The 72,089-nt window shown below is 38.8% G+C and overlaps 4 protein-coding genes and 1 long non-coding RNA gene across 5 annotated transcripts in view; all 5 read left to right on the top strand.

The window, feature by feature from the left end:
• Nucleotides 1-27,250: 27,250 nt before the first annotated feature.
• Nucleotides 27,251-27,718, top strand: LOC138879852 (secreted RxLR effector protein 161-like). The gene has a single exon (XM_070159491.1). It carries the CDS (start codon nt 27,251-27,253, stop codon nt 27,716-27,718), a length of 468 nt encoding a protein of 155 aa, XP_070015592.1.
• Nucleotides 27,719-30,539: 2,821 nt separating this feature from the next.
• LOC138880443 (uncharacterized) lies at nt 30,540-33,561 on the top strand. The gene is made up of 2 exons (XR_011403090.1): nt 30,540-31,309; nt 33,154-33,561. It is a non-coding gene; the product is annotated as an uncharacterized lncRNA (long non-coding RNA).
• A 4,699-nt stretch (nt 33,562-38,260) lies between these two features.
• Nucleotides 38,261-44,897, top strand: LOC104246492 (protein mak16-like). The gene is made up of 6 exons (XM_070160451.1): nt 38,261-38,357; nt 38,596-38,673; nt 38,751-38,858; nt 40,517-40,635; nt 40,735-40,832; nt 44,594-44,897. The coding sequence occupies exons 2-6, from the start codon at nt 38,622-38,624 to the stop codon at nt 44,625-44,627; spliced, it is 411 nt and encodes a 136-aa protein (XP_070016552.1). The 5' UTR covers nt 38,261-38,357; nt 38,596-38,621; the 3' UTR covers nt 44,628-44,897.
• A 6,451-nt stretch (nt 44,898-51,348) lies between these two features.
• Nucleotides 51,349-53,056, top strand: LOC138879851 (uncharacterized). Its single transcript, XM_070159490.1, has 3 exons — nt 51,349-51,768; nt 51,856-52,046; nt 52,195-53,056. Exons 1-3 carry the CDS (start codon nt 51,349-51,351, stop codon nt 53,054-53,056), a joined length of 1,473 nt encoding a protein of 490 aa, XP_070015591.1.
• A 10,920-nt stretch (nt 53,057-63,976) lies between these two features.
• Nucleotides 63,977-72,089, top strand: part of LOC104242724 (uncharacterized) — a 9,617-nt gene continuing 1,504 nt past the window's right edge. The window contains exons 1-4 of the mRNA XM_009797808.2: nt 63,977-64,230; nt 64,344-64,478; nt 64,736-64,844; nt 65,276-65,427. Of these exons, the coding sequence (XP_009796110.1) occupies nt 64,153-64,230; nt 64,344-64,478; nt 64,736-64,844; nt 65,276-65,427 (474 nt within the window). The 5' untranslated portion in view covers nt 63,977-64,152. The remainder of the gene's footprint in view (nt 64,231-64,343; nt 64,479-64,735; nt 64,845-65,275; nt 65,428-72,089) is intronic.

Raw genomic sequence — 72,089 nt, 5'->3', positions numbered from 1 at the left:
CGACGAATGTCGCTTTTTGAAAGACAAAATCCAGGCTTTGATTAACAACAAGATTATTTTGGCAAAGGAACATGCTCCGAATATCCGCAATAACTCGCTGCCAGACAACAAGGGTGGAGGCGTTCACATGATTGAAATAGAGGATGATTGGGATCCCGAGGGATCGATCGGTTTGATCACAGAAGGTGATGACCCAAAGAAACCAATAGTTACTCCTAACCCAATCGTGGTCCAGATTCAGCCCTTTAGGGACGCTGAGGTAAATATGCCAGTACCACTGGAATTTGAAACAACATCATCTGCAAAGACACTAGAGCCAATTGAGGTTGAATTCGTGTCTCCAGCAAATGCACCTGTACCATTCGAAGTTGTAGTTTTACCACCCAAGGAACATGCTCCATTTGGAGTGAAGATAGTCATGCCGATCCCAGTGGTGATGTCAACCATGACACCATTCCACACAAAGGCTATACCATGGGACTATACAGTTGAGGCAAGGAGGAAAGGCAAGGTTAGGTTTGAGAAAACTGTTGCCGCACAGGGTATGATGAGAACTGGTAGGATCTATACCCCAGAACACCTAGCTGAGTCAAGCAAGCATGCCTCCAATCAGTCGCCCATCATTGAGACAGTTCCAAATGATCTTTGGAGAAAGATACAGGACAAGGAATACTCGGTCATCGACTAGTTGAACAAAACACCAGCGCAGATCTCCATACTTGATTTGCTACAAAATTCTGAGGCACACAAGAATGCTCTGTTGAAGGTGCTCAGTGAAGCATACGTGCCAAACATCATTACTGGCAGAGAAATGGCTAACATGGTCGGACAGGTATTGGAGAGTCACAAAATTACTTTTCATGAGGATGAGCTACCGTCTAAAGGGTTGGAGCACAACAAAGCACTACACATCACTGTGCAATGCGAGGATTACTTTATCACCAGGATCCTGATTGATGGGGGTTCTAGCCTCAACATTTGTCCACTGGTAACACTCAAGAAATTGGGCAAAGGATTGCACGAGATATATGATAGAGTTATCAACATGAAAGCCTTCGACGGCTCCCAAAGATCCACCATTGGGGAGATTAGTCTGTGTTTGCAAATAGGGGCCAACTTGGTTCGATGTTGACTTCCAAGTGATAGACGTACTGGCATCTTACAATCTGCTACTAGGACGACCATGGATTCATGTTGCTGGGGCTGTGGCATCGACACTGCATCAGGCAATGAAATTCGAACGGAACCATTAAGAGGTAATCATTCACGGCGACGGAAGCAATCTTATATACAGTCGCCAGACCATTCCGTCAATTAAAGGAAGAAGGAAGCTAGGAGGAGAAACTTACCATCACATTGAAAGGGTGAATGTTGTTGACAAAGACAAATGGTGGGATAACAAGATCGAGAGTATACTGAATTGGTGTGGTTATGAACCTGGCAAAGGGCTCGGTAAAAACCTCCAAGGAATCGCTAAGCCTATAAAACTCAAGAAATATGGCACCACCTTCGGTCTGGGATATGAGTACACCTGGTAGGAATTCAACCACTGGTCACCACCATGGCACGGTCCTTACTATCCGCTGGAGCAGCCAGTACCATACTTGGAGAGGACTTTCTAACCGGCTGGTGTTATCTATGGGTCAGAAGAAGAAGAAGCACTTGCAGCGGTGAGGAATTTGTTCCTAGAAGACAATAACATGGACTGTTATGTTGTTCTTGAGGAGGAGGGGGCGGAAGGCCCTTCCATACAGGCCATAAGCAGAGGGGCCCGCCTCAATAACTGGACCATCAGGACAACCAGAGCCCGACGAGCCTCGGGGTATCAAGGCTAAAACAAGCACTGTTTTAATTTACTGAAAGATTTTATTTTCCCATGTTTTCAATTCCTGCAATAAGATCTCGAATGTTTAAAACAATTATGCAATTTATCAAAGCATTTTGATTTTTCTTATGAATCAACACTTATTACTGTTGTTTTCTCTCATTACTTTACTTATACAACATTACTATTACTTATCTTAATGAACCGATGACTTGACATGCAACGAGACAATGCAACAAATGGACATAGATTTAGAGGAAGATGATATACTAGAAGAGATTGTTAAAGAAATTGAAAGTTTTAAGAAAAATCCTAAGTCCAACTTGGACTGAGGTAGTTAACTTGGGAGATGTAGAGAATGTCAAAAAAACATGAATCAACATCCATTTGTCACTGTCAGAAAAGGAAGAGTACACAGAATTTCTAAGGGAATATGAGGACATATTCGCCTGGTCATATGACGACATGACTGGTCTGAGTATATCTATTGTGGCTCACAAACTGCCAATCAATCCAACATGCCCACCAGTAAAGCAAAAGCTCAGAAAGTTCAAGCCTGATATGAGTCTGAAAATCAAAGAAGAAGTCACTAAGCAGGTCAAAGATAAAGTTCTCAAGGTAGTAGAATATCCAACATGGTTAGCCAACATTGTGCCAGTACCAAAGAAGGATGGGAAGGTCAGAGTTTGTGTCGACTACCGGGATCTCAACCGGGCCAGTCTGAAAGACGACTTCCCTTTGCCGAATATACACATCCTGATCGACAATTGCGCCAAGCATGAGCTGCAGTCATTTGTAGATTGTTTTGTTGGGTATCATCAGATCTGGAAGGATGAAGAAGATGCTGAGAAAACGGCTTTTATTACACTATGGGGGATGTACTATTACAAGATGATGCCGTTTGGATTAAAGAATGTTGGTGCCACCTACATGACGGCCATGAATACCATTTTCCATGATATGATACACAAGGAGATAGAGGTATACGTAGACGATGTTATCATCAAGTCCAAAAAGGCCAATGATCACATGGAAGATTTGAGGAAGTTCTTCAATAGATTGAGAAAGTACAACCTGAAACTGAATCCCACAAAGTGTGCATTCAGGGTTCCTGCTGGGAAACTACTTGGGTTCATTGTGAGTCACCGAGGAATAGAATTGGATCCATCAAAGGTCAAAGCTATTTAAGAATTACCACCTCCAAAGAACAAGAAGGACGTGATGAGTTTCTTGGGGAGACTTAACTACATCAACCGGTTCATAGCACAATCTACGGTTATCTGTGAGCCAATCTTTAAGATGTTGAAGAAGGACGCCACTACCAAATGGACTGATGACTGTCAAAAATCTTTCAACAGAATCAAGGAGTACCTGTCAACACCACCTGTCTTGATCCCGCCAGAGCCAGGTAGATCTCTATTACTCTACTTTTCAGTATTGGATGGAGCTTTCGGTTGCGTTCTGGGGCAGCATGACGAAACAGGGAGGAAGGAGCAGGCCATCTATTACCTCAGTTAGAAGTTCACCCTGTATGAGGCCCGATATTCTCTGTTAGAGCGCACTTGCTGTGCTTTGACTTGGGTAGCTCAGAAGCTGAGGCACTACTTCTATGCCTATACTACATATCTCATATCAAGGATGGATCCTTTAAAGTACATCTTCCAGAAGCCCATGCCCACTGGCAAGCTAGCCAAGTGGCAAATCCTGTTGAGCGAATTTGACATTTTTTACGTCACTCAGAAGGCAATCAAGGGACAGGCACTAGCAGATCACCTTGCTGAAAACCTCGTGGATGGAGAATACGAACCCCTAAAAATGTATTTTCCTGATGAAGAGGTATCGTTCATAGGAGAAGACATTGTGGAATCCTATGACGGTTGGAGAATGTTTTTCGATGGAGCAGCAAATTTCAAAGGAGTTGGCATAGGAGCAGTCCTAGTATCAGAAACCGGTCAGCATTATTCGATGTCCGCCAAGCTCAGGTTTCCCTACACCAACAACATGGCCGAGTATGAAGCCTGCATCCTAGGGCTCAAAATGGCCATTGACATGAACATTCAAGAGTTGCTAGTGATCGGAGATTCAGACCTACTTATACATCAGGTCCGAAAAGAATGGGCAACCAAGAACTCCAAGATACTCCCGTATCTGCACTATGTATAGGAATTGAGAAAGAGGTTCACAAAGATGGAATTCCAACATGTTCCCAGAGTCCAGAATAAGTTCGCCGATTCATTGGCGACCCTGTCCTCTATGATACAACATCCAGATAAAAACTTCATTGATCCTATTCCAGTAAAGGCCCATGATCAGCCAGCCTATTGTGCTTAGGTTGAAGAAGAAGTAGACGGAAAGCCTTGGTTTCATGATATCAAGGAATAATTGGCGAAAAGAGAATACCCGGAACATGCAAATCCTACCCAGAAGCGCACACTTCGAAGGTTATCTAATAATTTCTTTCACAACGGAGGAATCCTGTATAGGAGGACTCCAGATTTGGGATTACTAAGGTGTGTCAACGCGAAAGAAGCATCCTAGCTATTAAAGGAGATTCATGCAGGGACCTGCAGTCCACATATGAACGGTTTTATCTTAGCAAAGAAGATACTCTGTACTGGTTACTTTTGGATGACTATGGAAACGGGCTGCATCCAGTATGTCCGAAAATGTCACCGCTATCAAATACATGCAGACATGATAAAGGTACCTCCAAATGAGCTTAATACAACAAGCTCACCATGGTCGTTCGCCGCCTGGGGAATGGATGTTATTGGACCAATTGAACCTGCCGCATCAAACAGGCACAGGTTTATCTTGGTAGCAATTGACTATTTTACAAAATGGGTTGAAGCAACATCTTATAGAGCAGTAACCAAGAAGGTCGTGGCAGACTTTGTCCGCGATCGCATTGTTTGTCAATTCGGGATTCTAGAGTCAATCATTACCGACAACGGCTCCAACCTCAACAGTGACATGATGAAAGCCATGTGTGACACTTTCAGAATCAAACACAAGAATTCTACAGCCTACAGACCCTAGATGAATGGAGCAGTAGAAGCCGCCAATAAGAATATCAAGAAGATATTGAAGAAAATGATAGACAGTGGCACGAGAAGTTATCATTTGCTCTTCTAGGGTACCGCACCACAGTCCGCACATCAACTGGGGCAACCCCTATATGCTGGTTTATGGTACAGAAGCAGTCATTCCCACCGAGGTAGAAATTCCCTCCCTAAAGATCATATAGAAAGCAGAGCTCGACGACGCAGAGTGGGTGAAAAATCATTATGAGCAGCTAGCCCTCATAGATAGAAAAAGGATAAATGCAGTTTGCCATGGTCAACTTTATCAGAACAAAATGTCCAGAGCCTTCAACAAAAAAGCCAAGCCAAGACAGTTCACACCGGGGCAGCTGGTGTTAAAGAAAATCTTTCTATATCAAGATGAAGCCAAAGGGAAATTCTCTCCCAACTGGTAGGGTCCATACATGGTTCACTGGATTCTGATAGGAGGAGCCCTTATACTTGCAGAAATGGACGAAGAAGTCTGGCCAAAGCCAATTAATTCAGATATAGTCAAGCGTTACTATGTGTAATCTTTATGCTTTCCTATATGATGTAATTTGAACTACACCTGGCCTGATTCTAATTTAAGAGGGGATACGTAGGTAGCCCTATGGGTTCGGTCACAATACAATAAAAATTTCATTTCCCCCGCAATTGGAAACTGGGGCAGAATTTTGAGGAGTAATTTCAGCCAATCATCGCAAACAACAGTCAAAAGCATCAACCCAGTAAACTGGGGCAGAATTTTAAGGAGGACCCTTAAAATTTCGTAACAAGAAGGGTTGCAATGTCTTGAACCACGTCGCAGTCATTGGTTCATCAAAAGAAAACTATTCTTAATTATGTTTTTATATATGCCTTTACTAAATCATGCATATTTATTACCAAAATTTCCTTGTTTGGAAATGCTACCCCAATGATACATGCAGTATCACCAGATCAAAGCCGAGCAGGTCAAGCAGAGCCAGCGGGAATACGAACTAACCTCCCCTCTTTACAAAACTCACAATTTTTCTTTAGATGCAGACACTTGAGTTGCAAAATCATCGAATATACTATACACTCACGAGACTCACATTGCTCAGAAATACAACTCTCAGAACCGTGCACTTACTCACAGATGTTATCCGCACGTAGTGTCCCCAGTAGACACAGTAACCCCAGCAGTCGCAATATCACAATCCGCTATCAGCTAAGAAAATTCTATTATCACTTTGCCCTTTTACTTCTTGGATAAGGCTACCATTCTGCCTTCCGAGGTTAAGCTCTACCTCTGTCTGCACTCATGCATTGCATAAGGCTACCATTCTGCCTTCCGAGGTTAAGCTCTACCTCCATCTGCATAGCTAAAAGATCGCCACCTTATTTGCATGGCTGAAAGATTGCCACCTTTACATTTGCATGGCTGAAAGATCGCCGCTTTATTTACATTTGCATGGCTGAAAGATCGCCGCCTTATTTACATTTGCATGGCTGAAAGATCGCCACCTTTATATTTGCATGGCTGAAAGATCGCCACCTTTACATTTGCATGGCTGAAAGATCGCCACCTTTATATTTGCATGGATGAAAGATCGCCACCTTATTTGCATGGCTGAAAGATCACCACCTTTACATTTGCATGGCTGAAAGATTGCCGCCTTATTTACATTTGCATGGCTGAAAGATCGCCACCTTTACACTTACATGGCTGAAAGATCGCCACCCATTGCATCCCATCGGCTGAAAGATCGCCACTTACTGTATTTAATGGGCTGAAAGATCGCCAAATCATCCGAAGGCGTCATTGTTCGGAGGCAGCATTTTCATAGCCCGATAACACCATATCATGGCCTGAGGACCCCTTTTAATCTTTTGCATATCATTATTCAAAGGCATCATAGTTCGGAGGCATCATTCGCATAGCCCGAAAGCATCATTTCATGACCTGTGAATCCTTTATTATACGCTTCATGGCCCAGGACATCATGGTCTGAGGACGTCATCCTAACCGTCCAATGACAACATTCATGGTCCGACGGGAACTTGTATCATGTTTAAATTTACGCACAATATACGCTCGAATTGCTCATTTGCAGGTAAACCGGCGAGCAACGGTCGTCTCAGCAGGAGCGATCCCGCTCTAGTTCCCGCAGCCTTGTTAGACTTTGACCATTCACCCTGTCCTCAATATCGCATCCGTTTTTTAAAAGTCTCCATCAGCATACTCCAGCGGCGGATCCTAAACTACATATGGCCTGATTCATGTAAGAACAGGGATATGTATGCAACTTAGAAGCCAGAGTACAGCCTAAGTCTCCTCGAACCATTTCGTTCGGTCAAAATTGGACATCATATCTTTACCCGACAACTCTTTCATCCTTTCCGGGTAAAGAGGGGCAGTTGTTGATACCCAATTTTTCCCTGTATATTTTTATATGCAAATTACCTTTCAAATAGCATATGTATGCATATATAAGTATGTCCAAGGGTTTTCTTATTTTTCATTAATTTTTAAAGATTTTTAGATCAATTTATTACCCTATTTTATCAAGAAAAATCCAATAATTATTCCCAAAATTGTCATTTTGGCAATTCACTTTAGGTTCTCATAATTATACTAAAATCTAGCTAACATAATTTTGCATAATTTTATAAATTTATTTAGTATTTTTAAAAGCTAAATTGCGTATAATTGCAATATTAGCCTATTTTAAGATTTAATTGTGTTTATAATTATAAAATTGACTCCAGTATTTTTATTTTTACAATTATATATTATTAATCATTTTAGTACCTTTAAATTATTTCCAAAAATTATTTTACTATTTTTTATAAAATAAATAAGGAAAAATGGCTATTTAAATGTTGACCCATTTGTATTTCCATTTTGGCCAGATTGAGCACCCCTAATTGAACCCAATTTCAGATCCCATTACCCGGCACAAATCTTAAATTTACCCGACCCATAACCCTCGTAATAACCTGCCCAGATCCCCCTTTCAATCCCAGTCATTGATCATTTAGATCAACGACTCATACTCACCTTTTCCTTTTTAATTTCCCAATACCCCCCCCCCAAACCCTAATCATTTCTCACCGGTAGCCTCCCCTGGATTCACCCTCTCCCAAATTCTCTCTCAGAAACCCTAGCTGCCTCCCTCCACTTCAACCCTAAATCCACCAGAATTCATGGCTTCCAAGGCCATAGAAGTCCTATACCGGCCTCCTATAACTCCTACACGTTTGGTTACTGAAGTTTCAAGGCCTGACCACGAAGAAGCTTGGCCCAGAGTTTGTTTGATTCGAGTTCTATGGCCACCTCCGGCCTTGCTCCGGCAAAGCATGGTTATTCGAGCCTGATCTCGACTTCTCCTGCTCAGATCAACGACTCACCAAACCTTTCTCACCATCTGGTTTCTTCTGAAACCCTAACTTTTGAGGTTCTTCTAATTTCTTTAGATCTGTTCTAGGTCTGTGTTTTCCCTAAACTATTAAACGGTTTCTCGAGATTTCTTTCAACAAACTATGCTTTCAAAACCTTTATCTTTCTGATTTAGGGTTTTTGTTAAGTTATTCAGATGCTTCTCTGATTTTCTTTTTCTCTTGTGTGTTTCTTCTACTATGTTTCTTATTAGTTTCTTCTACTGTGATTTTTATGTGTCTCTCCTAGTGTGTTGTTACAAGATCTTCTACTGTGTCTTCCTATGTGTTTCTTCTACTATGTTCTTATGAGTTCTTCTACTGTGTTTCGCATATTGTTCTTTTACTATGTTTCTCATGAGTTTCTTCTACTGAAAGATGCATATTAAAGGTCTCAATTCCTTTCTGAAATCTCTGAACTTGTTTGATTTCAAAAGAAAAAAAAGCCCTAACTTCTTTGAACCTATTTCAAGTTTCTGAAGTTATCTCATCTACTACTCGATTAGGCTTCCAAAGCTTTGTTTCGACCTTTGTTTCTTTATATGGTTCTGATTCCCTGTTAAAATCTTCTAAGATCTTTCTACTGGACCCTTTGTATGCTATTTGATACTCTCTCTCTCTCTCTTCTACATTCCTGAGTTACTGAGACTAACCTATGTGACTACCATATTCCTATAGTCTACTACTTGCTGATTTTGCAATTGCATGACGTTTTTCTTTGTCCTAAATTCAGCCTCGCATACTTGTGTGCTCTTTATATGTGCTAAACTTTCCTCTAAAATGACTTTCAATTTTTGATTAATTTCAGACTTCCTTTGTGTAAACCTGATTGATTTCTTTCCTTGTTTGCTGATTTCCCTATTACTTGGTCGAAAACTTTCCTTAGCCTTTCTGACTTGGTTTATTCATGGACCAGTACTTACAAATCTCTGACTCTTTGATTTACTATGTACTAATTGATTTTTACCTTATTTATTTAATCGTGTATTTCAAAATTCTTCCCTTAAGTAAACTCCTATGTATCTACCCCTAATTGCCTACTTTGCACAAGATGCTTACTTGATCCCTTTCCTTAAATAATTTTGTTCATTACCGTTTAAGTTTAAACTCCTTAATTAAAGGAAGTCTCGTACTAATTGATTTTAAGTGATACCTAGTTCCTTAATTATTTTCTTAGTCTCGTACTAATTGATTTTAATTGATACCCAGTTCCTTAATTATTTTCTTACCTTCTTTCTGCATATTTTCACACTATAAATAACTGCTCTTCATTGATACCAACACTCATAGTCTTTCTGAACTTATACCCATACTCAAAAGTATTTTCTCTTGTTACTTGTACTGTGTCCTATTTGCAAGTCCTACTTCCTGCTTTTGTCTATTTGCTTCTTTAAAAACTGGTATGTCCTGATTTAAGGTTTTCAGCACCATAACAATGTGTTTATTTACTACCTTTGTATGCATGTCTGCCTACTGCTTCTGTACAATTCAACACTTACTCTAGCATGCTGAAATTTCTTTCTGCCCCCTACCCCTATGTGTTCATGCTATGGTTTGAGGCACGGCAATACTGTAAATTATTGTCCATGAATCAAGCTTGATCCCCTGGGATCCTAGCCTCTAATAATGTGTGTTCTAGCAGGCATATAGGTATGCTAGCATTCTCCATTGCTGGGCATGCCTAAAGCCTGCCCTTGCCTAAGCAATAGGCTCTTCACAATTTCCTTATTCCCCTGGACCCCTTATGGGTACTTATTTGTAGCTATTTCCCTCTCATTTCCCCCCTTTAGCATTTTGTTCTTCACTTGCACACTTTCTTAGTCTTTAAGTTATGTCCCCCTCTTGTGAGCCTTGCCTTGGGACCCTTTGAGCTCCCTCTGAACTTGGACACTTGAGGGTTGGCCCTTCCACACTGCACTTATCCCTGTTCTAATAATACATTTGGGTGTGAGCATTGCCTGGAGTCCCATTGAGGCTCTTAGAGAACTTCGACACACTCAAATGGGAGAAAGGCTTTAGATCATGATCTCTTGGAGTTGGTTTACCTCATAACTCAGTGAGGAAGTCAGAATCAGGCTTCCTCTAGTTGTACTTTTATTTATATTTTTTTTGATGTATTCTTATTTTATTCCGGGCTGTAATAATTTGTAATAAACTCTTGGGGATGGTTAGTGAGAAGGGTGGGTAACTATGTATGCAAAGGGTAGATACCATAGGTATTTTGAATTCTGCATATTCAAATGCATATAGAAATCATGCCTATAGGTCATTTTGAATTCTGCATATCCCAATTCTCACATTGATACCAAGTCTATAGGTATTTTGAATTCTGCATACTCAAATGCATATAGACATCATGCCTATAGGCCGTTCTGAATATCCAATTCTCATATAGAAATCATGCCTATAGGTATTTTGAATTCTGCATATTCAAATACATGTAGAAGTCATGCTTATAGGATTGTTCAATTCTGCATATTCAATTACACCAAGATACCATGTGCATAGGCCTTAAGCATAATTCGCAAACTAGATACCATATTTGTAGGATTAAAACCAGTCTTATGCATTTAGATACTATGCCAATAAGATTTTCTGCATTTTTACACCATGTCTACAAGGTTCAAAATCAACAACGCATAGAAAACATGCCTATAGGATCTTTGTCCAACGCTTAGGCAAGCCTTAGGGTAAATTTATAAGCTGAATTTGTTTTTGTTAATTATTACAACCAACATGCAGGCCTGATTCGGACTTCTTATCTGAGTTATGTAATAATCTAAAATTGCCTTAGTAACCGTCCTTCTTCATCTATAATAATCAGACCTAAATAGTATGTGTAAGTCATGTTGATTACGTGTTTCTTTGTTCAAGGAGGTATATCTGAGCCTCTGCTTGTTATGTGCTTTCCCTCAACTTGCAATACGTATTTTGTATGTCGCCTTAGAGTTTTTATCTTTGAAGCTACAAATAAGCCCAATATCCCTCCCTTTAGGATTAGTAGTCCTAAATGCCTTCGGGACTGATAGGATTGGGATGGGTAATAGCATGCAATAAGTAAACGAGACCAACCCGCGCTTTAAATACCTTAATGGGGTGGGAAGGATAGATATGGATATGATGACCACGCGATAATGTCACGTGTAGCCCCTCATTGAGGAGTGATTATTGGACATTGTGTGGGGTGATCCATATTTTTAGTAAACCTAGGACCCCCCCCCCCCTTCATTTACTTTTATTTCTTTAACATTTTCATTCTAGAATCCGCTTCCTCAAATTGCTCTTTTAAACTTTGTCTATTTTCAAACCTTTATATGTGAAATCCCCTCTTATTTGAGCTTTATTTGTCTACATGTTAATTGTACCCTAAACTCACAATAATTGTCTGATCGGAAACCACACTAGTGGATTCTGAGGGGTGTCTAACACCTTCCCCTTGGAATAATTTCAAGCCCTTACCCAAACTCTGGTTACTCAAATCAAACCCTCTTGGTGTCCTAATGAACCCTAATCATTAGGTGGCGACTCTTCAAATCAAACCTAATTCCCAAAAGGAATGAGTTGTCCCTCCAAATGTCATAAACTCGATCCCGCAAGGAAAAACGGGGCGCGACAAACCTAATTCACAATGAGGAGGGAGTCGCATTTGGCTTCGATCACCTCTACTTCCAAGCCTTTGGCTAGTTCTAGACCTGCAATCATGGCCTCATATTTGGCCTCGTTGTTAGTTAATTTTACAGTTCTAATGGATTGTCTAACGACGTTACCAGTGGGTAGTTTCATCATGATGCCGAGTTTGGACCCCTTTATGTTCGAAGCACCGTCTGTAAAGAGGGTCCATATCCCTAAAGATGTACCGAGTTGACTAATAATTCTCTTTCAACCTCGAGCACTAGGGTCGGCGTGAATTCAGACACAAAGTCTGCCAAGATTTGAGACTTGATGGATGTTCGGGGTCGATACTCAATATCGTACTCGCTGAGTTCTACGGCCCATTTGTCCAATTGCTCCGAAATCTCAAGTTTATGCAAAATATTTCGAAGAGGATAAGTTGTTACAACACATATGGGATGACATTGAATGTATGGTTTTAATTTCCTAGATGCGCTTATCAAAGCGAGTGCTAACTTTTCTAGATGAGGATATCTAGTTTTGGCTTCACCTAGGGTCTGATTAACATAATAGATAGGGAATTGTGTACCTTGTTCTTCTCGGACTAGGACTTCACTTACTGCTATCTCCGATACTGCCAGATATAAGTAAAGTTGTTCGTCTGCCCTCGGCCTCTGAAGTAGCGACGGGCTCGACAAGTATCGTTTAAGCTCCTCAAAGGCCTGTTGGCATTTCGGAGTCCATGTAAAGTTATTATTCTTCTTCACAAATGAAAAGAACCGATGGCTCTTATCGGAGGATCTCGAGATGAATCACCCCAGGGCGTCTATGTGCCATGTTAACCTCTGCATGACCTTTACATTGTCCAGTACCGTGATATATTCAATAGCCATGATTTTGTCGGGATTGATATCGATTCCTCGATTTGATACCATGAAGCCGAGAAATTTTCCAGAGCCGGCCCCGAATGCGCACTTTTCTCAGTTGAGCTTCATGTTGTATTTCTTCAGTATACTGAAAGTTTCCAACAAATGCTTCAAATGGTCCTCTGCTTGCAGGGACTTAACTAGTATGCCATCAATATAAACTTCCATAGATTTCCCTATTTGTTCTTCGAACATTCGATTTACTTGGAGTTGATAGGTGGCACCAACATTTTTTAGTCCGATTGGCATTACATTATAGCAGTAGGTATCGTACTTAGTGATGAACGAGGTCTTTTCCTGGTCTTTCAGGTTCATCCGTATTTGGTTATACCTGGAATAGGCATCGAAAAAATTGAGAATCTCGTGGCCGACCATGGCATCAATCATGTGATCGATATTAGGAAAAGGAAAAGAATCCTTGGGGCATGCTTTATTTAGGTCTTTGTAATCTACACACATTCTAAGTTTGTTTCCTTTCTTAGGGACTACTACTACATTCACTAACCATTCGGGAAATTTTACTTCCCAGATGGACCCTATTTTGAGAAGTTTGGTTATCTCGTCTTTGATGAAAGCGTGTTTGACCTCAGACTTGGGCCTTCTTTTTTGATTCACTAGACAGAATTTCAGGTCCAAGCTCAGTTTATGGGTGGTAATTTCTGGTGGGATCCCTGTCATATGGAGATGGGAACAAGCAAAGGAATCCATGTTAGTTTTAAGGAATTGAATAATTTTTTTCCTAAGCTCAGGGGCTAGCACCGTGCCTAGGTATACCTTTCGCTCGGGCTAATGTTCGACCGGTATGATTTGTTCCAACTCTTCGACCGTTGACTTGCTGGCGTCGGAATCATTGGGGACTATGAAGGATCGAGGGACCTCGTAGTCATCATCCTCGTTAGTCCCTTGCTTCTCTTATTGGGTTGAGGCTGATGTCTGTGGTTGCTATTTGAACACCTGCTTTCCCTTTGAACTTAACCCTTTTGTTGATGAGAGCACTGATATCGGTATCACTTCGTCGATGGAAAACATTTCCTTGGTGGCGGGTTGCTCCCCATATACTATTTTAACTCCCTCTAGCATTGGGATCTTTAGAACCTGGTGAAGGGTCGAGGGAACTGCCCTCATGTTATGGATCCATGGTCTATTGAATAGGGCATTATACCTCATATCGCCCTCAATCACATGGAACTTCGTTTCTTGGATGGTCCCAGCCATGTTTACCGGCAAAGTTATCTCGCCTTTGGTGGTTTCACATGCCATATTGAAGCTGTTTAGAACTCGTGTCGTGGGTACAACCTGATCCTGTAAACCGAGCTGTTCTACGACCCTCGATCGAATAATGTTGGCTGAGCTACCTGGATCAATCAAAACACTTTTAACTTGAGTCTTATTCATAAGTACAGATATTACCAGTGCGTCTTTGTGGGGCTGTTCAATCCCTTCTGCAACCTCATCATTGAAAGACAAGGTTCCATCCGGTATGTAATCCCGAGTTTGCTTCTCCCTTGTGATCTACATCTTGGTGCATTTTAAACTGGTCCTTGAGGAGTATTGACCCCTCCAACGATCATGTAAATCATGTGCAGTGGTTCTTTTTGCTCGTTCTATCTACTGGAATCTCTGTTTTTAAAGTGATTCTTGGCCCGATCGCTTAAGAATTCCCGAAGGTGCCCCTCGTTGAACAATCAGGCTACTTCTTCCCTTAGCTGCCTGTAATCTTCTATTTTATGGTCATGGGTGCCATGATACTTGCATATTTGGTTGGGATTTCTCTGGGCCAGATCGATCTGCAGAGGTTGAGGCCATATAGTATCCTTGATCGTCTGATTGCTGATACGATGGCGAATAGATCTACGTTGAAGTTATATTCCGACAATCGTGGCGCTTCTTTGGGCCCGACATCCCTATTGAAACCACATTTTCTCATGAGTCCCCGTAAACTTTGACCTCGATCATTTCTCCTCTCATTCCATGCAAAGTTTTGCCCAGACCCGCTGCTTTTACGGTCTCCGTTATATGATTTATATCGATCTCTATTCGGCCTTGGTTCTCGGTCTATATCTCTCTTGATTCTATCCACGAGCATGTTAGGATAAACGGACCCTGAAGGAGTCCCCAGTTGATCATCCTCGACCTTGATCTTCGACTGATACTGATTAAGTACATTGGCCCAAGTGACAGCTGGATACTCGATCAAATTATGCTTCAACTACTGTGGAGCTATGGAACTCCGAACGTTGAGACCTTGAGTGAAAGCTTGAACAACCCAATCGTCGGTGACCGGTTGCAAATCCATTCGTTCCGTTTGGAATCAAGATACTAATTCCCTGAGCATCTCGTTGTCCTTCTACCTTACTTTGACAAGGTCCAACTTTCTTGTTGCGACCTTAATTGCTCCAGCGTGTGCCTTTACAAAAGAATCTGCAAGCATAGAAAACGAGTCAATAAAATTAGATGGCAAATTATAATACCATATCATAACACCCTTCGATAGAGTCTCCTCGAATTTCTTCAGCAAGACGGATTCAGTCTCGTCATCTTCCAAGTCATTTCCTTTGATGGCACACGTGTATGAGGTGACGTGTTCGTTTGGATCAGTCGTCCTGTTATACTTAGGAATCTCGAGCATACGAAACTTCTTGGGGATTGTCTTCGGAGCCGCACTTGGGGGAAAGATTTTTGTACAAACTTTTTGGAATCTAGTCCTTTTAATATTGGTTGTGCCCCCGGGATTTATTTTCTCAAAGCCGATTAGACCCTGTATACAACTTCTTGGGATGGCTCGAGTTCGACCCTGCTTGGCGTGCGGTTCTAATTTTGGAGCTGAGTTATTGCTGCCTGTTGGGCCTTCAACATTTTGCAGATCACCTGCAGGCTGATCCTACCATCTTCATCGCCATGTGCATTCTAAGTAGCTGATCGGGTACCCCACGAATGCTACTTTCGGCATCGATGGCCAAATTTCCATTGATGGCTACATGCGAACTAACGTCGATTGGGTCTATAGCCGGAACTCCAGCGAGACTAGCAGGGGGTACAATGTTTCCTGGTGCAATGTTCTCATTCTCACCGTGGTGGCTGAGATCATTGTCAATGTGTTGAGGTGCTGACTGAGAGTTTGACATTTTTTAATCATGTAATCAAAGCCACTTCAAAGAATAAGTGTGAAATAGGGCGTGTTATGAAAATTGTACCAGGCAATCACTATTATCCTTAGCCCCACGGTGGGCGCCAAACTGTTTACCCTAAAAATGGATAACAATTGAATTTATATTGTGGTTTTAAGGATACGCAAGTTTACTTGGCACAAACTGAGCAAAAACGTAAATTGATAGTGAGATGGACAATAAATAAGAATTAAAGCAAACCAAATAAAATGTATAGCTTTGATCTTTTCCTTATCATGCTCCAGCCTCGATCAGTCGCATAAAAAGGACAAGTCCGATTTTGACCGTATATAATATTAATCCTTAGTATCTTTGAATATTTTATTACGAGTCATTCGATAATTCAACTACCTAGCTTCTATAATGGAGTATATTAATTACAATACGCACCGTCATTTTGAACTTGAGATTTGGACAAAAAGGAATCGTCCAAAATTCATCAAAGTGTAGCGGAATCTCTATTCAAAAATGAAATGATGAATCCAACATAGCCAGGGTATGGCGCTGCTAACAGTTTCCACGTACCCACATTCCAAGGTGGACAGATCCAATAAAATATTCCTAACAGAATTAATGAAACTAATTCTCTGGCACAAGCCAATAACATATTCATAGAATATTTGTTCAGATAATGCTAACTCGTCCTCTCCAACTTTCTATTGTACATGCGGTTGGAATATTTTTATCGAGTAGCATTCACTTTAAGGGTGGCTAATTACTCCCGCCGTTTCACGGTAAGTGACCATTTTATCTTTTTATTTTGATCCACAATAATTATTCATTTACATAATCAAGAAGGAATTAATTTTATTTTTCTATTATTTGCCCTTATTTACATATTTCAATGTGCAAGGTAACAATTAATTAAGGTTAATTTAGTGAATGCATATTTCTTTTTTAGGAGTTCGTATTTCCTTAATGAGTGTGTCAAAGATAAAATGATCACTTATTGTGAATCGAAGTGAGTAGCTTATTAGCTAATTCTCCATCTAACATCATAAATGATATATTTATAAATACACTGGGTAAAGAAAAGAAATTCTTAAGTTCATTGGGTAAGAAAGGCCAGAGTAAGATATACTCTCTGCGTTTTTACGAAGAGGGTATATCGGCTGTGGAGATCAAAGAAACTCATCCACTTAACTGAGGGTTATTTATACCGATCGGTAAAGGTAATCCAAGTCATAGTAAAAGAGATCAGCTTTGCGATGAGATATCCACAAGTCTTCTATGACTAGATATCCAACATATATATGTTAAAATTTTATTGTCTCTTCTTGAAACTTCTAGTATAGCCCATATATAAGGTAATAAATTATTTACTTTGTCTTTCAAAAAAAAAAATATATCAGATAATATTCTATAGTTATGCATATATGGTAGTTTTTTTTATGGAAAGAAATTACCATATATTAGGAGTCCCTGGGGTAATTATAATTTATGGAGAAGTCTCTAGGGCTAAAGTATTTGCGTAAGAGTCCTAGCTTACCTAAAAATACGTCTGTGACTCCATCAGTCTGGCATGCTATGATAGGCACAGGCTAAAAAGCTCTCTAGGTTTTCTACTAAAAGTTTCAAAGGCGATTCCCTGCTTGAACAACATATTGGGATAAAAAATAATAATCTCACCCGGAAATAATATCCACGGCAAATAATAATAACACAAGAGAGTAACAAAGACACCAACTCTTTTAATGGGGTAAAATAAAATACCCGAGCGGAGCAATATAACCACTATAATATTACAACTTGGTAGTGTCAAGAGACTATTAGAATTTTGAAAGAAATAACACTCTTTATTTAAAGACACCTCACTACAATATTACTATCACTCACTATTTATCTCACATACAACAATCTGTGGATTACTCTCACTGCTTTGTTTTCTGCTTAGCTTCTCTCGTTTTTTATATGTCTTCAATGAGGAACGAATAGCTCCTTTTATAGGCACAATTTTCACCTACCCAACCAATTTGATTGATTCAAAATTTACAAAGTCCAGCCGCCCAAACTTTTGCAAATTTTTCAGCCTCCTATTTTGTCTTCTCCAACTTTACCACATTTTTCTTTATTTAGTAGGTGAGGTATGGACCCCACAAATATCTCCCTTAATTTTGATTTTTTTTCTTCAGTCCAAGTCTTGTTCTCAATCTCTGAAAATCTTCTAACTTGAGGCTTTGTAAAATTGTCTGCAACTTGATCATGAGACTTCACATATTTGAGCTCGACTTCCTTCTTGGCAATGCAATCTCTGATGAAGTGATATCTTGTATCGATATGCTTGCTTCGATCGTGATACACTGGATTCTTGGCAAGTGCCTGTGCGGATTTGTTATCAATACAACTCTCTATAGCTTCAATTTGTGGCAAATTGAGCTCCTTCAATAATCTTCTTAGCCAAATAGCATGGCAGGTACATGATGTTGCTGCTACATATTCGGCTTCACAAGTCGAGAGAGTAACTATGGACTGTTTCTTTGAACTCCAAGAAATAACAAAATCGCCCAAAAAAATACAAAACCAGTTGTACTTTTTCTATCATCAATATCTTTCGCATAATCACTATCACAAAATCCCACAAGGTTGAAATCATTAGAAGAAGAATAAAATAACCCAAAGTTAATCATACCTTTTAGGTAGCGAAGAATTCTTCTAGTGACTTTCAAGTGAGTGGAGGTAGGATCTTCCATAAAACGACTGACTACTCCAACTTAAAAAGTATATCTGGCCTGGTACAAGTCAAGTACCTCAAACTTCCCACAAGACTTTTGAAAAATGTGGGATCCACTTTTTCTCCTTCATCAAACTTAGACAATTTTGTCCCAGTTTTCATCGGTGTGTTCACGGGGTTGCAATCGAGCATGTTGAACTTCTTCAATATCTCTTTTGTATAGCTTTCCTGAGAGATAAAAATTTCATCCTCCATCTGCTTTACTTCTAGGCCTAGGTAATATGACATGAGCCCTACGTCTGTTATCTCAAACTCACGGTACATTTCTTTCTTGAAAGCTTCAAACAAACTTAAGTTATTACCTGTGAAAATAAGATCATCAACATAAAGACAAACAAGTAAAATATCTCCATTAGTATGAACTTTAAGGTAAAGAGCATATTCATGGAGACAACGAGTAAATCCGTTGTCTTGAAAATATTTGTTGATGCAACTATTCCATGCCTGTGGGGCTTGCTTTAATCCATATAAAACTTTCTTCAACCGCAACAATTTATCTTCATGGTTTTTGACCATGAAACCCAATGGTTGTTCAACGTAGACTTCTTCTTCAAGATAGCCATTCAAGAAGGCTGACTTGACATCTAGTTGATGAATTTTCCACTTCATTTGCGCCACCAAAGATATCAGCAAACGAATCGTCTCCATGCGAGCAACAGGTGCATAAGTTTCTTCATAGTCAATGCCTTATCTTTGCTTGTAGCCTTTAGCCACAAGTCGTGCCTTTTATCTCTCCACATCTCCATCAGCATTCTTCTTTGTCTTGTATACCCATTTCACTCCAATTGCTCGATGACCCTTGGGAAGAGTTGTTAACTCCCAAGTGTTGTTCTTCTCTATTGACTCAATCTCCTCCTCCATAGCTTCTCCACCTTTTATTTGTAACAGCTTCATCAAAGTTCATTGGTTCACTGTCAACAAAGAGACAACATAAAAGATCAAAATTAGTAACTTCTTATGTGTCCTCATAGAGCTCTTGAATACTCATCGTCCTTTGCGGTTGTTTATTTGAACTTTCTTGAGAATAGGGAGATGCAACATTGGTTGGAGAAGGAGGTGGAGTTGTATCCTTCACAGGTTCCACGGTTTCTGGTTCTTCTTCATCACCAAAGTATGGAAGAAAATCATATGAAGTTTCTTCCTGAGCTTCCCAGTTCCATGCCAATTCTTTATCAAATTCAACATCGCGACTTACCACCACCTTGCCACTGGTTGGGTTGTATAACTTGTAGCCTTTTGAACTCGTATCATAGCCAACAAGCACATGTTTGACACTTCGATCGCCAAGCTTCGCTCTCCCTTGATGTGGCACATGAGCATAGGCTATGCTTTCAAAGATTCTCAAGTGCTTAACACTTGGCTTTCTTCCACTCCATGCTTCTTGAGGGATTTGATCTCTAACATTCCTTGTTGGAGACTTGTTGTTCAAAGAAACTGCACAAGAAACAGCTTCGGCCCAAAATTCCTTGGGCATACTTTTAACTTTCAACATACATCTAGCCATATTAAGAATCGTTCGATTCTTTCTCTCAGCAACTCCATTTTGTTGGGGTGAATAAGGTACCGTTAGAGGGAGACGAATTCTATGAGACTGACAGAAGTCATTAAAATCTTTTGAAGTGAATTCGCCTCCTCTATCGGACCTTAAAGCTTTAATTTCCTAGCCACTTTCTTTCTCCACAAGTACTTTGAAATTTTTAAAAGCAGCAAAAGCTTCAGATTTTTGACTCAAGAAATAAACCCAAGTCTTTCTACTAAAGTCATCAATGAAAAGTAGAAAGTATTTACTTTTACCAAAGGAGGATAGATTGATTGGTCCACACACATCAGTATGAACAAGCTGGAGCGGCTTGGTTGATCTTGACATGGCCTCCTTTGGAAAACTCCTCCTTGCATGTTTTCCAAGAAGACAAGCTTCACACAATTGATTAGGATGGTTGATTGATGGTATCCCATGCACCATGTTCTTTTCTCCTATTGATTTGAGTGCTTCAAAATTCAAGTGCACAAATCACATGTGCCAACACCATGATTCATCTTGCACATTAGCCTTCAAACACTTTGCATCAATTATTTTAAGATTCAAAGAAAACAATCTATTATTTGCCATATGCACTTTAGCAATTAGAATTCCAGTTGAATCTCTAAGCCAAAGATGCATATTTTTCATGTGGATGTCATATTCCTTTTCAAGAAGTTGTCCCAAACTCAAAATATTACTTTTTAATTTTGGCACATAATAAACATCTTGAATTAACTTGTGACTACCATCTTTACAGGAGATCAGAATCATACATATCCCTTCGATTTGAATCTTTGAGGTATCTCTAAAATCACATTACCTCTCATCGTTTTATTAATCTCCACAAACTTCTCTTTGCATCCACATATATGATTGCTTTCTCCATTGTCCAAATATCACGAGTTGCAATCATCTCTGTCTTCTTCCTTGAGTGCCACCAACAACGTTGACTCAGCTTCTTCTTTCTTGTCGTCAACAAGGTTAGCTTTTTCTTCAACATTGCTACGACATTCCCAAGAGTAATGGCCAAATTTATGACAATTATAACACACAATTTTTGATTTGTCATACCTTTGTCCATTATTTTCTTGGTAGTAGCCACGTCCTCTTCCTCCTTTATGTCCACGACCACGACCTCTGAATGTTTGGTGGATTTTAACTCCATTGTTGAAGTTGTTTCCATTACTTCTTCCTCTTCCATGACCGCCACGACCTCTTCCTCGTCCGTTTTCCCGATAGCTTGTTTCACCTCCATTATCCTTGAAGGATGCCTGAGTTTAAGAAGTCGCTCCAATGGCACTTCTTGTCTCCTTTTGATCTTTTCTTCGTGGGCCTGTAAAGAACCCTCCAATTGCTCTACCGTCATAGAATCTAAATCTTTTGACTCTTCAATAGAACACACCACAAAATTAAATTTAGGTGTTAAAGTGCGAAGGATCTTTTCTACCACACGGACATCTTCTATGTCCTCCCTGTATCTTCTTAGTTGATTTACAATAGCCTTCACTTTTGAAAAATAATCCGAGATGCATTCGGATTCTTTCATTTTTTAAACTTCAAAATCAGCCCTTAGAGTTTGAAGTTTTACCTTTTTCACTTTGTCAACTCCTTGAAGAGAATTTTGTAAAATCCCCCAAGCTTCCTTTGAGGTGGTAGCATCTGCCACCTTCTCAAGTATAGCATCATCCAAACATTGGTGAATGAGCGTAAGAGCTTGTTGATCCTTCTTCCTTGTCTTTGCCAAGACCTCTTTTTCATTTTGAGGCAGCGCTTCCTCATTCTCGGGTTTTGCATACCCTCTATCTACGATTTCCCACACATCCTGAGTGCCAAGAATGGATCTTATACGTAGACATCATTTCTCATAATTATCTTTTGTAAGATGGGGGTACTGAAAAGACAACGGACCATTATTCTCCATGGCTCTGATACCACATTGTTGGGATAAAAAATAAAAATCTCGCCCAGGAATAATATTCACGGCAAATAATAATAACACAAGAGAGTAATAAAGACACCAACTCTTTTAATGGGGTAAAATACAATACCCGAGCGGAGCAATATAACCACTATAATATTACAACTTGGTAGTGTCAAGAGACTACTACAATTTTGAAAGAAATAACACTCTTTATTTAAAGACACTTCGCTACAATATTACTACCACTCACTATTTATCTCACAGACAACAATCTGTGAATTACTCTCACTGCTTTGCTTTCTGCTTAGCTTCTCTCATTTTTTTGGGTATGTCTTCAATGAGGAACGAATAGCTCCTTTTATCGGAATAATTTTCACCTACCCAACCAATCTGATTGGTTCAAAATTTACAAAGTCCAGCTGCCCAAACTTTTGCAAATTTTTCAGCCTCCTATTTTGTCTTCTCCAACTTTACCACATTTTTCTTTATTTAGTAGGTGAGGTATGGACCCCACACAACAATGGTTTAAGGTACGTTCCTGTTAATATTTCGCTACATCGACTCCGTGTATGTGTTTAAATATCAACATATGGTATCAGAGCCTCTCTTTAGCCGGTTGTTCAGTGTTTTGAAACGGATCATATTTGATTTGGAGTTGTGATCCAAAACCGTATAATGAAAAGGAATTGATAAACTCATTAACAAAAAGCTTCGACAGTGCCCTTATGTTCGGTTAAGACTTCTGTATTAATTTCTTATTTGACCTATGTATTGATCCTGCCATGTCATGGGCAATTTCAATGTGTTTGTTTGAATTCTATGAAGCACTTGGCAATGAATTATATGATCCTACCGTGTCAGTTTTGGATCTCGGATTGTTCAACGTATTTGATGTGATTCTAGAATAACTTTAGACAATCTATCTTTGGTAATAGATTTTGTTAGTTTATGATTCTAAAATATTCTCCATGTTATTTAGCAGTTAATTGGCAATAAATAGATCTTCTAGCAAAAAATGTCAACGGAGATGTTTGAGTTGATTAACATAGTTCAAGACTTCGTAAAATATTTGTATGCAATAATAGTACTGTTGATGTTTTTTTCTCTCACTTAAAGCATTTACCAATTATCTTCATCTTGTATCACCTCCGTTCATAAGACCATCTTTTTTATGCAATTGTGATCTACAATTGAATTATGATTAAAAGCTAATGTTTTGCAAGAAATTGCAACTATTTGTTTTACTTCCATTAAAATTATCCTTATAATATCTAGATTAATTATAAGCGTTAATTTTGTTTATGGGCTATAGAAGATTGGTGCTCATTTAATTTGTGTGCCTATTTTGAAATCAATCAATATCCTATATAATTTGATTGTTTGAACAAATCATTATAAAATGTCATTAGGAATTTTCTTTTATATCGCGTATTTAGGTAGTAGCCACAACATCCTGAATACTTGATATAAAAGAAATTAAGTTATTTAATCACATAAAGTTTTAGTGATTAAAAATTATAATGACATCTATTTAGTCCAGTTGTCTCATTATAATAGTAACCCGACCCTACAAGGAGGTAACTATTTTGGTGAGATTAATTGGAATGAGATAGTAAACCTTTCAGTTTAAAATTATTTTATGCCCACAGGTACAGATTAATTTTATGTGTTTCGGTTTACTAGTCTAATAAAGTAAAGTAAATTCTATGCATGGGTTGCAACCTCTGCCCACAGAAGGGTCTAGAATTTACTTAGAATCGGCATTTTACGCGATTCACTTTTGATGGATTGTACTTCATATCTTATGTATGTTTATATTTGTTTTGCAGTCTTCACCGCTTTTCCTATTGCTATTTTTAATGAGAATGCTCGAATTTCAATGCTTTTGGGTGGCAACTATGCCGAATAGAAGGAGAAAGTCCTTCTCACCTTAGGGTGCTAGGATCTGGACCTGGCACTCCGTGTGGAAGAATCACCTATTCTCACGGAATCAAGTACGCCAGAGGCTAAGGCTAATTATGAGCGGTGGAAGCAATCTAATCGCTTAAGTTTAATGCTCATAAAATCCCACATAAGCCAAAGCATTAGAGATTCTATCCCTAATAGCAATAAGGTCAAAGCTTACATGAAGGCAATTGATGAACAATTCGTAAGTTCTGACAAGGCATTGGCCAGCACCCTTATGAAGAGGCTCTCAAGTATGGCTTTTGACAGAAGTCGTACAGTGCGTGAGCACATTATGGAGATGAGAGACATTGCTGCTAAACTCAAGTCCCTTGAGGTTGATATGTCTAAACCATTTCTTGTGCTTTTCATTCTCAACTCACTTCCTGCTGAATATGGTCCGTTCAAGATTTCTTACAACACACATAAGTATAAACGGTAAATCAATGAACTTTTGAACATGTGTGTTCAAGAAGAAGAGAGGTTGAAGCATGAGACACCTGAAAGTGTTAATATGGTGACTCATGATAAGAGAAATGCAAAGAAGGGCAAAAGTGTTCCCATGAAGAAGAAAAACATCTTTGACAAAGATGCTTGCCATTTCTGTAAGAAGAATGGACACTGGAAGAAGGATTGCCTGAAATACAAGAAATGACTTGAGAAGAAAGTTAATTTTACCTTTGTATGTTATGAATCTAATTTTATTCAAGTTTCTGATAATACATGGTGGATTAATTCTGATGCTACAATTCACATTGCCAAAATCATGCAGGCTTTTCTAACTCAGAGGAAGCCGATAGAAAATGAACAATACGTTTATTCTGAAAATAAGACACATTCAAGTGTGTAAGGCAGGGGGACTTAGGCTCATTTTAAAGGATGATTTTCACTTAGATTTAGAAAATACCTTTTATGTTCCAAAATATTCTAGAAATTTAATTTCTCTTTCAAGACTATCGATTAGTGGATATGATTTGAATTTTCATTATCCTTCTATGAAACTTTTGAAAGATAATAAAGTTATTGGTTTTGGAATTTGAATGAAAATTTATATAAACTTGAGCTAGACCCCACATTTGAATGCAATGCTTTAACTTTGCATGACAAAGAAATTGGCATTAAGCGATATATTATCAATGAGAACTCATCAAGTCTTTGGAACAAGAGATTGGGACACGTATCTATTGATAGAGTCAAAAGATTGGTTAATGATAGAGTTTTAAAAGCTCTTGATTTTTCTGACTTCGCGACTTGTGTGGACTGCATAAAGGATAAGCAGACCAACAAATCAACTAAATGTGCCAAAAGGAGTTCTCAATTGCTTGAGATTATACATACAGACATATGTGGACCTTTTCCTACCCCTTTCTTGAATGGTGAGAGGTATTTTATCTCATTTATTGATGACTATTCTAGAAATATGTATCTCTATTTTCTGTTTAACAAATCAGAAGCACTCGATGCTTTTGAAGTTTACAAAATAGAAGTAGAGAAACAAACTGGTGCTCAGATAAAAATTGTAAGATCTGATAGGGGTGGAGAATATTATGGTAGATACATAGAAAAGGGACAAGTTAAGGGTCCATTTGCTGAGTTCCTTGAAAGTGAAGGGATAATTGCCCAATATACCATGCCAGGAACACCACAACAAAAATGGTGTGGCAGAAGAAGGAACCGGACATTAATAGATATGGTAAGAAGCATGATTAGCATATCAAGTTTACCTTTATCCTTATGGAGTGAAGCCTTAAAAACCGCCGTGTATATTTTAAATAGGGTTCCATCCAAGGTTGTTCTCAAGACACCTTTTGAGTTATGGAAAGGATGGAAACCTAGTTTAAATTATTTATATGTTTGGGGATGTCCAACTGAAGTGAGGTTTATAACCCACAACTAAAGAAGTTAGATGAAAGAACAATAAGTGGTTATTTTATAGGCTATGCAGTTAACTCTAAGGGATTTAAGTTTTATTGTCCTTCTCATTTTCCTAAAATTGTTGAGGCTAGAAATGCTAAATTTCTTGAGGAACATGAAGAAAGTGGGAGTGGTTTGACTCAAAGGGTGGAATTGAAAGAAATAAGGGAACCACCTGTGGTACTTTTATACATTGGGAACTTGAATGTTGCTCAGAAAAATTCTCATAAATTATCTAAACAAGAACAAGTTCAAGATCCACCACCACTTGAAGAACCACATGAAGATCAACCCGTTTTACCTGAACCCACTGAAGAAGTGTATGAACCTGTGGGAGTAAGAAAATCTTCACGAGTTCGAAAATCAGCAATTTCTAGTGACTATGTAATATATCTCCAAGAGTCTGATTATGATATTGGACTAAAAGATGATCCATGCTCGTTTTCACAAGCCATGAGTGGAGAAAACTCCACACTTTGGTATGATGCCATGAAAGAAGATTTAGAATGTATGGCTAAAATTAAAGTCTGGGATCTCGTCGAATTACCAAAAGGATCATCTACTATAGGTTCCAAATGGATCTTTAAAACTAAAAGAGATTCATGTGGTAATATCGAACGATATAAAGCTAATCTTGTAGCTAAGGGTTTTACTCAAAGGGAAGGCATTGATTACCATGAAACCTTCTCTCCGGTATCAAAGAAGGATTCATTGAGAATAATCATGGCATTAGTAGCTCATTTTGATTTAGAGTTACATCAAATGGATGTGAAAACAACTTTTCTAAATGGAGATCTTGAAGATGAGGTATACATGCGTCAGCCTGAAGAATTTTGTGATAAGGACAAAAGTCACCTTGTTTGCAAGTTGAATAAATCTATTTATAAGCTAAAGCAAGCTTCCCGCCAATGGTATATTAAATTTCATAATGTTGTTTCTTCATTTGGGCTTACGGAGAACACCATTGATCAGTGTATATACCTTAAGATAAGTGGGAGCAAATATATTTTCCTAGTCCTATATGTGGATGGCATTTTACTTGCAAGTAGTGATTTGGGATTGTTGCACGAGACTAAACAATTCCTCATCTAGAATTTTGAGATGAAGGATATGGGTGAAGCCTCTTATGTCATTGACATAGAGATTCACAGAGACAGATCCCGAAGATTACTTGGACTGTCTCAAAAGGCCTACATTTAAAGAATTCTGAAAAGATTCGGGATGAAGAACTGTTCACCTATAGCAGCACCTATAATTAAAGGTGATAAATTCTCATTGAATCAATGTCCACAAAATGCATTAGAAAAAGAGCAAATGAAAGATATTCCCTATGTTTCGCTTGTTGTGAGCCTTATGTATTCACAAGTCTGTACTAGATCTGATATTGCTTTTGCGGTAGGAATGCTTGGTAGATATCAAAGTAACCTTGGTCTTGACCATTCAAAAGCTGGTAAAAGGGTTTTGAGATATTTGCAAGGAACCAATGATTTTAAGCTCACATACAGATACTCTGACTCATTGGAGGTGATTGGATATTCAGACTCTGATTTGGGTGGACGCAAAGACACTAGTAAATCTACTTCAGGATACATTTTCCTTCTTGCTGGAGGTGCCGTATCTTGGAGAAGTGTCAATCAAACCATTGTTGCAACATCCACAATGGAAGGTGAATTTATAGCATACTATTAAGCTACATCACAGGTGTTATGATTGAAAAACTTTATTTCCGGCCTTAGGATTGTCGATTCCATTTCAAGGCCATTGAGAATATTATGTGACAATTCAGCTGCAGTGTTCTTTTCTAAGAATAATAAAAGTGGAAGCCGAAGCAAACACATCGACATAAAATACTTGATGGTTAGAGACTATGTGAAGAAGCAAGATGTGAGTCTTGAGCATGTTAGTACTACTTTGATGATAGCTGATTCTATGACTAAAGGTCTACCGGCTAATATTTTCAAGGATCACGTAACCCATATGGGTCTAAGTAGCTCAATTTAGCCTTGCTTTGTTCTCCAACAGTTTGTCTAGACATTATGTTTATTTTGATATACATGACAGTGCACACTTTGGTTTTCATGTATTATTTTGTGATCATTGGATCAATAAAGTTGGACTCGAATGACTTATATTAAGTTCATTCATAAAGTTGTTTGACACTTTGTTAGAATGTATTGTGCATAGTAATACATGGAAGGAAGTGTTTGTTTAAAGGCATGACCGCCATAATTCGTGTAATAATATGTTCTAATTAAAGTGATTGTTCCATAACTTTTAGTTGAGTGATAAAGTCTATGGTCATATTATATATTTATCTCTCATAAATGATTATCTGATTTTGATATGTGGGCCAAGAGGGAGAATGTTAGAAATTTACCGTCTCTTCTAAAATTATTTACTTTGTCTCCCAAAGGAAATAACATATCAGATAATATTCTATGGTTATGCATATATGTAGTTTTTTTTTATGGAAAGAAATTACCATATATTAGGAGTCCCTAGGGTAATTATAATTTCTGGAGAAGTCCCTAGGGCTGAAGTATTTGCCTAAGAGTCCCTAGCCTACCTATAACCTGTGACTCCATCCTACGATAGGCACATGCTAGAAGACTAGGTTTTCTACTAGTGGTTTCAAAGACGATTCTCTGCTTGAACAACAATGGCTAAAGGTACGTTTCTGTTAATATTTCGTTGCGTTAGCTCCATGTATGTGTTTAAATATCAACAATATATTCCATTAATGTACGTGACCTATCCTCTTCATACTGAAAGTCTATCATATATCATTAGGTTAAGATGTTCTATAATAACTTGTAAATTGCTATAACAGTTGTAATTAGGATATCTAAAGTAAACTGTAGAGTATGTGGAACACAAGTACGTAATCTAGTAGCCAAGGTGCTCATGCTATTAATTGTGATGACAATTCAGCTGTTCTGGACACACTTGTTGGAAAGAAAGAAAAAGAAAAAAGAACTCAGAAGTCAGGCGGGGCCCACCTGTATGGGAATCTTAGGTGACGTGTTCAAAATGGTCGTTTTCTGTTTTTTCTCACCCTACCCGACCCGACCCAACACAACCCGAGTCCAATTCTATCGGGCCAAGCCAACTCTATAAATAAGTAGTAAAGGGATCCTTACATAGGCTTGAAGAGCAATCGACAAAAGAGCTTCTTCAAAGCCATTTTCATACCTCTCTAGTCTCTTCCAAATTATCTAAAGACACAACCAGAGGACCCATTCCAAATAGTATGGTTGGTCCATCCATTAACTCCCGTAACGTTCCTCTTAAATTCCTTTGTAGTTATGGTGGCAAGATTATCCCCCGTCACACCGATGGCAAACTCCGTTACTATGGTGGTGAAACTCGTGTCCTCTCCGTTCATCGTTGCATTTCTTTTGCAGGTAATTTATTATTCTGTTCCTGATGATGAAAAGCTATTTATGTTGTTTATAAAAAATTCACTTTCTCTGTTTTATTTTATATGATGCTTTTCTATTTTTTTTTTAAATAACATATTTTATATTCTAATTTTTTTATAAAACTTTTATTGTATCCTTTTTTTTTTTGCTAATTAAAAAAGTTTATTATTAAGCAGGAAATTAAGAAGTGTTATTACAGTATGAGACTATGAGACTGATCTTAACAATATAGCCCCTATTGTATTCTTATTAACATGTTGTTTGTGTAAAAATATCATAACTTTTTTAAAAATAAAAGTTCTTATTAAGAGTACCTTTTACATGTGTTAAAAAATGTTTATGTTTTTAGACTATATATGAACTCAAATACGAATTGTATAATTTTTTTTATTCTTTTATTAAATTTCATATTTTTGCGGAAAAATGGAAATAAATATTGATGTTATTGTTGTTTACAGAGCTAATGGTGAAGCTAGGGGAGATGTGTGGAGCATCAGTGAGTTTAAGGTGTCAATTGCCAAATGAAGATTTAGATGCTCTTGTGTCTATCACATGTGATGAAGATCTAGCCAATCTCATTGAAGAATATGATCATGCTTCAACTCTCAAGATCAGAGCTTTTTTGTTACCACCTAAATCTACAAAACTAAAACTTGTATCTCCTCCACCTTCCATTTCTTCCACCTCATCCACCAACACCACCATTAGCAATCATGATGCCACGTCACCAGACTCATCATTTTCTTCCACATCTGCTAGTCCTTCTACTACCATCAACTCATCAAAATATCAAAATTGTCCAAAATCATATAAAGAGACATCATATTTAGAGACATCATATTCGTGCGTCCGTCATACTAGAACAAGATCATTACCGGTGATGTTTCACGAGAAAGTTGCCGGAAAAGTTCCTCAATATGCTTACCGTGGTCATGGGAATAATAGTGGCCATATTTACTTGATTCACCATGGCCCCACTGGCAATAATAGCAACTACTTTCCACGGACAAGGGAGAGCAAATCGGACTACTCGGAATATATATACTTTTATAAAGAAAAAGAAAAAAGAAAACCCCATCAAAAAAAAAAATAGAGGATGGACGAATATATAATATATTTGATGTAAGAAGAGTGTATGTGATTAACAGGATTGGTATATATTTTTGTGTCAATCCGTTCTTAGCAAATTCAATTGAAATATAAATGAGTCCCAATTTTTTGATAATTCACCATTGATATATAGTACTCTGTGTATGGTGCAAATTTTTGGGCACATTGGTTATCAATAATATGACTATAATTTCGGTATAAAATTCAGTATTATTTTATAATTCGTAAAAAAAAAAAAGGAGGTCAATTTTTCCTATTGCCAAATCCTAGAAGTGATCGAGTCATCATGTGTGATTCTCTATCTTCTTCTTTACTTGTACACCTGCTGATACTGTCAGATGGATCTAGGATTTTAGTTCTATGGGTTCAACATTTAAAATTATCTGTTCATATGTACTATTTATTGCAATTTTGTAATTTTTTGCACGTAAATTTATGTTCTGCATTGAAAGCACTGGGTTCAGTTAAACCCGGTAGTTGTATGCTGTATCCGCCACTAGATACTGTTTATTCCCGTATTTAATTTCCTTCCCTTCTGTAATCAATTTTACCTCTTTAATTAATATTTTGTATATCTGTTCATTTTCTCTTTGTTTGTATATTGTACTATGATATATATCGTCTCTTCCTTTTGTTTCTTTTGCTAATTAAGTATCTATCTTGTTTTGTGTATTGCAGGTATAGGATGAAATGCAATTAACGGGAAATTTCTAGTGACCTCAAGATCGATATTAAATGCCGCACATAGGTGATTATCTGAACTGTATTCCTCCAAGTTCATTTTACAAATTCGATACAAATAATTGTAACATCTATAAATTCTTCGTTATATTTACATAATTAACTACTCCATGTAACTGCTAAATCATTTGCCTATAATATGCGAAAATTATATTTTAGATATTAGGATATATCAGCATTGATTTTCGGAAATCCCTGTATTTCAATCATCTTATGGTGCAACTTGTGCTTCGTTTGATGTGAAATTCACTAGAAATTAAATTAAGACATAATTTCCCTTACTGAACACCCTTATTATGGATTTTAATAGATAATAGCCCGAAATTGATAGAGCAATATTAGTCAGTCGCAGACCCTTATTATAAATTTCAATATCTTATGATCCTTCACAAGAAATAAGAAATTGCGCATATATTCATTAATCCTAATGGTCAATATAAAATTTCTTGTGGATAATCTCAATTTAAGGCCAACATTTTTCCTAGACAACCAACTTTCGCGGCTTTGTTCTTCCATTGAAATTGAGAGGACCAAAACTTTGTTCCTAATAAGAAGAACCTATGAAAGAATCATGATATTTAGCCTCGTATTTTGTCTTACTTTAGTTTATTGCAAAGGGTGATATTTAGTTGCTTGGTGATAAAAACATTCCTGGCCAAGTGTAGCAACGGGTGGTTTTCGTTTATGAGAGGGAGAGTGAAGAAGAAAGAGCTTTGGTGACCAAAAACTCCAAAATGAATTCAACTTAATTGGATTTATTGGATGTGGCAGTTAGAGGGAAATAAATATTTGTTATTTTTATAATAATTTTGAAAACTTTATTGAAGTAAAGAAGGTGGTGTCATCACCATGGGGCCATGACAGTTGTAAAAGAAAGGGTCCATTATTTTCAAACACATTGAAAGGTCCAAATATTATACTAATATAATTAAAAATAAAGGATTTATAAAAAGGAAAAGAAAAGAAAAGGACTTTTTGTCTTTCTTTTTGTCCTATGAGATCTGGAGGAATAATGTCTCCATAAATTATGGAGTTAGCCACTCCACAACCCATTCATGTAGCACTCGAAGGGAAAAGATAGAATTCAGACATCAAATCAATAAAGCAAATATTTATTATTAAAAATAGAAAGAAAAAAAAGAGGAGAGAGGAGGAAGATGGATTGATGAAGATAAAGAAAAAGTGGTTTAAGGTTAACCTGCCCCACCACTGCCTCATCTTTTCTGCTCTCATTAGAAAGCAAAAGAAGTTTCGAATTCTCTTTTGACTAAGATGGTGTATGTCTGCATCAAAAACCCATAAATTTTTAAGAAAGAGATCATAATTTTTGTGGGGAAAAAAAAAAGAATTAGGAGGGACACAATCTTTTAAAAGTTTTTAGTGGAGAATGGTGCAGAGATTATTTAGTAAGCGAATTGTAGAAGTTTGGTTCAAACAAATAAAATGGTGCGTGAACATTCTCCTGATTGATTAGTAACTAATAGGACTAATTGTTAGGAAACAGTTGCTTCTTTTATTTCTTTGGGAACGGTCAATCAATGAATCTGGATTAATTATGAATATGCCAAGCCTTTCTTTTACAATATTGAAACCTTTACAATTAGTTCTGAGTCAATCATTTCGGTTATTCCCAAAACTGTTTAGTATCTCCACAGCTTTTGTGAAAAGAGAGTCTCCGAGAAAATAGATCAAGAATATGAGGCACATATATAAGTTATAATTATCCTACAAGTTTTTAAACCTTATGCTATTTAAATGTATATGCCTACAGCTTCTACGAAGTTTGTAAATACATGCGCTCTGTATTGGTAGAAAATAAATTCACCTTATGGACCAATGTTATGTTGACAGGTGGCATGGGTGTCGAAGCAGTAAAGAAGAATGATGTGCAGAGAAGATATGAGTAACACCCACGGTATCGCCTACAAAAATAGTATGCATGTTAGTTGGAAAAGAGGAAATAGGTATGAGGTTACAAATTAAGGATATTAGAAGTCACATAGATAAAAAGATCATTAATAACCACGAATATGGAAAGAAGTCAGTTGAATCCCAAATTATGCGCGATTGATAATTACCACTTTAACCATTACAAATCACCCGCATAATAGGCAATTAATGTAATAAATATTAGTAACATGCAGATATTAAATAGGGCAAGCGGTTATCAATTGTACCCTTATATAAATCCTCTTTCTATATCTTGTATCCCCCGAGAAAACTACAAGGAAATACTATTAATTGGCAATATTCTTGTTATTCTCTGTCATTAGAAGACCTTGTTCTTTCCTATTGAAAGAAAACAACAATCATTAATAAGATTTCTATTTCCTTATTCTCTATCTTATTTTCCATTTTAATTATTCTTTTATATTAGGAAAAATGAAGTAAATTTAGTTATTATAAACCCGAAATATTCTTTTATTTTCTTTGACTGCAATAAGATTTTTTTTTGTTAAACAACTTAGTTCCATTACTGAAAAATCTAACAATCTTTTCACTTTCCATTTACATACTTTGTCTTTAGCAACAAATTATGACTGGAGCTGATCAAATTACTCAGCATGGGGATGGACTAGGAGAGTCTCCTCTACTCAATTTACCCACACATTCTCCACAATTCACGAGAAAACTCACCAATCAGATATGCTAATCATAAAGTTGGCTAAAGCGGCACAGATACAAAAGTTGGAAAAAGAAAAAAAAGTTAAATTGTTGCGTCTCCGAAACCCGGAGGAAGAGAACTGCCCGCGCTCCTAATGGAAGTGCATAGATCTGTCGATGGCTCAACATTTTGGCCCTCATCAGTTTAGCCTTCACCATCTTCGTTTTTCGTTTCCTCTTCAGTTCTCGAAGTTTCAGAATCCGAATCAGAAGAATCGGAAACATCAGGCTCTGCCAGGAGACCCCTTTTAGTAGCTAACTCAAGCTCATGGGCCTTAGCGATTTCGGCATCAAAGTCAATGATACCCGCTTTGGCCTCTTCCAAGGTTTTTCTCCTCATGTTGTACATAACATAAGTTTTCTCAACAACGAGGGAAGCTGCTCGGTGCTTAAGTTCTTCCTTGAGTTGGGTTAACTCGGCATAAAGGTTTTCCTAGGCGGATCTAACGGATCTGAGGCTAACATCAAGGTCACTGACAATTGAGCTAAAGAGCCTATTATGCTCAATAGTATTCCTATACTTCTCCTCCAACTGCGCATGTTTCACCCCACAGCATCAAGCTCTTCAGTTTTGGAGATCAAGCTTGCCTCTAAGTTGGTCAATCTTTCAGCAGAGGCTGCTTCGCGGTCGGTTGTAGCAAGAACGACATTATGGACTTCAACCCATTTGGCCCTGACTTTGCCAAATTTAACCCTCAACGGGCCAATCTCTTGGCTAAGGGTTACCACTTCTTGCTTTCTTTGCTGCAAACGAGTCTCTAATACAACGGCCTCAATAGCTTTGGTTTCCAATTCTGAGAGGTGAGCAACAGTTTGCTCCCTCTCGGCCAAAAGTTGATCCCGTGCGGAGGTAAGTTCTTCCTTTTCCCGAATCAACCTTTGGAGGCCCTCCGAAGCAAGAAAGTTGGCCTACAAAATAATAAGGGCAAACTCACGATATTTTTATGTAAAAACAAAAGAAATAACAAAGGAAGTAAAAAATCTACTGATGCGGCGTTGTGCATGGCATTGTTCAACAAATACTCTCCCGACAGATCTTGTATCTTTTCCCAATCTTTCTCTGAAGACAAAGGCTTCTGATAGTTAGCAAGTTCCATCGGCCAGCATAGCAAATTGCATCCGGTGGAGATCAAGAGAGTAACACTCCTCCTTCTTTGTAGATCTTCTGAGGGAGAGCATAGTTTTGTCCCAAATTCCCGTGAACTGGGGACCGGGGGAGAAGGACACCCTTTTCTCGGGCAGATGCTGCCGGTGGAGATGATTTAGCAGTTGTTGGTGGAAGAGTTGACGAAGGTGAAGATGATGTAGCGGTTGGGCAGATTCTTCATCCGCATGTTATATCTCAGACTTCGTATATTACTTGTTTGTCATATCACATGTTGTTGTTTCCTTCTATATATGATACAGTTTGGGCTGAGTTCTATGAAATGTGAGCCATTGAGATTTGAGCGCTTGATGACTGATGTGCGCTATAGAGCCATGTTGTGAGTTATATTAGATCGGGGTGCACATCCTAACAGATTAATATTTGGATCAGGTTGTACATCGCAACAATTATATTGATTATTTGTTAGTTGTTGGGCAAGGATTCGCCCCCATGGAGTTTAATATTACACTGAGTGCAGGCACATTGATATATATATATGTATATATGTATATATATATATATATATATATATATATATACAACAACAACAACAACCCAGTATAATCCCACTTAGTGGGGTCTGGGGAGGGTAGTGTGTACGCAGACCTTACTCCTACCCTGGGGTAGAGAGGCTGTTTCCAAATAAACCCCCGACATCCTTCCCTCCAAGAACTTCCCATCTTGCTTTTGGGGAGACTCAAACTCACAACCTCTTGGTTGGAAGTGGAGGTTGCTTACCATCAGAGCAACCTCTCTTGTGTATATATATATATATATATGTGTGTGTGTGTGTGTGTGTGTATGTGTGTGTGTGCGCGCGCACTTTGGTGATGAGCATTTGTGCCAGTCACCCATACAATACTGAGTGTGGTTATGTGTGTGATGGTGAGGGAAATTTGTGCCAGGCACCATGAGTGTGCCGAGAGTTAGTGCACTTAATGATTTCACTGTGATTTTATTGACTTGATATGTAGGCATAGAGATGTCTTTTCATTATGCTAGCTGGTAAATGAAATATCTTATCTATTGTTAAAAGATTGGAAATCATCGTTTCCTCGATAAACTCATATTTTAGAAATTTTGGTGAAAGATTGGGCTTTGACTGTTATACTTAGAAATCATGTCTCTTTTTTTTTTCCTGTAATTGCGAATGAGCTGAACATGATATCTTTTGGGTTATTTACTTTTACTGTATTTATTATATTATAGATTGTTATTGATAATTGGTGTTGGACCCTGACTTTCTTCCGAGCTAAACAATGCTTTTAGTTCGAGGTTAGGTTTGTTACTTATTGAGTACATGAGGTCGATTGTACTCCTACTACACTCTGCACTTTATGTGCAAATTCAGGTACTTCCAAGTATGGTGATTGCTAGGTCGCACTGGTACCAGCTTGTGGAGACTACGAGGTAGTTGTTGTGTCATTCATAGACCTTTAAGTTCTCTTTTATTTATTTATGTTATCATTGTTCTATCGTTCAGATAGTGTGTACTGAGGATTTGGCTATGTATTTTGAGATTCTGTAATGCTCATGTTCCCGTTAACATGAGATCTTTTAGATGGTTATAGTTGTGTTATTGTTGGTTTTTCTCAGATAATTTATGGTAATACCGTTGTTGAGATAATCAAGTTATGTTATTTGATCAGGTTTTGTTATTTGAGTTTTCTTGTTATTGTGGAATTGTGGCTTGCCTAACAAGCAGTGTTAGGTGCCGTCACACCTCCCGTGGGAGTTTAGGTCGTGATAGTATATATATGATTTATTACTCTAAATGTCGAGTGTATACATTATATGTATATAAGTAGTATATGTGACATAACTTATTCATATATGTATATTTTATCAAATATATACTATTAATATATTATTATTATTAAAAGCATATACCAACAACAATATACCAAATCTTATTTTTCAAAAACTGATTTTAGCAAAAGACTGTTATTGGCGGCCATTATAATATCCACTTTGTTTCACAAAAAAAAAAGGGAGAATAAAGGGTTTCTTAATGAAAAATACTATTTATATACGAAATTTTAAAAATAATTTTTTTCTATTTTTGAGTAAATAATATTTCATATTACCGAAACAAAAGCATATACATATCAAATATGATGGTGGGGCGGTTTTCTAGCTTCATTTCAACTTTTTAGAAAAGATTGTTATTGGAAATTAATCGAGAAGCTTAATTTATTGAGAGGGAATAGGATTTTTTGGGTGTCTCACATTATTGCACTAAAAGTAGGGGTGCTTATCGGGTAGATTAGGTAGATTGGAAGAATATTTACGCTAACAGTTTGACTTATCAGTTATTATTTTATAAATATAATAATCCGCTAGCCAATCAATAAGACATCGGGTAGATTGGTATTGGATTAGCGATTATCGAGCGATTTATCGGATTATCGATTAAGGAAAAAATTAGAGTAAAGCATCACATCTTCTTTATCGTTGCAATGATTCTGGATGAAGTAAATGAAGCCCATTGTATTGAAAACTAAACTAATTGACTAAGATTAGAAAATAGAAATTGAACCCAATAAAGGCGCTCTTCAAAGTTAACTAAATGAGTAAGGCTAAAATTTCTTGTCTTTGCTTTGTCTTTGTAAATCAAATTCATTCAGAGATAGAGTGGATATATTATTTGGGCAACGAGATTATCCACCACCTTTAGCCTTTTCACCTTTAGCTTAAATTATATACTTGTATATATAGAAGCAGCAAACTAGTAGTACTACTCTGCCCCAACTAACTTAAATTCAATCCTACATCAAGGTCTGCATCTGTTATCGGATCATGATGGATTCCATATACCTTGGACCGACCAGCAAATATTACTTTATATACAATTATATATAGATGTAAAAGTATAAATATAAATATTTTAACGGGTTAACAGTTTATCCGATAAACAAATTGAGTAATCCGTCCTTAAATCGTTAAGTCGTTAATTATAAAATTGTAATAGGTTCACCAACTATTATCAATAAGCCAATAAGCTAATTTTGCGGTTCGATTAACGATTACGGTTAGGTTTTGGACCGCCCTAACGAAAAGTAAAAAGAAAATTCGTTGTCGTTAATGTTAATAATCATGTAAGGCAAAAACTTACCCAAAACTGGAGCCCAAATTCGAAGAGCTTAACATTCTTGCCAAAACCCTGCTTTAACTCTTGAGGAGCCAAAACCCTCACCTCCGTCTGCAGTTACGCTCTTCTGCTCTTTTTTCTCTGAATCAAACTGTATGTCCTTTTTTCCTTTTATCCTCTTGCAGTAATTCTTGATAGTAAGACAAAATTTTATTGAAATGTACTGTAATAGTAACTGTGTTTGCGTCTCTTTTACATGTTCATGTATGTTCTTATTTGCATTACATGTTATATTATAGCTCAAAGTTGTGATGATATACCAATTTTCTTACAAAACCTTTCTGCAGTTAAGTTATAAAGAGTGAGTGCGTACTCATTGTCTCTAAATTAGGGTTGAGTGAGAAAAGATGCAGCACGATGAGGTCATATGGCAAGTTATCAGACACAAGCATTGCAGCTTCATGGCCAAGTCAGATCTTTTTCTTAATTTGATTCTCACTTAATTTACCATTTGTTTCTCATCTTTTTCTTTTGAAATATTGACAGAATTGAGACGGATATTTTGTCGAAATCCATATAATGTTACTGGGATTTGCAATCGTAGCTCATGTCCTCTGGCTAATAGTCGGTATGCCACCATTCGGGATCATGATGGTACTTATGCACAGCTTATTCTTGTCATTCTTGAAATGATATACAAGAGGCTATAGCTTTTTTTTTTTTTTTTTCCCTTCATTTTTAAATATAAGAAAATGGTTGTAATCGCGATCCTAGGGCATACAAGATGTATGAGTCAATGGTTTGGCTGGCTGCAATTGGAAAATTGTTTTATTTATGATCATTAATGAATAACTTTGCTGCAATAGAAAAAGGGATTTTTACCTATTGGTTTGTGTTACTTGTACCCTTCCATTCCTAGAGAGTATTTTATACTAGTGTTAAATGCTAGGTTCTAGTTGAAGATGTTTCTTTGGTTGTGAAGTTTTACCCCTTTTGTCTGGCCAATTGACTTGGGGGAATTACCATATACTTGGATTATATTGATTTATCATTTTCGTCTGGGTTTTAAGCTATGAATCATGAGGGTAATTTAACTTGAAAGAATTACATGAAAATACAGTTGACCCAACATCATAACAAAATTTGGCCCATAATTTTAAATTTTACCTGACCTAACCTATGTTGTATATATTTTGAAAGCGATTCCATTGTCGCCAGCAAACAAACTCGTCTAGATCTGAAACACAAGCAACCACCTTTTCATGTAATTCTTGTCTTTTCACTTCTGCAGGAGGAATCATAAATTTTTGGTGAGATCTAATTAGCTTGACTGAAAATTAAGTTGTTGATGTTGTAAGAAAATTGCGACCCTGTGTCACCTGGTTGCAATATAAGAAAACTGAAAAGTAAAAGTCCACCATTGAAGGCCATTCAAAGCGTCGCTTTCAAAAATAGAATTTTTTGAGTTTATTTGTTGTTTGGATTGGGTGTTGTTCCAATTGACTGAAAATATCAAAAGGAATTCAAAATTTAAATTTGAAGTGATTTGGAGTAGATTTGAGCAAATTTTGAGTTAAATTTCAGAAAAAACGCAAGGAAGAAGACGAAGTCAGTTTTTTGTATAATTATGTATAATCTTGTATAATAGTGTATATGAGTGTATAAACACAACTTCTTCCACGATTTTTCGATTGCAATTTTTGTTCAAAACCAGTCCAAATCTCCATTAAATGACTTCAAATTTATATGCAACCTACTTATACTATTTCTAACAAGTCTAAATAACACCTACTCCAAATTTCTCACAAAATCAAATTCGAAATTTAAATCCACATATTTAATTAAAAATCTAATTTTGACCACCCAAATGGATTTGGTTTGTTGAACTAATATTTGAGTCACAGTTATTGATTCAAAAATTAACTTAAAAGCTTGAGCAATCATTTTTAAAAATTGAATAGTAATTTCGAGGACCTATTGGAGTTGGATATTGAATCTTAGCCTATTATTTTTGGGCTAGTTGGTTGTAAATTAATATATGGGCTATAAAATTGAAAAGTATGGAGCCCAGTTGTTTTTATATGATTTTCATTTTCCCATTTAACTTTTTCTTGATGGGATAAGCTAATATGGTCATCCTAAATGTTCTGATATTCATTGTAAGCTGTCTAAAGAATCTACAGTCTGGTTTCATTGGAGGGTTCTCCAAAACTGCTTGTTTCTGGTTCTGTAGTTTTTATTAATTACTGAATTTTTGTAGGAGGAATTAGAATTTTCTTTTGGATCCTCTGAATTGTTTTTGTGCTATGCAGGAGTGTTCTATTTGTACATGAAAACAATAGAAAGGGCTCACATGCCAAACAAACTTTGGGAAAGAGTTAAATTGCCAAGAAATTATGAAAAGGCTCTTGAAATCATTGATAAACATTTGGTAATGAAATAAACTTTTTTTTTTTTTCACTTACCGCTGTATGCTTGTTGTTCTTCAAAGCAATAACTTCCCTCCTTCCCTCTCTCTCAACTACCACAGATGTACTGGCCAAAGTTTCTTGTCCACAAGGCAAAACAAAGATTAACAAAAATGACTCAGATGCGAATAAGAATGAGGAAGCTTGCTTTGAAAACAAGGTTCGGACCTCCCTTCTCAAAAATTTGGTTTACAGTTAAAATTCTCTCCTAAACCCTTAAATGTATATATGGTTGGTGATTTATTGTCTCGAGTTTACTTTTTAATCTTACTCTTTTACGGTCTTGAGCATTATTATAGAGGAAATTTGAGGTGCATGCTTGAAAGTTGTACATTCTTGTATGTTTTACAATCTGGCTCTTCATGCCGTTTCACCTTCTCGCATCCTGGCTTCCAGAAGAACCAATACAAACAAGTAATCTCTTGGCTTGTTAATTAGGCAAAGGATGAGATGACTGCTAGATGCGGTCCAAGTAGACTTGTAGTTAGATGAACATTTAGGCGTGGTAAGCTCAAATTTTAATATTTGTTCATTCAGGAGAGAAAGAGGGTGTGATGTTCCATAAGAGCCTCTGTTTATCACATCTTCAATAGCTATACCAATGCACTGCGATATTGGATAACATACACCCAATGTATGCCGAATCATAATTGTCCCATCTTATCCAGTTAGAATAGTTTAGCTGCAGCTTTTACCCACGATGAATGTACTAGGTTTTAACTTAGTCTCTGGCATATGCAGCTAATCGCATCCTCTATGTAAACCCCCCTTTTCCATAATCCTACTGCCTTCGTATAGCCCCCTTCTAACCCTTTTCTTCCGTCTTTCCCAACACTGCAACTTCCTAACTGTTCTTGTGGTATCCTTGGTTCTCCTAAGCTGACATGCCTTCCCCATCCACTCGGTTGCTGCATCTCCCCATTGTTATTTCTCATAAAAATCTCTTGTCCACTGTCCTAAGTAGTTCATGGTCTTCACTCTTTCCCTCCTTGACTCAAAAACCTGCTTCCCCTCTATCCCATAGCACAACTGTTAGAATACCTCATGGTGCTGGAATTGTTTCTGGAATCAGGGTGGAGGGATTTTGCTAAATAGACATACTGTCCCCCTAATTTGGGCCCTTAACACAGGAAGCCTAAAATTGACGGGCAATGAGCTCAATTACCATTTCAGATCACAAGTCTTGTGTCAAGGATGCAATGCCATTGACTTGTAAAACGCAGACTGTTTTAAATATAGGGCATAAATTGCATAGCAAATATGGAAGTACCATGCAAAATTTTCTTGGAATTGCACTGTATTTGCTATTTGCAGGGACTCGTCTCTCATTTGACTAGAATTAGATAGTTCAAATAACCTTCCTCTATGATAGTATCCACAGTCATTGCTGCTGCAAAGGCGGGGGCATTCTTTTATTCCTTTCCAGTCTAGATTATGTACAACATATTATATTTTTTACGAAGGCGGTGTCCTGGCCAGATTATGTACAACATAATCACCATAGCTGTAATGAAACTATATTCTTCCAGTTAGTAGTTGATGTGAGCAGGTGATTTTTGCCCAAAGCAAATTATTCCCAGAAATTCAAACAAAACAATTTCTTTATTATTTTATAGTCTTTGTGAATTTTGGTGTCATTTTCTGCTAATTGTCGCATTTATATGTGCATTCTAATTCATATGAAAAATACAAAAATATGCATTTGCGTTTAGGATTTAATTCCATATTTTTAGTATTAATTAGATGTTAATTTGTTTTAGAACAAAATATGAAGAAAACAACAAAAATAGTTCACTTTTGCATTTTTAATGGTTTAATTGTGAATTCGTCCCGAAATAGTTTTTAAAATAATTTTAGAAATCAATTAGTGAGATATTAGGACTTTAGTTTTAATTGTTGCAATTTTACAAAATCAGAAAAAATATACAAAAAATAGATAAAAGAAACAAATGAAAAAAAAAGAAAAAGAAAATAAAAATAAATAGAGAAAGGGATGCCCACGATTTGGGCCATGCCCAATTCATTTCTCCCGGGCCCAACATTTTTCTTCCTTCCCGCGCCCCGAGCCCAATCCAACTTACCAGGTCCGGATCTTCAAGAAATCCAAACGGCGTCGTTTCCCTTCCCTATTTGATCTGAGCTGTCCGTTCATCATAATCCTATGGTCCACAATCATTTCCCTATCCCCTTATAAATGTCTGAAGCCAGGACAAACCCTAGAGACAGACAACTTCTTCCTCGTACTCTCTCTAAGCCCCGCCGGAACCCCCCCCCCCCCCCCGGCGAACACAACCTATGCCGTTGACCACCAAAATTTCACCGTAAATTCTTCTTCCCCTCCTCTTTCCAACCCTCATGGTCATCTCCCTCGAATCTTTCCCTATCTCCTCGGATCTTCGATGAAAGATTCTCCGACCACGACGAGACCTACCCCAAATAACACCAAATTAACACCATGTGACCGCCTGGGCTTCCTCTACCCAACCCCCATGGCCTTGTATCTCGAATCTGTCTGGAAAAGCTCGAATCTCAGATCGAGGGTTTCTGACCAAAAACCTAAGGCAGGATCTCCATGATTTCGGACCCTAACAACCCTAACCATGTGTTTTCTTATGAAAACACAAGGTTAGGGATGTTAAGGGTCAGAAATTTCGGGGATGTGGAAAAATCATTGGCCGGAGCTCTTCGTGGTCAGTGAGTTCGTATTGGTATTTTTCTTTCATCTTAAATTTCTCTTTCCTTTTCTGATTTTCTGCATGTGTGAATTCCTTGTTTAAATGTCTAGTTAATTTACGTTTTAATTTTTGTCAATATTGCTCTAATCTTGTATCCCGATTTGATTAAGTCTAGTTGTTTGTTTGAATATGTTCCAATTCCTGATACTAGTTCGATTTATAATTTGTTAATTTAAGTTAAGTTTTACTTGAATTAGTTTCTGTTTTTCTTTTAGTTAAATAATAATTAGTTCATGTTTGGCTTTAGTGGATTAGTTCTCTAGCTAGTTCTAATTAGTTTAATTTGTTTTGGTCTGATTAAGGCTGATTTGGATTCTTTGGGAAACTATAATTGGTCCGTTTAAGGCTAACAGAGGGTTTGAGTCAGTCAGTTAGGGGCTTGAAGCTTAGCTTGTTTGGGTAGTAATTTCAGGGAGGGAATAAGGGTAGTTTGGGCAGGGGAAAAGGGTAGTTTCTTTAAGAATAGTAATTTCCAAAGTAGGGAAAGGTTAGTTTAGGAATTGTAATGGGTATAGGACCTTCTAGAATGGGGTACAAGTGTAGATTTCAGTAATTGTGATGCATTTACTTGTTTAGCAAGTCAAGAATAGAGGGACTAAACTGAAATAAGGGAGGGACTAAAAAAGAAAACCTAAAATCTGATTTACCCTCTTTTGTCACCTATAAAAGGGCATCAAATGCCTTGAGGAGGGGTCTCCTTTTTTGGGGGGAGGGGAGCCAAAAATTCACTATTTCATAGCTAGTTTAGCTTCCAGAAAATTTTCCTTTCTAGTTCTAGATTCAAAGTAGAAGTTAGAAATTCAAAAACCAAAAAAAAAAAAAAAGTAAATAGATTCATAAAAATTCAAAAACATGTACTGTTTCATTCAACTATGAAATTGATTTTCTAGTTTTAGTAGCTGAGTTACAAATCTCAGTTCCTTTTCTGGTGATTTGAGTATTCAGAGAAATTTCTGGTTGTTTCAAGTAATATTGGGGTTTCAGTCAGTCTGTTTTGGTTCCATTTGTTGAGTTTTCGAGTTTGGGGTGTTCTGGTTGTTTAAAAATTCAGTGTTGAGTCAAAATTTTGGATTCTGAGTTGCTGGGTTGTTGATTCCTCTGTTTGGATTGCTGAATTTGCTCCTGAACTATACTGTTGCATTGCAGCTTCTGATCCATTCTTCTTCTGTTTCCTTTCAAATCTCAGGTACACGTTCTCAGCCTGTGTTGATGTAATTTGAACATGGAATACAATTGAAGTTCATGGTTGTCCTGGAATTGCAATACAAAAACGGATTAAGTTTAGATATTTCCACATCTATTTGATATTCACAGTTGTATTAATTGAATTGTATATTCTAGACATCTAACTGCGCCGTATAACTGTATAGTTGATATATGGCATATAGACATGGTGTATTGTAACTAAGTCATCATGATGGTTAACTTTAGTTTTAGAATGAATGCTGTTAGTATAGTATATTATGGGTTACAGAAAAAATAAAAATGAGGCATCGAAACAGTAGTATTTTTAAACAATGTCTTTGTTGCAATTGTTAATTTTAACAGGTGTTTGTTAATGACTAGTTTGTGAGTTTTAGTGCCTTAGTGACATGATTTAAATTAGTATGATAAGTTCAGGATTACATTTGGCTTAACTTATCATTTTAATAATGCTCAAGTTGACTCAATAGTGGAATAGTTAAATGGTTGCCTGCATTTCGTCATTCGTAGTGTAATAGCCTGTTAGTTCACTGGGGGTATATAATATGGATTTAATTAAGAAATGAGTCCAAATTGGTGGTCTGTCAATCCAAGGGATCGATCCCCAGACCTCCGCAAGCTCAACTGCTATGGGCCATTCCAGGCCCAACGCCTGCATTCACAAGAGTCTTCGTCCCAATTGTGCTGGGCCCTTTGAGGCCCAAGGCCGGTTGTCCGTTCCTTCTGTTTTGGATATTTGGATCCGGGTTTGAATTCGAAGCCCGAGTTTGGATAATAATCAATTAGGATTTTCTTTTTCTTTTAGAGACAAAACCAAAAATAGAAAATTGTAGTCACTTTTTAGGTTGGCCTTTTAACAAAAATGATGAGACGAGCCTCGCCGAATAAAACTACAAATGCGGGGCCCTCAATAAGTGGTTGTTAAAATAGTTAGAATTCGGGAGGGCCGTTTAGTGAATTTCATGGCCTTCCCCAAAATAATATTGCGTTAAACTCTTTAGACGCGATTTGATTAAAATTTACTTCCTTAAACTCGGGTGTGCATTGATGCGACCCAAATCCAAGTCTCGACGAGGTCAAAATGTGTTGACTACCATGGGTGCATTGATTGCGACGTGGTTCGAAGCGCGTTTTCACGACGTCGCAATTCCTTTAAAATAAACGATGATAAAAAGCGGTTTACGAATAAAAGGCACATAAGCTAGCATGTATTAAAATCAGATAAAATCAAATGCAATAGTTAAGCGACCGTGCTAGAACCACGAAACTCGGGAATGCCTAATACCTTCTCCCGGGTTAACAGAATTCCTTACTCGGATTTCTGGTTCGCAGACTGTAACAGAGTCATAGTTTTCCTCGGTTCGGAATCAAAACTGGTGACTTGGGATACCTTTAATTTCCCAGGTGGCGACTCTGAATAATTAATAATTAAATCTTGTTCCAATTGTCCTTTAAGTGGAAAAACTCCCTTATATTTATGCCCTTACGGGGTATAGGTAAAAAAGGAGTGTGACAGCTCTGGCGATTATGCTGGGATCGAACCCAGAATCTCTGGTTCAGGGTTTAAGAATTCGAGCTTAGAATAATTGTTGTATTTGGTTATATCTGATTTTCCTACATATTTTGTGCTGAATGTGCTAAGTGTTACCGCTTTAGTATTATCTGAACTGTATATAAACTGTGCCGACACCCTTCTCTTTTCACCTCCGGGGATGTGCTTACTGGTTGAGACTCCCTATTCTGTTAGTGTCATACCCTGAAATTAAAAAGAGGCTCGGATAAGTTGCAAAGCCGGACGATCTCGCGGGTCCCCGGTACGCTTCCCCCTCCTCGACTCAAGTTGTCCGCTCGAGTGCACTGTTTAGAACACATACCCAGGTTTTGAACCTAGAGTAACTTGACTTCATGCCGGATCCCTAGTAGGAGCGCTTAATTGCATCATGTTGCATTTGACTTAGGGGACTCAACATAGGGGTTGGGTCCATCTAGGGATAACAACCTGAAATGAAAAGACCATCCTGATGCATCCTACTTGTTCTATACATACATTTGTTTCGAACTGGCATGTTGACCGGCTTTTGAATCTCGGGAATGTTGGAAAATTGAGAAAAAGAGGAAAAGAGAAAAGGAGAGAAATAACAGTTAGGGGGTTAATTGATTATTTTAGAAAAACCAATGACCAAATACTGTCGAAACTCTGCCGAAATTTTGAGAAAATGGAAAAAGGAAAATGTTTTATTTTTAATAGTTTGTTTTACTAAAAAGCAAAGGAAAAATAGAAAAAGAGTCTTTTATTTTTGGAAAGTTGTTTGTTGAAATGAGTCAAATAAAAGTTTTTGCTTAAATCATCTTAATAAATGTGCAGGATGAGCACGATGCAAAACGAACCTTTCTCAATAATGACTAAAATCCCTTGCGAGTTGCGACTATGGTGGAACGATTTAGGCAAAGAAGGACAAGACGAAATCAAAAAATATCTGAAAGGTCTTACGTGTCTGCTGGAAATCAAACCTCGGGGTGATATTATAAGAGCGTTGGTCACTTGCTGGGACCCAGCGCACAATGTCTTCCACTTCCCAGATTTTGAGCTCACCCCAACTCTGCAGGAAATAGCCGGGTACATCGGAAATGCTGAGGTTTCGTTAAGAGGAAAATATCTGGTTGCTCCAAGAGCCATCACGATTCATCAGTTTTTAGATTCATTGAAGATACCCAGGACGGTCCATAATCCAGATTTGACAAAAGGTTTCTGCACTCTGCGCTTCATATACGACAGGTACGCCCACGTGGGAGGGTTTAACAAGCCGGACATCAAGCTATGCAGTAAAAATAACCGTCGAAAGTGGGATGCGCACAGATGGGTGGCTTTCATGATAACCTTTTTGGGCCTCCTGGTGTTCCCAAGGAAAGACGAGAATATTGATATAAAAATAGTCGGGGTCGTCAGTACCTTGCTTGCTCAAACTAAAAGCACTCTTGCGCCTATTATCGTGTCTGACATTTTCCGAGCTCTCACTGCCTGCAAAGCCGGAGACAACTTTTTTGAGGGGTGTAACTTGTTGCTACAAATGTGGATGACCGAGCATCTATGCTACCGTTCCCCGCTCTTGAGTTATGGTTCATCTGACAAGACATGTATATGAGAGTTTTACACAAGGATTGACGGGGTTAGTTTGCCTGAAGGAGTAACAGCATGGATATCATACTTTCGTACTCTCACAGACAGTTAGATACAGTGGACGTTGGGATGGTTGCCTGTTGAAGAAACCATATACATGCCAGCAGCTAGGTCGCATTTTCTTTTGATGGGCCTTAAGAGCATCCAGCCTTATGCTCCATGTCGGGTTTTGAGACAACTCGGGAGAAGCCAAACCGTGCCACGTGAGGAAGATCTTAGTGTTCAAGTAATTGAGATTAGCCCTGACGGACAGTTTCCCGAAGCAAAAGTCCGCGAGATTTGGAATGAATGTCAATATCTACAAGTAGATACTTGTGTGCAGAATCGGGCCAAAGGAGAAATGCGCCGGAATACCTTACATGGTACAAAAGAGAACTTGAGCATCAGAGGCCAGCTAAAAGACCCCACATCCAGGATTTCACTGAATAATCACAAGAACAATGGGGTTGACTAGCAAAAGAAGAAGGCTATCAGGCCGAAATCAGCAAGCTGAAACAACAGATCGGAGCTCTGAAATTTGAGAACAGTGTGCAAGTTGCTGCTGATTAGGGAGAAAAGAACAGGTTGACCCAAGAAAACGAGGCGCTTAGGGCCCAAGTCCAACAAATGAGGTTAGCTGCCAATAAACAACAAAGGAGCCGGTCGGACGAGCAGTTGATAAAGGGGATGAAAAGGGAAATTGGTGAGTGCTGGGATGAACTGAAAAAATTCGAAGGCACCATAGCGGAACTCCGGGCACAATGGGTAAAAAGAACGGAAGAACGCACCCATTACATGCAACAATTAAAGAAGGATTATGAAAAGACCATCGGTAGTCTGAAAAGGGAAGTGGTCACCCTTGAGGATAAAGCAGTTAAGCAAGCTAAAGCTTTTGAGACTGAAAGTGGACACTGCTATGACTTACTGGCCCAAATGGAAGTAGAAATACAGCAGCTGCAGGATCAGCATCTTCAGGATTCTCATCTGTTGGAGGCTCGCAATAATCAAGTAAGGCGATTGCTTATAGAAAAGGGTCGAACAAGAGATAGGATTGAGACCATTGCCCACGCCATCCTCAGGAGATGTCGGGCGTGTGAAGACATGACCCGCACTACCTTCTTTTCGGAAGTAATAATTTATGTCAAGCGAACCATGTATGAGCTGGAGCAACTTGAAAGGGATTTGGCACCTAAGCCCGCGGCGAGGCCGAACGATGCCCCGCGGGCACCCACTTTTGAAGCACTAATGTATTCATAGATCGAGTCTGTATTTTCCATTCTAGAGTTTGTTGTTTGTCAGTCTGTTTTCTTTTTGCGTCCAAGTATGCTAGTATGTTCAGAGTTTGTATTTGAGTTTAGTTGGAGTCCGTAATTTTCCATTTCAAAATGTTTAGTTTGTAATAGAATGTTGTGGTAATGAAAATCTGAAAATTCCCAAAAAATGTGTTTCTTTTATTTTTGCACTTATTTTTACGAACTACGCTGGTCTGATTCGTGCGGGGTCACGATACGTAGGCAATCTCCATAGGATTCGACCGTAACCAAATTAAGAGGGAAAGAAAGAAGAAAAACAAAAGGGGTGGGAAAAGAATAAGAAAAGAAAAGAGCGGAAAAACAAGAATGCGGAAAGAAAAGATGAAAGAGAGAAAAGGGAAGAGAAAACAAAAGAAAAGAGAAAGCTTATAGTTGGAACTAAGGAAATGCCGGGATGACGCATGCGGTTGAATAAATGCATAATAAAAATGGCTAACTGTATAGGTGCATTCATGCTCAATGTGCGGTTATCCAATCTGTTGAAGCCTAATCGCTAACGGAATTGTTGTCTAAATGTGTGAGTCCAGGCAGGTGGTTAGTTGTTTGGCATTCTGGCAACTCATCCATACAACACCCGGTCTAAAGATAAAGTGAACATGACTGGCCCGGAATCTGATACGAGTATTGTTGACCCATCGAAAGAAGTAGAAGAAATGGACGTTCATGCAATGAGGGAGGAAATGTATAAGTTGAAATAGCAGATGGCTGAAATATACCAGGCATGGGTGAAAGGGCATCCACCGCCAGGTTATCCCACTAACCCCGCTTATATCCCACCATTGGCTCAGCCTCAGGAGCCACCCACTGTGAATTCATCTCCAGTATTTCCCTTCTACCAACAATGCCAAGGCACCACTTCTCATACATCACAGGCTCTTCCATCCAAACAAGTCTCATACCCTCCTCCACCAGTTACTCCCGTTTTTGTGGCACCTCCGCCTTCTACCCTACACCGATCTCCTAGTAAACCTCTGTTCCAAACGCACGACAACCAGTACTACCCCCCTGAGCCTACTTTCAAAATACCAGAACCCTACTCTTATACCCCTCATCTTGATCTCACGGCAGGCACCGAGAAGCCGCCAAAAACCCTGAGCAGGAGGAGATGATCAGAAAGGTCAAAAGCCTGGAGCAATCATTCCGAGACATGAGGGGGTTAGGGGGCCAGGTAAGTGTGGACTATAAAGATTTATGTCTGTTCCCAGATGTTCAGTTACCGGTCGGGTTCAAGATGCCTAAGTTTAATTTGTACGATGGGCATGGCGACCCAGTAGCACATTTAAGGGGATTCTGTAGCAAGATGAGAGGAGCAGGAGGGAGAGATGAATTGCTGATGGCATATTTCAGCCAAAGTTTGAGCGGATCGGCGTTGGAATGGTACACTAGACAAGACCATAGCAAGTGGTACACTTGGGACAACTTGGCCCAGGCCTTCGCCTGTCAGTTTCAATACAATCTCGAAATCATCCCAGATCGACTGTCATTGACAAAGATCGAGAAGAAGCCCGGTGAGAGCTTTCGAGAATATGAGTTCCGTTGGAGAGAGGAAGCGACAAGGGTTGACCCCCCGATGAAAGAGAGTGAAATGGTTGACTATTTCTTGCAGGCTTTGGAGCCCACTTATTTTTGTCATTTGGTGTCGGCAGTGGGGAAGTCCTTTAATGAAGTTGTGAAAATGGGAGACATGGTTGAAGAGGGACTCAAATCCAATAAGATCATGAGTTATTCAGCAATCAAAGCAACCACCCAAGCCATTCAAAACGGCACTGGGGGTGTGCTTGGGAAGAAGAAGAAAGAAGAGGTTGCAAATGTCGAATCCGGTTATGGTCCAGGTCTGGAAGCCCTTCACCATATTACAACCAACCCAGACCCCACCACCCAAACTACTCGTATACCCCATATGGCCCTCCTCAACACTATTATCCACCATCAGAGCCACACTTTTCCGTCCATCATGCCCAAACTTATACCCAGCCTCCGGCTCACGCGCAATGGCGTGCGCCGGCTACCCAAAACACATACCCAGCTCCACAAAACACATATCCACACCCGAGGGCTTATAGGCCAGGAACCGGCTTTCGCCCGAACCAAACTTTTATAAATGAGAAAGTTCAGAACAAAAGAACCTTTACTCCATTGGGAGAGTCTTATACCACTCTCTTCCATAGATTGAAACAGCTTGGAATGTTGACACCAGTCGAGCCCAAAACGCCAAATCTCCTTCCAAGAAACCTGGACCATTCGGTCAGCTGTGAGTATTGTTCAGGGATGCCGGGGCACGATACTGAGAAATGCTGGAGATTGAAGAACGCGATGCAGGAACTTATTGATAATCGCCGTATTGAAGTACAGGCTCCGGAGGCGCCAAACATTAATCAAAACCCGTTGCCGGCGCATCATGAGGCCAACATGATTGAACTGCTATATAAGGGAGCAGAGCCTAAAAAGCCCTCACAGACGGTCATGATGATCCGTTCTATTGAAGCCAAGGAGGAGGAAAATGTAGTTAGGGTAAAGCCAACAGCTCAGCCAAAATGGGGGAATGACAAGCCAGTGGTGGTAATAGGGAAAGGGTCATCCGTCGTCACAAAGAAGCCAGAGCCAGCCGAGTTAGTGGTACCAGGGGCATCATCTGCACCCGTGGCTATTGTGAAAGGGGCCTACATAGAACCAGTTGTCATAAAGCCTGTAGTCCAATTACCCGTGGTTGATAGCAAAGCCGTGCCCTGGAAATATGAAAAGGTAGTGGTGACATACAAAGGAAAGGAAATTTAGGAAGAGAGTTGTGAGGCGCAAGGATTAACTCGGTCAGGACGTTGTTTTGCTCTTGAAGAGTTGAGAAAGGCCAGAGTTACTAAAGACAATCCATTACTAGTCAAGAAGGCTGTGACGGAGGAAGAAGCGAAAGAGTTTTTGAAAAAGATGAAAGTACAAGATTATTCCATTGTTGAACAACTGAGAAAAATGTCAGCCCAGATCTCGTTGTTGTCATTACTGATCCATTCAGATGAACATCGTCGAGCTTTGATGAAGATATTGAATGAAGCTCATGCCCGAAAAAATTTCAGTAAACCACCTGGAGACGATTACCAACAAAATCTTTGAGGTAAATAGGGTGATATTTTCTGACGATGAATTGCCCGTGGAGGGCACAGAACATAATAAAGCTCTCTACTTGACGGTCAAGTGTGAAGATTCAGTGGTTACTCGGGTGTTGATCGATAATGGGTCTAGTGCCAATATTTGTCCATTGTCTACACTGAACAAGTTGAGGATTGATGATGATAGAATCCACAAAAATAGTGTTTGCATTCGAGGGTTCGACGGAGGCGGAACAGACACAGTGGGGGATATTATATTTGAATTGACTATTGGCCCGATCGAGTTCACTATGGAATTTCAGGTGCTGGACATTGCAGTATCCTACAAAATTTTGTTGGGTCGACCATGGATCCACGCGACCAAAGCAGTGCCTTCCACGTTGCATCAAATGGTCAAGTTCGAGTGGGACAGACAAGAGGTCGTGCTACACGGGGAAGACCACACATGCACTGTAAGTGATGCCATCGTGCCCTTTATAGATACTGATGATGATAAGGGACCGTGGGTTTATCAGGTCTTCGACACAATCACGGTGGATAAGGTGCCGAAGGGTAAAAGCATTCCACGTCCCAGGGTAGCATCCGCGACTGCCATGGTAGTGTCAGAAATGCTAAGTAATGGGTTTGTGCTAGGGAAAGGTCTGGGGGCTGAGCTTCAAGGTGTTGTTCAACCTGTTTCTTTGCCCAAGAATTTGGATACCTTCGGGTTGAGATTCAAGCCAACAACGACAGATGTTAGAAGGGCTCATAAATTGAAAAAGAAAGCTTGGGTTCTTTCCAAACCGATTCCATGCCTGTCCAGGTCCTTCGTCAGGCCGGATGTCAGAAAGCAGTTATTGGCAAAAGTGTCAGGTTCACTGATTGGGGCAGAGTAGAACTTGGATAAGGTGTTCGAGAGGGTATTTGCCGAAGTGAACATGGTTGAGGCCGGTGAAGGGTCCAGCAAAGCAGATATACAGTACATCGGACCACACGCTAAAGTCAACAATTGGGAAGCTATTCCTCTTCCAATTCAGACGGAGCCGTGGTAGTGGGTGTTGTTTCCTTTTGTTCATCTGGATTATTCCAGGGTTTGTAATTCAGTTTCTATGTTCCGTCCGTTAGGATGAGTTAAAACCCTGTGATCTTTACATTCAATGAAATGCAATTTTTCTCCTTTCTTTAGTCCTAATTTTGTTTTCATTTTTCTTTTCTTTTTGTACAGTTCTTGTTATGCTGATATCAATGACATGACATGCATGAGGAATCTTTGGCCCAGTTTTAAAAGCCAGTCTAACTCAGAAATAATAATACAAGAAATCGAATGTGATGATGAGGTGGAGTGTGACGATGACGAGGCCTATGAGGAAATTAGTAAAGAATTAAGTCACTTTGAAGAAAAACCCAAACCTAACCTAAATGACACAGAAGCAGTTAATCTAGGGGACCAAGACAATATTCGCGAAACTAAAATAAGTGTTTATCTGGAGCCACAACTCAAGGAGGAGATAATTAAAGTATTGTTCGAATACAAGGATGTTTTTGCATGGTCGTATGATGATATGCCGGGTCTAAGTACCGATTTAGTGGTTCACAAACTGCCCACTGATCCGGCACTCCCACCTGGCAAGCAGAAGCTGAGAAAGTTTAAAACGAACATAAGTGTAAAGATCAAAGAAGAGATTACCAAGCAATTTGATGCAAAGGTCATTTGGGTTACGCGGTATCCTGCCTAGTTAGATAATGTTGTGCCGGTGCCAAAGAAAGACGGCAAAACCAGGGTGTGTGTCGATTATCGAGATCTTAACAAGGCAAGTCCAAAAGACAATTTCCCACTGCCGAACATCCATATATTAATTGATAAATGTGCCAAACATGAGATTGGTGCTTTTGTGGATTGTTACGCGGGTTATCATCAGATTCTAATGGACGAGGAAGACGCGGAAAAGACGACATTCATCACCCTGTGGGGAACATATTGTTATCGGGTCATGCCGTTTGGTTTGAAAAATGCTGGGGCAACTTATATGAGGGCAATGACAACAATATTTCATGATATGATACACAAGGAAATCGAGGTGTACGTGGATGATGTAATCGTGAAGTCTAGGCAGCAGTCTGACCATGTCAGAGATTTGAGAAAGTTTTTTCAAAGGCTTCGCAGGTACAATCTTAAGCTCAATCTTGCAAAATGTGCTTTTGGAGTACCATCTAGGAAGTTGTTGGGATTTATAGTCAGCCGTCGGGGTATTGAACTAGGCCCGTCGAAGATCAAAGCTATTCAGGAATTGATGTCTCCAAGAAACAAAACTGAGGTGATGAGTTTGTTGGGAAGATTGAATTATATCAGTAGGTTCAGTGCTCAGCTCACAACAATTTGTGAGCCGATTTTCAAGCTGTTAAAGAAAGATGCTGCAGTTAAATGGACTGATGAATGTCAGGAGGCTTTTGATAAGATAAAGGGGTATTTGTCGAACCCACCCGTGTTGGTCCCACCAGAACCGGGGAGGCCTTTGATTCTATATCTGACGGTTTTGGATAATTCATTTGGTTGTGTACTGGGGCAGCATGATGTTACAGGTAGGAAAGAGCAGGCTATCTATTACCTCAGCAAGAAGTTAACATCTTACAAGGTTAAGTATACTCATCTGGAGAGGACATGTTGCGCCCTAACTTGGGGGGCACAGAAGTTGAAACATTATTTGTCATCCTACACTACTTACCTCATATCCCGCTTGGACCCATTGAAGTATATTTTTCAGAAGCCTATGCCCACAGAGAGGCTTGCAAAATGGCAGATCTTGCTTACGGAGTTCGACATTATCTATGTGACACGGACTGCAATGAAAGCACATGCGCTGGCAGATCATTTGGCAGAGAATCCAGTTGACCATAATTATGAGCCGTTGAAAACTTACTTCCCTGATGAGGAGGTGATGCATATTGATGAGTTGGAACAAGTTGAGAAGCCAGGATGGAGACTTTTCTTTGATGGGGCCGCAAACATGAAAGGTGTGGGAATAGGAGCAGTACTTATTTCTGAAACAGGTCAGCACTACCCTGTTACGGCTCAGCTTCATTTTTTATTGTATGAACAACATGGCAGAATATGAGGCATGTATCTTGGGGTTGAGATTAGCTGTAGACATGGGTGTCCAGGAAGTCTTGGTCATGGGTGACTCGGACCTACTGGTACACCAAATTCAAGGAAAATGGGAAACACGGGACTTAAAGCTTATACCGTACCGACAATGTTTGCATGAGCTTCGTCAGCAGTTTTAGTCAATAGAATTTAAGCACATTCCAAGGATTCATAATGAAGTGGCCGATGTGTTGGCTACTCTAGCATCGATGTTACATCATCCGGATAAGGCTTACGTGGACCCTTTGCAGATTCAGGTCCGCGATCAGCACGCTTATTGTAATGTGGTGGAAGAGGAACTTGACGGTGAGCCATGGTTTCATGACATCAAGGAATATGTCAGGATAGGTGCGTATCCGATACATGCCACATGTGATCAGAAATGAACAATTCGACGGTTGGCAAGCGGGTTTTTCCTCAGTGGAGGAGTGTTGTACAAAAGAACTCCAGACTTCGGGTTTTTGAGGTGCATGGATGCGAGGAAGGCCACATCTATCATGACTGAGGTTCATTCGGGAGTCTGTGGACCGCATATGAGCAGATATGTTTTGGCAAAGAAGATCCTACGGGCAGGCTATTATTGGCTTACTATGGAGCGAGATTGTATCAATTTCGTACGTAAGTGTCATCAGTGCCAAGTGCATGGAGACTTGATTCATTCTCCACCATTAGAACTACATACGATGTCCGCACCATGGCCTTTCGTTATCTAGGGCATGGATGTTATTGGGCCAATTGATCCAGCAACGTCAAATGGGCACAGGTTTATTCTGGTAGCTATAGATTATTTTACCAAATGGGTGGAAGCTAAGACGTTCAAGTCTGTGACAAAGAAAGCTATGGTAGATTTTGTGCATTCGAACATTATTTGTCGGTTTGGGATACCGAAAGTGATTATCACAGACAATGGGGCTAATCTTAATAGTCATCTGATGAAGGACACATGTGAGCAGTTCAAGATTACTCATCGTCATTCTACTCCCTAACGCCCTAAGGCAAATGGTGCGGTTGAGGCAGCCAATAAGAATATAAAGAAAATACTCCAGAAAATGGTAGAAGGATCTAGACAGTGGCATGAAAAGCTGCCTTTTGCATTGTTGGGATAACGCACCACCGTTCGGACCTCGGTAGGGGCAACTCCTTACTCTTTGGTATATGGCACAGAAGTAGTAATACCCGCAGAAGTGGAAATCCCGTCTCTCTGAATCATTGTAGAGGCTGAGATCGATGATGATGAATGGGTGAAAAGCCGCCTGGAGCAGTTGAGTTTGATTGACGAAAAGAGATTGACATCCGTGTGTCATGGTTAGCTGTACCAGCAAAGAATGGCAAGAGCATACAACAAGAAAGTGCGTCCAAGGAAGTTTGAGGTGGGACAATTAGTATTGAGACGTATTTTGCCTCATTGGGCCAAAGCAAAAGGAAAGTTCGCCCCGAACTGGCAGGGGCCATTTGTCGTAACCAGAGTATTGTCTAATGGTGCATTATATCTGACAGATATGAAAGGAAAATGTGTAGAAATGACCATCAATTCCGATGCGGTCAAGAGATACTATGTATGATTTCTTTATTTTGATTGTACTTGTTTGTATTTGGCATATTTTAAAGATTGAAATGATGAAGGCATTTTGTTCTGCTATCTAAACACTTGTACCCCTTGTCACCCCTTTGAGCCTTATTTATTCTCTTTCATATCCCTCTTTCAGAATCAATGGCACCATTAAGAAACGCGAGTGCAGAAGAAAAGAAGATGAAAAGAAAAGTAAAACCAAAAAGAAAAAAAAACTAAAAGAAAAAAGGGGAAGAAGGAAGAAAAGAAGGAAAAGAAAAAAAGAGGAAAATTGAAGGTGAAAAGAAGAAAGAAACGAAAGGGAAAAGAAAAGAAAATGAAGAAAAGAAAAGAAAACAACAATGTAGTCTCTATGACGCGAACTACGTTTGACTTGATCTCGAAAGGGTACGTAGGCAGCCTCTCTGAGGTTCAGTCATAGCAGAATAAAACCCAAAAGTCCCCAAGCAAAGAAACTGGGGCAGAGGTCGTGGTTGTTGTAAGAAATCTGATTTCGAAAGTTGTAATTTTAACCCATTTTGAAATTATTTTGAGCCTTTCATACCTTTTCTTTGTAACCCCGTCCAACGCCCACATTACAGTCCAAAGAAAGACCTTCTGATCAGTTTTTGAGGAATGTCAAGTTGAGCAGGTAAAAGTAATTTATGACAGGGGCAACACTCTGGTTCAAGCAAGGAAAAACAAAGTAAAATAAATATATGAGAGAGTCTTATTGGTGAAAACCTTCACAGGCACCATAAGGCGACGAAAGCTGAGAGAAAAATAAATGAGAGAGTCTTATTGGTGGAAACCTCGCGGGCAACTTGAGGCGGAAGTGAGTTGAGAAATGGTTAATTGAGAAGGTCTGTCGGGGAAAACTGTTTCGAGGCACCACAGGATGAACAAGGTTAAGGTTTGGGCAAAGTAACCAAGTGATGGGAATTCTGGGGCAATAAAGTATGGCAACTGGAAGCTGGTTAGTTGGACAGGTCGGGCCGATTAGTCCAAAATGCATGTCATGATCATTGGTGCCAGTTGTTCCGATCAGATAAGTTTCTTTTCTTTTTCCTTTTTACATTCATTTGGTTTTGGGTTTTTCTTATCCTTAACTCATTAAATCATTGCATTTCATTCTCTTTTGGGGGGTTTTGTCTGTCTAAGATGTTCCAATGTTAGTTTTGTTCAACGCAATTAGAAAGGACTTCAAAGCCCACTACCAGCTTCCGAAAATGGTAAAGCATAAAATGGTCAGAGCATGTCGACAACAATGTGATATAAGGTGGAATAGGGGAAGTCGTCGGAAGATTCATCGGTGGAATAATTGGAAACGTTGGGGGAAATGTAAGGGTTCAGGCGAAAAGGATCGGAAAAGTGAAACAACAGCACGGGTACAAAAGTATTTAGGTTGTCAGAGATTGGGGAATTTGAAAGTCGGTCAGAAAGTCAAGCGGTTCAGAGGAAGTCAGTAGACACAAAGCAAGGTAGTGGAAAGATTGATCAGCAAGAATGCCATCAGCTAACCACCATTTTAAACTAACGGAATTTGTTGTGATTGAAACAGGGGTAGAAGAGTTATAGGTTCAGGAGGAAATCTCCATGAGGGAAAAGAAAGCATTAATCAGGTTTGACCGCAAGTGTGGTATGATTAAACACAAGACAATGAGGGGTAACATAGGAAAATGTAGGGTAGTCTCAGAGTTTGCATGTTTAGGACAAAACTTTAGTTTTGAAGTGGGGAGCCCGCCCCTATAACAAGGGAATACATTTCAGTTTGTAAATTTTAAATTTTGAAGTGGGGAGCCCGCCCCTATAACAAGGGAATACATTTCAGTTTCTAAATTTTAAATTTTGAAGTGGGGAGCCCGCCCCTATAACAAGGGAATACATTTCAGTTTTAAATTTTGAGTTTTGAAGTGGTGAGCCCGCCCCTATAACAGAGGAATACATTTCAGTCTGTAGATTCTAAAGCATGCACATTTTAGTTTTCAACCCTTATTAGCATGCGGTAACAAGCCCCAGTTTTCCCAAACTGGGGCAGAAAGTTTTCTTGGTTCGTCTATTTTTGTGAAATCAGGAGCGCGCCTGGATAATAGAGGAATACATTTCAAATTTCAGAAGTCAGGAGTCCGCCTGGAGAATAGAGACATGCAATTCAAGTTGTAGTCGAAGTCAGGAGCCCGCCTGGAGAATGGAGGTATTAAATTTTTAAGTAGTCGAAGTTAGGAGCCCGCCTGAAGAACAGAGGTATATAATTCAAGTTTCAGAAATTAGGAACCCGCCTGTATAACAGAGGTATTTCAAGTCAAGTTTTAGTCTAATTCTTATTAATATCTAGTAACATGTACCCAGTTTCCAAACTGGGGCAGAAAATTTTCTTTGTTTTGTCTATTTTTATGAAGTCAGGAGCCCGCCTGGATAATAGAGGAATACATTTCAATTTCAAGTTCAGCAGTCAGGAGCCCGCCTGGATAACAGAGGAATACATTCAATTTCAAGTTTCGGAAGTCAGGAGCCCGCCTGGATAACAGAGGAATACATTCAAATTCAAGTTTATTCAAGTTCAGCAATTTAGAGAGAAGGAACAACATCTCAGTTAGCAATTGGAAGTAACAACAATGGATTTCACCAGGAAAACACAAGGCAACAGGAAAATGCAAGATAACAAGACAACAAAGAAGTACAAGAACAAGTTTGAAGAATTTAGATAGGATTTTGTAATTCGTAGTTCATAGCTTAGGCTAGTTTTTTATTTTTGACACGGTGTAATAAGGGAGGTTAGCAAGCAGTAGCAGCAGCAAGCGCAGTGAAATCACAGCTCCTGATAGTCCCAGCTACCAGACACGCCCGAACTACACTGACCTGATTCCTGTTCAGCCTAGGATATGTAGGCAACCTCTGAAGCAGGGTGCGGTCAGCTTTTCCAAAATGCTTCACACGGAATATTCAAACGAGCAAAAATCGCTCATATTTGCTCACTTATCTTTGCCCGAAAACTTTTTATGTTTCCGAGCAAAGAGGGGAAACTGTGAGCACGTGATTTTTGCCCAAAGCAAATTATTCCCAGATATATTCAAACAAAAAAATTAGTTTATTATTTTATAGTCTTTGTGAATTTTGGTGTCATTTTCTGCTAATTGTCGCATTTATATGTGCATTCTAATTCATATGAAAAATACAAAAATATGCATTTGCATTTAGGATTTAATTCCATATTTTTAGTATTAATTAGAGGTTAATTTGTTTTAGAACAAAATATGAAGAAAACAACAAAAATCGTTCACTTTTGCATTTTTAATGGTTTAATTGTGAATTCGTCCCGAAATAGTTTTTAAAATAATTTTAGAAATCAATTAGTGAGATATTAGGACTTTAGTTTTAATTGTTGCAATTTTACAAAATCAGAAAAAATATACAAAAAATAGATAAAAGAAACAAATGAAAAAAAAAAGAAAAAGAAAATAAAAAGAAATAGAGAAAGGGCTGCCCACGATTTGGGCCATGCCCAATTCATTTCACCCGGGCCCAACATTTTTATTCCTTCCCGCGCCCGGAGCCCAATCCAACTTACCAGGTCCGGATCTTCAAGAAATCCAAACGGCGTCGTTTCCCTTCCCTATTAGATCTGAGCCGTCCGTTCATCATAATCCTACGATCTACAATCATTTCCCTATCCCCTTATAAATGTTTGAAGCTAGGATAAACCCTAGAGACAGACAGCTTCTTCCTCGTACTCTCTCTAAGCCCCGCCGGAACCCCCCCCCCTCGCCCGCCGGCGAACACAACCTATGCCGTTGACCACCAAAATTTTGCCGTAAATTCTCCTTCCCCTCCTCTTTCCAACCCTCATGGTCATCTCCCTCGAATCTTTCCCTATCTCCTCGGATCTTCGATGAAAGATTCTCCGGCCACGACGAGACCTACACCAAATAACACCAAATTAACACCATGTGACCGCCTGGGCTTCCTCTACCCAACCCCCATGGCCTTGTATCTCGAATCTGTCTGAAAAAGCTCGAATATCAGATCGAGGGTTTCTGACCAAAAACCTAAGGCAGGATCTCCATGATTTCGGACCCTAACAACCCTAACCAGGTGTTTTCTTATGAAAACACAAGGTTAGGGATGTTAAGGGTCAGAAATTTCGGGGATGTGGAAAAATCATTGGCCGGAGCTCTTCGTGGTCAGTGAGTTCGTATTGGTATTTTTCTTTCATCTTAAATTTCTCTTTCCTTTTCTGATTTTCTGCATGTGTGAATTCCTTGTTTAAATGTCTAGTTAATTTACGTTTTAATTTTTGTCAATATTGCTCTAATCTTGTATCCCGATTTGATTAAGTCTAGTTGTTTGTTTGAATATGTTCCAATTCCTGATACTAGTTCGATTTATAATTTGTTAATTAAGTTAAGTTTTGCTTGAATTAGTTTCTGTTTTTCTTTTAGTTAAATAATAATTAGTTCATGTTTGGCTTCAGTGGATTAGTCGTCTAGCTAGTTCTAATTAGTTTAATTTGTTTTGGTCTGATTAAGGCTGATTTGGATTCTTTGGAAAACTATAATTGGTCCGTTTAAGGCTAACAGAGGGTTTGAGTCAGTCAGTTAGGGGCTTGAAGCTTAGCTTGTTTGGGTAGTAATTTCAGGTAGGGAATAAGGGTAGTTTGGGCAGGGGAAAAGGGTAGTTTCTTTAAGAATAGTAATTTCCAAAGTAGGGAAAGGTTAGTTTAGGAATTGTAATGGGTATAGGACCTTCTAGAATGGGGCACAAGTGTAGATTTCAGTAATTGTGATGCATTTACTTGTTTGGCAAGTCAAGAATAGAGGGACTAAACTGAAATAAGGGAGAGACTAAAAAAGAAAACCTAAAATCTAATTCACCCTCTTTTGTCACATATAAAAGGGCATCAAATGCCTTGAGGAGGGGTCTCTTTTTTTTTTTGGGGGAGGGGGGAGCCAAAAATTCACTATTTCATAGCTAGTTTAGCTTAGAAAATTTTCCTTTCTAGTTCCAGATTCAAAGTAGAAGTTAGAAATTCAAAAATCAAAAAAAAAAAAGAAGCAAATAGATTCATAAAAATTAAAAAACATGTACTGTTTCATTCAACTATGAAATTGATTTTCTAGTTTTAGTAGCTGAGTTACAAATCTCAGTTCCTTTTCTGGTGATTTGAGTATTCAGAGAAATTTCTGGTTGTTTCAAGTAATATTGGGGTTTCAGTCAGTCTGTTTTGGTTCCATTTGTTGAGTTTTCGAGTTTGGGGTATTCTGGCTGTTTAAAAATTCAGTGTTGAGTCAAAATTTTGGATTCTGAGTTGCTGGGTTGTTGATTCCTCTGTTTGGATTGCTGAATTTGCTCCTGAACTACACTGTTGCATTACAACTTTTGATCCATTCTTCTTCTGTTTCCTTTCAAATCTCAGGTACACGTTTTTCAGCCTGTGTTGATGTAATTTGAACATGGAATACAATTGAAGTTCATGGTTGTCCTGGAATTGCAATACAAAAACGGATTAAGTTTAGATATTTCCACATCTGTTTGATATTCACAGTTGTATTAATTGAATTGTATATTCTAGACATCTAACTGGGCCGTATAACTGTATAGTTGATATATGGCATATAGACATGATGTATTGTAATTAAGTCATCATGATGGTTAACTTTAGTTTTAGAATGAATGCTGTTAGTATAGTATATTATGGGTTGCAGAAAAAATAAAAATGAGGCATCGAAACAGTAGTATTTTTAAACAATGTCTTTGTTGTAATTGTTAATTTTAACAGGTGTTTGTTAATGACTAGTTTGTGAGTTTTAGTGCCTTAGTGACATGATTTGAATCAGTATGATAAGTTCAGGATTATATTTGGCTTAACTTATCATTTTAATAATGCTCAAGTTGACTCAATAGTGGAATAGTTAAATGGTTGCCTGCATTTCGTCATTCGTAGTGTAATAGCCTGTTAGTTCACTGGGGGTATGTAATATGGATTTAATTAAGATATGAGTCCAAATTGGTGGTCTGTCAATCCAAGGGATCGATCCCCAGACCTCCCCAAGCTCAACTGCTATGGGCCATTCCAGGCCCAACGCCTACATTCACAAGAGTCTTCGTCCCAATTGTGCTGGGCCTTTTGAGGCCCAAGGCCGGTTGTCCGTTCCTTCTGTTTTGGATATTTGGATCCGGGTTTGAATTCGAAGCCCGAGTTTGGATAATAATCAATTAGGATTTTCTTTTTCTTTTAGAGACAAAACCAAAAATAGAAAATTGTAGTCACTTTTTAGGTTGGCCTTTTATTAAAAATGATGAGATGAGCCTCGCCGAATAAAACTACAAATGCGGGGCCCTCAATAAGTGGTTATTAAAATACTTAGAATTCGGGAGGGCCGTTTAGTGAATTTCATGGCCTTCCCCAAAATAATATTGCGTTAAACTCTTTAGACGCGATTTGATTAGAATTTACTTCCTTTAACTCGGGTGTGCATTGATGCGACCCAAATCCAAGTCTCGACGAAGTCAAAATGTGTTGACTACCATGGGTGCATTGATTGCGACGTGGTTCGAAGCGCATTTTCACGACGTCGCAATTCCTTTAAAATAAACGATGATAAAAAGCGGTTTACGAATAAAAGGCACATAAGCTAGCATGTATTAAAATCAGATAAAATCAAATGCAATAGTTAAGCGACCGTGCTAGAACCACGGAACTCGGGAATGCCTAATACCTTCTCCCGGGTTAACAGAATTCCTTACTCGGATTTCTGGTTCGCAGACTGTAACAATGTCATATTTTTCCTCGGTTCGGGATCAAAACTGGTGACTTGGGACACCCTTAATTTCCCAGGTGGCGACTCTGAATAATTAATAATTAAATCCCGTTCCGATTGTCCTTTAAGTGGAAAAACTCCCTTATATTTATGTCCTTACGGGGTATAGGTGAAAAAGGAGGTGTGACAGTTGATATGATAATGAACTTTTTAACAGCTGTATAGTTTCAAACTTCTCTAGGGGGGATCAATCTCCCATGGCAATTAGGTGAGATGGTATTGGAGAATATTCCAATTTATCTTAATTCAAACTAGTACTTAGAAAGCTTGCTTTATCCCAAAAAATGTAATGGTAACAATTGTGTTTGAGCTCAAGAACAGTCATAAATTTTTCTCCCAACCTTTTCAAGATGGGACTTGTTTACTTCCATATTTTGGTATCTCCCCTTGAGGAAATAAATCTTTGCTTATGGATGTTTGACTGAAAGCATTTTTCTGCACTCGCTATATGCTTTAATTTATTGTGTCTCCAAGGAGAAGATAATGACCACACCTAGGAAAGAAAAGAAAAGAGAATCTCGCCGACAGGAAAAGGCTGAAAAAGCAGCTCTTCTCGATAAAGTAAGTTTAAGCTTGTAATTCTTTCTCTTGTTCGGGGTAGAGAATTTTTTTTCCTTAATTTGGTAGGTCATCTGGCTATTTCCTTTACAAGTCATGCCATTTGTACCCTGCAGAGCATTGAGAAGGAACTGCTGGAACGCCTTTCTAAAGGAGTGTATGGTGATATATACAATTATCCTGAGCGGAAGTATCTAGAGATTCTTGGTAGGGAAGCAATGCAGGTGGCTAGCGAAGAAGAAGATGAGGAGGTCTTGATCAAAACCCCTGTTATGTTGTCTCTTAAATATTCTCGTTTTTCTAGTTTCCCTTTCTTCTCTTGGTTGCTACCTCCCCCCCCTTGTTTTTTTTGGGGGGGGGGGTGGTGGTGGTTTGGGTGGGTTGTATCAGCTTGGAGCCTGGGACTACCCTCCTCTGGCAAAGCCTTTCTAAGTAAATTGGTTAACTTCGGCTGATACATTTAGATGAGTCGTTTATTCATTCTGCTGTTAATGATTGAAATAAGCAGGAACATGAAGTGGAATATGTTGAAGGCTATGATGATCTTGAAAAGGAAGATGATATGGAAGATTTTGATGGTCTTGGAATTAGAGACAGTGGCTTGGATGATGATACCGGTAAAGTTCTTAATGGATGTGCTCATCCTATTCCCAGTGTTTCATTAGTGTAATAAATTGATGGCAACATCATCCTTTGAGTGAGGACGCAAATCACATATTTAACTCAGAATTTAGAGTCCCCATAGGTTTACCTAAACACCAGGAACAAACGAGTTTGCAGTTGTATTCTCATAATGTTTAGTTGGCATTCAGACAATATTAGGCTGAAGTTGAAAAAGGAGAGCACTTTAAGTTGAAAAGAGTACTATTTGGAACAAATTGAAGTAGAAGTTGCAAATTTATACCAGTCGCATCCTTTTGGTTTATTGGTGCTGATACATCCATTTTATCACTGGCTGATGCATTTGCTTATGTCCATTGTGGCGAGGAAGTGTCTTTCAAAGCCATAATTATTGAACTAATTGTAAATCCGTTTGACCATGTTGCAGTTGGAATGGACGGCGAGGACGAGGATGATGATGGAGAGGCTGTTGCAGTTCATCAGAAGAGGGATAGAAAGGATTCTGTTTTAGCTAGAAGAAGAGCAGAGAAAGATGAGCCAAGTGCAAATTCAAAGAAAAAGGCGAAAGTGCTTGTGGAGGTAAAAAAAAAATTATATGCTTTTTTACACCCTTCAATCTTTGTTAAAACCCACCTTTTGTCTTTATCTCATATTGGTTGAGCATGAGGATACGGGTGAAAGACGGACAGCAGTACAATGAGAGATTGTATTCCGTAATTCTACAATTATCAAAATGCTTGCTTTAAGTGGCTGCGAAATTCAATTTGTAAGATATGTTTCTCAAAATATGCGCCAGACTTTGCTAGCTAGAATGAAATGGACAAATAAGCAAAACAGTCTTACTAATTTTTTTTGAAATTGGTAACATTTGTATTAGATATAAACATGACTACACTAATTCAGTGTAGTCATCCACAATTACAAAAGGGAGTACAAAGAGAGCCAAACTAAGTCTCCATAAAGCTCATAAGAGGTCTAAAACATCAAAAATACTTTCACTCTCTTCTAAGCACTCTTGTTTACACCAAAAATAAAAGAGCGTGAGGCAGCTCATTTTCAACTTTTGTATTGAACTATGTGTATCTTCAAAACATCTTAGGTTCCTTTCTTTCCAAATTGTCCACCATATACATGCAGGGACAATCTTCCATCTCTCCTTCTAGCCAGACTGCATTCCATCTCTTTTTCAACTTGTTAGGACTTCCCTGATTCTCCCTGGCATAACCCATTTAATTCCCCTCAGGTTGATGAATATCTTCCAAATTTGATCTGTGACACTGCAGTGCAAGAAAAGATGATTGACTGTCTCCTCCTGAGCTTTACATAAGTAACATCTAGACCCCAACTGATATCCTCTATTAGTGAGATTATCTTGGGTTAGGAAAACTTCTCTTGCTAGAATCTAGACAAAACATGACACTTTGTAAGGTATTTTAACTTTCCAGATCATTTTCCAAGGCCAACAACCAATCTGATTATTAGAATGGTTGTACTCCTTGTAAGCTGATCTAACAGAGAAAATTCCTCCTATCCCCCCTTACCAGAACAACCTATCTTCATTGTTGGTGGTCCCTCTAAACTGTTCCAGAGTATCATAGAAATCTGGCAGCCTCTCAATTTCCCAGTCATATAGAAATCTTCTAAATGTAAGCTTCCATCCTTGACCTGTCCAAAGTTCTCCAACAGAAGCTCTTTATTGCTGATTCAGATTGTAGATGTCCGGGAATAGTTGCTTTAAAGTTCTCTGTCCAAGCCATTTATCTTCCCAGAAGGATGTTTTCATTCCATTTCCAACTTTGAGACTGAAATTGTTTTTGAACCTTGGCCATGTGTTTCTGATAGACCTCCACAGACTCACCCCATAAGGAGTACAAACTATTTTTGTTGTCCAACTACTTTCCATCCCATACCTTTCTTGAATTACCTTCTTCCATAAAGATTGCTCTGTTGTGGAAAACCTCCATAACCACTTCATCATCAATGCTTGATTCTGAGTTTTCAAATTTCTAATCCCCATTCCCCTTTCTTTCTTGCTGGTAATAAGTACTTCCCACCTGACCAAATGAAACTTACTCTTATCACTGGTACCTTGCCATAGAAAGTTTCTTCTCAGTGCATCTATTCTTTTAACTACACTGGTCGGAACTAGAAATAAAGACATCATGTAAGTAGGCATGACATCCAAAACACTATTGATGAGGATTAGTCTACCTCCCAAAGATAGGTATTGGCTCTTCCAACTAACAAGTTTCTTTTCACATTTCTCAATTACTCCATTCCATATTACTTTTGACTTGCTTTTTGCTCCAAGTGGCATTCCCAGGTACACTGTTGGTAGAGCTCCTATCTCCCCCCCCAGTATTCTAGCCAAACTATGCATCTCCATTACTTCATTAACTGGATAGATGGAACTCTTGTTCCAGTTAATGTGTAGTCCAGATATAACTTTAAAAAGAATGAATACCATTCTCAGGAAAAATAACTGTTCTCTGCTAGCATCACAAAACACCAAAGTATCATATGCATATTGTAGATGGGTGATTTCCAAGTTGGTTGGCTCCCTAGAGTTTACCCTGAACCCCTTGATCCTATAATTTGCTTTGGCAGTTTTAAACAGATTGTTTAAACCTTCCATAGCCAGAATAAATAGAAAAGAGGAGATAGGGTCTCCCTGTCTCAAGCCTCTCTGAGAGGAAAAGAAACCAACAGGTGAACCATTGACTAAGATAGAGAATTTGACAGTACTAGTGCAGAATTTGATCCAACTAATCCATCTTTCATCAAAGCCCATCTTCGAAAGTATTCCCAACAAAAAATTCCAGTTAAGGTGATCATATGCCTTTTCTATGTCCAGCTTGCACAGGATACCAGGTTCTTTGCTCTTCATTCTAGCATCTACACTCTCATTTGCAATGAGAATAGCATCCATTATTTGCCTACCTTTGATGAAGGCCATCTGTTGATTGTCCACCAACTTGCCCATTGCTTTCTTGATTTTTTCTGTTAGGATTTTTGAGATTATTTTGTAGACACTACTTATCAGACTGATAGATCTGAAATCTTTCAGTTCTTTAGCTCCAACTTTCTTAGGAATCAAAGCCACCAAAGTAGCATTGAAGCTTTTTTCAAAGACCCCAGTAACTTGAAAATTCTGGACTGCAGCTATCACACTTGACTAATCACTTCCCAGCATTGAATGTAGAAAGCCATAGTATACCCATCTGGACCAGGAGCTTTGTCCCCTACACATGCTTTGACATTCTCCCAGATTTCAGGAGGCTCAAAAGGGCTCAATAACATCTGATTATCCTCTGAGCTAATAGTTTGGCAGTCCCTTAGGCTGCATTGTGGTCTCCACTCCTCAGCTTCTGTGTATAATTTTTAGTAGAAAGAGTATATCTCCCTCGTGATATCTTCAAGATTCTCCACAGTTTCGCCGTTGACTTGTAGCTTGTCAATATTGTTATATCTTTTATGGGCATTTGCAGTTTTGTGAAAGAACTTAGTATTTCTGTCACCTTCTTTCAACCATAAGGCCCTGGACCATTGCCTCCAAGCTATCTCCTCCTTCCGAGCATTTTCCTCAAATTCTAGCAGTAGAGAGGTTTTTTGTGTGTCTCTTCCTCATTCAAGCTCCTCAGTTCTTGTATATCCTCAATTTTAGCAAGTTGGTCCAATATATGTTGTTTCTGTATCTTTAGATTGCCTTAAATTGTCTTGCTCCATTCTTTGAGTTTTTCCTTCAAAGCTTTCAGCTTGAAAGCCAGGATGTAATCAAGTCTGCCAGTACATGAAAAGGACTCCCACCATGTTTTAATTCTATTCTTGAAACCTTCAGTCAGCAGCCACCAATTCTCGAATTTGAAAAAAGATTTCATTGGTTCCCAATTGCCACACTGAATCATGACAGGTGAATGGTCAGAGGTAACCTTGTGAAGGATTGACTGTTTAATGTTTCTAAATCTTTCATCCCATTCTTCAGAGACTAGAAACCTGTCCAGTCTAGCAGCACTGTTGAAATATGTTCCTTTCTTCCATGTGAACTTGCCTCCTAGTAGTTGCAGATCAACTAAACCCATGTCCTCAATGAAATCTGAGAATTCTGCCATTGATCTGGTATACCTAACACAATTTTTCTTCTCTGAGGGATATCAAACAGTGTTAATATCCCCACACACAACCCAAGGCCCAGTGAATAGACCCCTAGCAGCTCCTATCTCCCTCCATACTTCTTTTCTTTCAACCCTATCATGAGCATCATAAATACTGGTTAAATGCTAAACAAATTCTTGGGCTTTGCCACTGAACTTATATGTGATGGAATATCTACCCACACTACTGACTTCCCCTTCCCATGCCCTACTGTCGAACATAATGAGAATACCCCCTCTAGTTCCACTTGCTTCCAACTGGGCATATTTCACCCATCTATTTGCCCATAATTCTCTAACTATCTCCCTGATTTCCCCTTCTACCTTGGTTTCTTGAAAGCAATAGACTTCTGCCTTCCAGCTACTCACCATATTTTTTATCAACTCCCTCTTCCTAGCTCTGTTAAGTCCCCTAACATTCCAAGATACTATTTTAATCATCAATGACTATCGATGACAATATACCCTCCCCTGCTTATTGTGCCATTGCTTTTGAAACTGCTACCAAGATCTAAGTTTTTCAATTCTTTGCTTCCTTTCTTCTTTGGTGTGACAACTTCCATCATCAGTGATGTTGACTCCGTTAAATTCTTCCTCTTTCCATCAATTTTCATGAATAATTGGAGTGCTTCCTTTTCGCACCCTTTGAATTCCACCCCAAACTCTTTGCTCAGCCTAATGATATTTTGGTGCACCCAAATTGATGCCTGAAACTCTGGATCCTCTTCATTATCTAGAGAATTTAAGGGGAGAACTTCTTCAATTGTCCACTCTCCAAACTTTTTCTCCTCTTCCGGTTGCATGTGCTCCTTTTGCTACATGTCAGAGGTTGATTGTTCCTTGTTTTTGATTAATACCAAGGCCCTTTCCTTGTTCTCTTCGGTTTGAGCTTCCTCTTCGAGTGTATCATCTGAATTGTCGATCTCAATGGCCTTCTCTGCTTTCTTCGACTTTTTTTCCAAAGGGAGGAACACTGTATTTGCCTGGACCTCTATTAGGATGGGGTCTTTTAATTCCTCCAACTGGGCTATGATTTTTGGTCTTTTATTACAGAGGGTTATAGAATGGTCTATCAATCTTGGGCCCAGAGATTTATTTGGGCCCAAATCATTAGAACTTGAGTCTGTTCCTTTGTCACGTGAGACTGGCACACGTGTAGTATTTTTAAAAGCCTCTCCATTGTTCGATGTACCCACATGACCATAGTACAGTGGAGCTGTTACAATCTCCTTCCCCAGGTGGATACTAATATTGACCATTGGTTAATTTCTCCCTCTATTACCCTGCAGTCCTTGTCCTTCATCATCTTACTCCCTTGGACACCCCGCCGCTGTAATCGCTGTTACAGTCACCGGAATTTCACACCAGATGGGGATTTTGTATAAAAATCCGTCACTTTCCATCTGTATCTCTCTCGGAACCCTACTCCCATCTCCCTTCACTTCTATTCTTGTCCATCGGAGGTGGTTTTTGAGGTTTGTTTCCTCCTCTGTTTCTAGCCATCCCCCACATTGGTCTCCTATGGTACTGAGAACTTTATCTGACCATAGATTAACAGGTAAACCCAGTAGTCTTACCCATACCCAGTCTCGTTTCACCTTTTCTGGCCAACAACCAGTGGTAGGTTTCCACCAGTCGAGGCTTACTTTGGACTTCTGCCACCACCATTCTCCCCTTAGCACATGTTTTGCCTCCTTTCTTGTGGGAAATTCGAACAGAAATTGGGAATCGTTCATCTCATGAACATTTATGCTGATGGTGGAATTCCACGTGTTGTTTGCCCATCTTCTGATATCGTTCAAAGTTGGAGATTCCTTCAGAGAAATCATCACCTTGCCTACTATGCATCTACTCAACACATCCCTCTCTGATAATTCTGAACCTCCTGGGACCATAATTTTGGAGTTGTTGATATTTATTAGGGATGATTTTGTGCCTTCAGTGGACCATCTATTGGTTCTGACCGCTTCAGTGTATGAGGACTCCATCTTTGAGATTCTCACTGTATGGGGCTGCTCCTCTTTCTCTGAAGAATTAATTAGTCTTATAATTTTTCTAGCTATGTCTCCCCACCCAGCATTTAATGAGATTTCCAGTGTAATAATGATAGATCTACTTTCCCCTTGTATAGCAATAAAACTGATGTACCTACCATATTCATTGAATTTAAGGTTACAAAAGTATTCTGTGTAATGTTCTTTCATGTTCCATCTTCTTATTGCCCTCCTATGTTCCTTTGACGCCACATTAAATATCTCTGTCACCCATTTCATGACTTTACTGCTGACATTTACTGTTCTCATCAATTTTTTGCTACGTTCTACCCATTCAAACCGTGTTCCAGACTTAGAACTAATTTTTGTGATATCAAAAGACTTGAAGCTAGCATTGTAATAAATTCTGTCACTGTCCATATTTAACTGATGAAGTAAAACGAATCTGATTTTGAGGGAAAAATCTGAGAAGGAGAGAAAGAGAAAGAAAGGAAGGAGTCTAGAGGAGAGGAAAGGGAAGAAATCCGGTGAAAGATCCCACCGGAAAGGTGTTTCTACCCTCCTAGGAAATAGGAGAGAGAGTATCTAGGGAAAGTCTAAGAGAAAGTACTGTTGTCCCAAAAAAAGAAGTGGTGAGATCTGTCCGGAAAAACCTCAAAGGTTAGAGATATCAGCAGTCAGAACGGGTGAAAAACAGAATGAAGCAAAGGAAGGAATTCTGCAATCTTAAGAAGAGGGAGAAAGAAGTTTTTTTTTGGCAATTGACTGTGCTTCCCGTCGCCGGAAAAAAGAAAAGTGGTCGGAATCTAAAACTTCATGGATTGGTGGGGTCGGAATAAGGGGACGAAGAGGCTGTCCAAAAGAAAAAAGTTGAAATCTGGCCCGGAAATTGGCTTACGCGCCGGCGCGTGATGGAGTGCTCGCCGGAGCTTGGCAGCGCGTGTGAGGGTCTTTGCTGGAGCTGTTTTCAGGGATAGGCTCGCGTCACTGGTGACTCTCCGATGATGTTTGTAGAAATTCAGGATTCCGGGTTCTCAGGCTCCTCGGGGAGTATGCCTGAGAGCATCTGTTAAGCTTAAAATTTGAAGAGGATTAC

This window comes from Nicotiana sylvestris, chromosome 10 (assembly GCF_000393655.2).
Source record: "Nicotiana sylvestris chromosome 10, ASM39365v2, whole genome shotgun sequence".
Lineage (NCBI taxonomy): Eukaryota > Viridiplantae > Streptophyta > Magnoliopsida > Solanales > Solanaceae > Nicotiana > Nicotiana sylvestris.
This window is presented reverse-complemented; position numbering and strand designations above follow the sequence as displayed.

Excerpts from the sequence above, each read along its gene's own strand:
- LOC104246492 (XM_070160451.1), top strand. The coding sequence starts at position 38,622 with ATGAGGTCATATGGCAAGTTATCAGACACAAGCATTGCAGCTTCATGG. Across the intron at positions 38,859-40,516 it reads CACCATTCGGGATCATGATG|GAGTGTTCTATTTGTACATG; the intron begins GTACTTATGCAC and ends TGTGCTATGCAG. Across the intron at positions 40,833-44,593 it reads AAGCTTGCTTTGAAAACAAG|GTACACGTTCTCAGCCTGTG; the intron begins GTTCGGACCTCC and ends TTCAAATCTCAG.
- LOC138879851 (XM_070159490.1), top strand. The coding sequence starts at position 51,349 with ATGCCGGGGCACGATACTGAGAAATGCTGGAGATTGAAGAACGCGATG. Across the intron at positions 51,769-51,855 it reads AACCAGTTGTCATAAAGCCT|GAAGAGAGTTGTGAGGCGCA; the intron begins GTAGTCCAATTA and ends AAGGAAATTTAG. Across the intron at positions 52,047-52,194 it reads GTTGAACAACTGAGAAAAAT|GGTGATATTTTCTGACGATG; the intron begins GTCAGCCCAGAT and ends TGAGGTAAATAG.
- LOC138879852 (XM_070159491.1), top strand. The coding sequence starts at position 27,251 with ATGAAGAACTGTTCACCTATAGCAGCACCTATAATTAAAGGTGATAAA.